The sequence below is a fragment of the Theobroma umbraticum genome, unplaced genomic scaffold, assembly GCF_002168275.2.
Source record: "Theobroma umbraticum cultivar Fairchild unplaced genomic scaffold, ASM216827v3 scaffold_239.1, whole genome shotgun sequence".
In the NCBI taxonomy this organism is placed as follows: Eukaryota; Viridiplantae; Streptophyta; class Magnoliopsida; order Malvales; family Malvaceae; genus Theobroma; species Theobroma umbraticum.
In genome coordinates, this window is record NW_018397273.1 from 4087 (window position 1) to 74416 (window position 70330).

Here is a 70330-nt window from a genome sequence, read left to right on the forward strand (position 1 = left end):
ACTTAAACCTAGTGACATAGAACATCATACCAAAAAAAACAAGAGAACAAAGGAGAGGATGATGCACAATGCTTCACAGGATATGCAGTTCGACTCAAATATAAATTTCATTCTATATAATGCACAAACATCTAGAACCTTTTAGATTTGAGATGTTTAGAGCAGAGTCCTTGATTTATCTCAAGTCGCTGCTATCTTGTCATTTTTGCCAGGTTTAGAATGAGCTGGGGAATGCAGGTTTCATTAACTGAGTATCCAAGGAGAAAATTGGTAAAATAAAATCAGAATCCAGTGTTCCAAAAGATCAAATGTTTCCATATATATGCTCCAAAAGTAAGATGCTATGGTAGACACTAGCATTAGAAACTTGTGCAGAAGTTCACTATGAAACCTGCCAGGCTTACCTCACCAACATCATCTTCTCCAACCACGCCAAAGGGTACGATTTTGGCTCCAAATCTAGATGCCATCCTGACAAACTCAGACCGCTCTGGCCAGAATAACTTGTATTCTTCACCCTGAAAAAAATATGTATTGTTTAGTATCCTGGAGTATCTTAGCCCTTCAAACTTTTAAAAAGTGCACCTAGCATTGCTGGTTTGCAATAAACACAAAAAATGTCATGCTCATCAGCACGTTTTCTTTACTGTCCTAAGTGAATTAACTTATAAATTACAACTACATAGAGTAGAAGCAAGAAGATAAGAAATTGGTTGGAATTACATCATAAGAAGCAATAATTTTCCTTCATAAGTTAAGTGATCAAAATTAGACTGAGAAGACATATAGTGATATTTTATAGGATTTATATCGAGAGAGAGAGAGAGAAATGGAACTGTATCTGACCCCATTGTATCATCTACCTTTTAATCACAACAGCAGAATGGAACTTGAGTGGAGCAAATTAAAGCTAGTGTAAACTTACAATTTTTGTATTAGAAGTCTGAACTCCCATCAAGATGAACATTGAACAAATTTTCAGAAAGTAAAGGTCCTTGAGAAATTTAATAATTACCTTCCTGTGAAGAGCCTCACGCATACCTCCAGGATACAGTAGGACATGAGACTTTGAAGACAGAAGTTTGTAGAAGTTGGGTCCTGACACAGGAACTGCACCCATCAGTCTAAATGTGTCGAATGCAGCTAGGTCAAGCATGTTGCCTTCTCTCAATCTAAAAAACATCATTGGATGGGCTATCCCTCGCACAAGAATATTTCTCTCCATCAAAAACTGAATCACCATTGGAGCCAATTCAAATCCCAGTAACATGTGATAGCCAACATACAAGACTGGTCCCTCTGAGGGGATCCCAGCAAGGCCCCTCACCACCTTGCCATCCTCTAAAGTTGACAGCATCACAGGACTAGTGGCAGCAATTACCCATCTAGGAATAACAATATTGTGAGACGATATTATTATAAATTGACGTGCTTGTACAACTAACAAGATCTGCTATAATGAGGAAAGACCAATGTGGTCATGTATAGCTGCTGTCAAGTAAAGACATATAGATCAGCAAGGCTGACAAAAGGTAAACCCTTGCCAGCCATCAACGTTTAGATGCCTTGGACACCGAAAATGTCATTCTTCCGGAGCCTCCAGATACGTATGAGTTATTCCTGTTAATGCAATTTACACACAAGTTATCATATAGGATAATATTTACCTATTTGATTCACATATTTTCATGAATTCATAAGGTGTTGGTGGAATGTAATCAGACACATAGTCAAGGTATTTTCCACGACGATAGAACCTAGAACACTTGATGGTTGTTACCAAATCAACATCGTCTTCCTGCATCAAATGAGCAGAACTGTGATGAGTACCAGAAGAAGTTATTGAATGATATTTCAAGCAAAACTTGCGTACGGACTCAGCATTTCCATTCAAATGTATGCACCATCACACACAGATAAAAAAAGTGCACAATATGCTTGCTTACTTAAACATGCACAATCATATTAATTACTTAGATATCAGTTTTGCGTCGCCTCTTTCTGGCCTTAATTTTCTTCAAATTCATTTGCATAATGCTGATTATTTAAACATCATGTGAGAGAGATAGAGTCCTACTAAGAAGAGAAAATGGCCACTTTCTTCGAACAAACGTATCGCACTTTTTGGCAACATGCTGCGAAGTCTTTGGGCTTCCTCTTGACTAGGCAACAGCTGATCCTTTCCACTATTAAGAAAAACAGAAATATCACCCATCATCACCACAAGGACCCTAAACTTGGAAAGAATATATGCTAAACAATCAATGAAATATAATAACAATGGATTGCGCTGATGATTAAGAATGACCTGCAAAGTATCATTGCTTGAACTTTTACAGCATGGAGGTGTGAATTGGCAGATGCAGAAGCAGATTTAAGCAGCTGTAGCTTCCAGAGAAGTGTTTCTCTAGGTAACATATCAGCCAGAACCTGAGGCATCCCAAGAAGATCCTGTGATGATAACACTCCAACAGTTTGGAGCGGCAGAAGTCTCTTCACCACATTTTCCAATGCCATCCTCAAAGGATCACCTAAATTTATGCCATTGCTCAAATCCTACCAACGTTCTTAATTATCTATGATTATAAATAACAAGAATAGATCTACCAAGAGTGATGCTATAGTGTCACTGTTGTACATTTTTTTTCAACCACATACTGATAACATTCGGTTTTTTAGGCTACTAGACTAAACATAAACAGTTATATACCTCAGGTAACTAGCAAGGTCCACAAAATGGAAAGTTGAAGAACAGACTCCAAACCTGACACCAAGTTCAGCATGTAAGGGAGGTTCAGCAAGAGTTGATCAGGCATGAGTTCCAGTAAAGGTATTAGAGATTGTAACTGTGACCTATTGAATGATGTAGCTGCAAAAAGAAACATGATCAGAAAGCATAAACACTTTTAGTATTGCAGTGATTAGCATCACTCCTTACAAAAAGCCAATTTCCTTGGTTTGAATTGTACATCTTACCTATGTTAAACATGACAGCATTAGTCATTGCATACATTTTTTGTTTACTATTCCTCTATAAGATTACACTACCAACCAGTCCTTTTTATAGTCAATAGGATTATTACAACATAAGTTCACACCTGGATTAGCCAACATTAGCACAAGATCAATGTCAGGGTTACGAGCAGCGACATCTAAAGCAATGCATCCTCCAAGAGATTCCCCAACAAGATAAATTGGTCGGTCTGGTGATCGCTCGCACTCTGACCTTACTGTTCTTTCAACCAGCTTCACTAGGTCTAAGGAAGTAATTAAAACCAAAAAAAAAAAAAGCAAAGCAAAGAGAAGAGAAGAGAAGAAAAATGAAACTTAAAATTTTAATAACTCATAAAATTATAATAAATATGATCAAAATTTCATTTATTTAATCAGAAAAAAAAGGTTAAAAATAGACATTCAATTTGAAATATTTAAAAATCAAACTAATTATCAAAAAATGCTTAACAATGGATTCATGTGTTTCTTGAGAGAATCAAGTTGATAATAATAAGAAATTATCCTCCAAAAATATTAAATTTATTGTTTTCTGCTTTGAATGGCAGAATGGGCATACGTTACATTCCAGCTCTTGCTTTGAAAGATTTTGTCATTGAGTAATGATTACTTTGCTTTTGTACTTTTTTGATCAACCCAAAGGTCAAAAAGGACCATGTCATATGCTACTATTTCTTTTTTTTGTTAAGATTGCTGCCTATCCACGAGGATAGGATACACTTTATTATTATTATTATTATCATTATTATACTTTTAAAAAGAATAAACAAATCAAAATGAAAAAATTAAAATACTATTCTAAAAGTTAAAAACTAATAATTTCTTTTTTTTATTTTTCCTTTTCGAAATGTTTTAAAATTATTTTTTCCACACCCAATATTTTTATTTTTTTTAATATTACAAACTTACTTTTCATTACTTTTTTCATATTAAAAATATTAAATATTTATATTATAATTTCTTTAATTTTAATATAAAATATATTAAAAATCAAAATTTTTATCTTAATCTTCGTAAAAAAAAAACCTGACATAACAAATTATTATCAAATTTATGTCGGCATTTGGTTGTAGACTCCAAAAAATAAAGGAAAATAAAAAACAAAATGCTACGTAAGCCCAAAATTAAAAAAAAAAAAACTTAAAACTGAGGTGATAAAATGGAGATATATTTTACCTGCAAATGACGTTCTATCCTTAACTGGAATATGCAAACACCACATATCGAAAATCCTTCATTCAATTTTAACACCCAAAAAACAAATTCATTTAATAAATTAAAAAATATAAATTTTAAAATAAAATAAAACACATAAAAATCCAAAATCGTTATCTTAATTCTTGTAAAAATAAAAAATAATAATAAACATTCAGAGAGGAGAAAAAATAAAAGGAAAAATAATTTTCTCACTAACTTTCCGAGTTTATGATGATGCCTTATGAGTCCAAGCCCGGTGCCATCAATCCCTGCAATGTAAATTGTTTCACAAACTCAGTACTCAATTTTAGTTTCCTACTCAAAAATCATCCCAAAGGCTAGAGAGAAAGAGATGGTAAAAAGGTTCATGATTAAGCTTTTCCGTTAATGACAAAGTTATCATCATTTCTTTATCAATTCCCAGAAAAGTGAAAAAGTCGGATTTCATTTTCAAACACCTCCGGGAAAATGATTTCCATGAAAAGAGAGAGAGAGAGAGAGAGAGAGAGGAACCAGGCAAAAAGAGAAGGAGAGGAGAATCGGCAGTGTGGGACGCGCACTCCAAAGGAGAGAACCACCGAGGCGGCCCGCCGTCCGATCTGATCAAGTCTTTACACTCTTCGAAATAATCTTTCAACTTCTTCCGGTTCTCCTCCGTCATCTCGTCCAGGTTCCAGTAAACATTTGATATTAACTCATTTTCTTCCTTCCTTCTCTGCTTCTTCTTCTCCGACGACATTCCCTTCTCTACGAAACTCGTCGTCGTCGTCGCCGCCGCCGACGATATCTGCTCTGTCGACATCGCCATCCGTTGAGATAAACTTACACCCCGGTCCCTCCCCGAATTCCCGGATGTTGACATCACCGATGAACCGACAAGAAACTGACAAGCCCTGGTTGCCGCCATGGTGGAACGAAGTTTGTCTCACTTTGTTTCCAGCTAACTGATTGAAGCAACCGCTGAAATGATAATAATTTAACAAAAGAAAGATGATTCTCGTGAAACGATTAAATAATGACTAAATTTAACAAAATAGGATAAATAAATAGTTCGAAACGTTGGTGCTCGGTAGTGGAGGCTTTTTGTTTTGTAAATTGTAAGAATCGGACAAGACAGGGGAGCTTTTAACTGGCTGGTTGGTTTGTCGAGATTTCCGCAAGTCTGTCTCGGTCGGAGGGTTTTGTTACGGTACTTTGCAGCTGCGTGATTTACTAAAAGTCTAATGCTAAATTTTTGACACGTATATCTAAATACATTAAATTTGTCTTAAATGAGGTTCTAATTATGAATGTTAATTAAAGTTTGGGATTACTTAATAAGGTAATAAAATATTACAATTTGGATAATAATTAAAAGCATTGTGTTTTAAATTGTATTTGAGATTAATTGTTTACATAAATTGGTATGTTCCAATAAACAAATATTTAGAAGTTACTTAAAGTTCGTCATTGTTCTTTTATTATATTGAATGTTATGATTAAATTATATAATTAGTCTCTATATTCTATCAAAGTGATGGATTTAGTTTATATATAATACTCTTGTAAAAATTGAATCTTTATACATTTCAAAATTGATAATATTAATTCAATATGTTAAAAAAATTTTATTATTTATAATGATATGACGTTTGTTTGTATTGACATTAAATTTTTTTACTTATATAAAATTGCATTTAATGATATGATGATGATAATGATGTGACATTTAACAAATGATACAACAGTAGTACTAATATGATGTGACCAAGTATTGACATAAACTTTATAAGTACGGACATATAATCATTTAATGTGAAAACTAATGATTTTAAATGGGATTGGAAGAGGAATAGATGAAAAATTCAAATCGTTTTTTAGGATTTATGGAAATAGTGCTATGAGACATAAAAAATTTGAATTTTTGCACTTTATAATTTAAAACTATGTAAAAAAAATTGTGACATAGATAAAAAAAAAAAGTCACATTATCGTATTTAATACCACATTAGTAAAAAAAATATCATATCAACATAAATTACAAAAAAAAATTAATATTGTTAAGAATTGGATTGACATTATCAATTTTAAAAAGTGTAAAAATTTAATTTTTATAAATTATTATATAAAGATTAAATCCAATACTTTGATAAAGTATAAAGACTGATTTCATAATTTAATCGAATTTTATCAATAACGAAATTGAAATACACCATACAATATTTCGTTGATGTAAGTAGCAAATTTTCATCAATTGTTTATTTTATGTTAAAATTAACAAAATTAAAAATATAATATTAAAATTTAACAAAATTGAAATATTGTCACAAAATTTAAAGTTGACTTGTAATATAATGCCAACTTTGACCATAAAAGAAGTATAGCTACACAATGAAGGAAAAATGCCTTTTATAGAATATGTGGTCCAAGGACGCCTACGCAACTTCATCTTTTATGGATTATACTCCTACACACTTATACATCAATCATTATTGATTTAGACAAAGTTTAACTATGATTAGTCTCCCCTTTTAAAATTATATAAAATAGTAATTTATATTTATGAAAATTCATTTCACTATGGGTGACATAATGGAACGTACCTTTCTCTTATTTGCTTTTATTGCCTCCAAATAAATCCTAAAACTATTTAAAAAAGTTAATTGTCAATTATCAATTATCAAAACTAAGCTAGAGAAAGTTTTCTTTTAATTTTTTTTTCAATTCTTAACTAACAAATTTTGGATATGTGGATGAGTAACAAGCGAAAAACACATATCTTAATAAGTAATTTTATACCACATCATTTATCACGTGACAAGAACGTCATTAAAATAACATGTCAACTTATCACATGGCAGTTAACATGGCATAAAAAATACCAACTGTAATAGTTAATAGTTAATGAGAAAAGTTTATTTGATCTAAAATAAAAATTCATAAACTTATTTAAAATGTAATAAAAATATAAAGATTTAATTAACATTTTTGAGATATTTCAAAGGCTTATTTGAGTATTTAACACACACACACACACATATATATATATATATGTGGAAATTCATTTCACTATGGGAGACATAATAAAAAGGCAACTTTTTTTAATTTGCGTAAATAAATTAATCTCTTCAAATTTTAAATTTTTATATAGCCTCTGAATTAGAATTTGTTTTAAAAATTAGAATTTTTTTGGACACAATAACTATAACTCTTTTGTCCAAATTTTTATGTCCATATTTCTTTTTGGGAAATAGTACTCACTCTATCTTTTTTTTTTGTTCATCTTTCTTTTTTGTGATATCCCAAAATAAAATTCTTTTTTCTTCTTTAAATACTGCATAATTTGTTTTCTACATTATAAATTTATTTTTCATGATTTTTTTACTTTTTCATATTAAAAAAATATTGAACATCTATATTATAAAAAATTCAAATTTAATATAAAATACATTAAAATTAAAGCTTTAATCTTAATTTCTATGAAAGTTAGAGAGACAAAGAAAGAGAGACGGAAAGAATATGTGTTTAAATTGCTCAATATAGCAATAGAAATTTGATCTATGAAAAATAAATTGATCCCCAACTTAATAAATAAGATTTATGAGTATAGAGAAATTCACAAATAAAAAAAAAAAAGAAGAAGGTGATCTATTGAATTCTTAAAGTAGCATGGACATATGTATCCATTTGGGAAAATAATTTATCAATAAATAGATGAAAAGATTAAAAGAATAATAACAAAAAAGGATATGCAATATGGGTCTAAAAAGCAAGTAGCTCTTTTATAAAGAGATCTATATGCACAAACTTCAAATGATTCACATTCCAATTTTGAAAAGATTTTTCACCATACCTTAACCTTAGTCCTTATGGCAATTACAGGTAATGTGATTGCAAGTAATGTGGATTGCAAGCAATGTGATTACAGGGAAAATAACATTACAGTGTTTGGTATGTAAGTAAAACAATGATTAAAATGCAGAAAAGATAACATTGCAGTGTTTGGTTTATAAGTACTTTAGTGGGAATGTAATGCTAATTGTCAAATTACCCCTAATTATTAAAATATAAGTTTAATTAATTTTTTTTTTATTATTAATTTTTATATAAATCATTTCTTAAATATATTTTTAATATCATATATTTTATTTTTATTTATTATTATATATTTTATATTTATTTTAATATATTTAATATTTTATTATAATTTTTATATAATACATTTCTAAATATATTTTTAATATCATATATTTTATTTTTATTTATATTATAATATTTATATTTATTTTTAATATATTTATATTATTAATTTTATATAATATCATATTTTAAATATATTTTTAGATTCATATATTTTATTTTATTTATTATTATATTTATATATTTTATTTTATTTCTTTATATATTTTTATATTATATATTATATTTTAATTTGTTTTATCTATATTATATAAATATTAATTTTTTATATTTTTATTTTATTTTAATTTTTATTCTATATTATATTATTATTTTAATTATAATATTATAAAATATTTTAATAAGATAATAAAGTTGAAGGGTAAAATGTCTTTAGAACATTGCAGATGTGCAATGTAATGTGATTGCATTGGTTTTGGACTGCAATCACATTACATCCATTGGCTGCAATGTGATTGCATTGCAATCTTACATTGCAGTGATCTGTTACAAAACAACCATTACAATGTAATTTAATAAGCCACATTGCAGGGAATGTGGCTTACATCCCTGATACCAAACGCCACCTTTTAGTCATCATGCTTCTTATTAAAAATTTGACAAAATCACACACTATTTAATTGGTAAAGTATTTAGCTTATATAAACACCTTACAATTTTGTTTTTGATTAAAATGAAAGGTTTTTAAATAAAGAATTTTCGTATTGTGTAGCTAAACAATTACAAAAAAAAAATGATGTATAATAAAAAGTGCTTTCATTAAATTAGATTAAATATATTTTTGATATATCTGGGAATTCTAGTCATAATTCTTCTAAAAATTGTACATAATAGCTAAAAGATCTCTTAAATTATTTAAAAAAATTTGAATAAACAATTATTCTTTTATTATGTTCAATTAAACCATTATACTACTAGTAATTTTTTATGGCATATGATGTTAGCAATTACAAATCATTCAACATTGATGAAATCTGTAAGTTAGCAAGAAATTTTTATTCTCAATATTTCATAGAGCAAGAAAGATTTCTTTGGAGATTACAATTAAGGTATTACGAGTTTCATATACCTCATCATTAAGGTTTTGTAAATATTAAGACACTTTCTAAATTGTACCATAGATTAATAAAAATAGAAAATTTAAAAAATTGCAATTGATTGATAGAGTAATTCACCTTATTTTGACTCGTCTAATTTTTGCAGTAATTATAAAAAAGAGTCTTTTTAATGATGAAAATTATAGGAATAAGACTCTGTAACAAAATGAGTGATGAGTTTCTTGCAGAGAATTTAGTTGCTTATATTGAGAAATACTTTGCTAATCTTTCAGTATATAGTTAATAATTGATGAATTTAATTCAAGAAACATCTTTAAGTATAACTTTTCTAAAAGATTATTGCAAGTCTTTCTTTTTTTTATTCTTTTTAATTTATATGTTATATAAAATTATTATTTATTATGAATTCCACGTATTAGTTTAAAAATTTTTTAAACCTTTATTATTCTTCGTCTTTGGCCCTCCAACAAAAGTTCGTTAGATTCACTTTTAATGATAGTTAGTCAATCATTACTTATAAAAATCTATTTGACTTAAAATAAAATTACAGTAATTTAATTAAATGTAATAAAGAACAAAAAAATATTTATTTTTTTAAAATAATCCAAACAATGTTGTAAAAACATTATATTTAAAAACTAGTAACAATCTTTTCTCAAAGTTAAAATTAGGTACAACTTATAAATGCACAATGTACAACAAACACATGCACGACTGGGAGTGTTCTCAGCAAATGCTTGATAGATTAGATTTCGTTTTCAGTTTCATATTTATTTTTTAATATATATATATATATAAAGAGAGGATGGAATCTTTAGAAACGGCACATCTAGGCTTTTCCTAACATTATTAAGGACACGTCGCAGAGGATAATGAAAACAAAATGCGCAATGCGTACCCCATGTTCCGTGTTGTGCGCTCAGGACACTATGTTTTTCTATTAAAAAATATATATAATATATAAATATTTACTTATTGTATAAGTATTTATTTTAGAAACATTTTTTATGTAATAATATAAATATTAATTTAAACAAAAATCAACCAAATGTCGAATGCCAAACACATGTTGATATAAAAAATTGACAATTGTCAATCTATAAAATACCAAGATTGGATCTAAAGCCACCATTAGAATTAGATTTAATATAGTATTATATATAAATAGATATTTATTTATTAAGTAAAAAAAATTCAAAACAAGTAAAATAAATTTATGTTCAATGGGTTGTTAGCTGTCACCACATGTCAATTAATAATTATCTTTGGAAATAATTTAGGTATATTGTTTCGTAATGAAAGCCAACAAATTCCAGATACCAAACACTGTATAAGACAAAAGAAATTTACCGAAATGTCAAATTATTGTGCTAATTGCTTAAGAAAATTAAGCTGATCAACTTGTGTTTGCACAATGTTGCCTTTCTTTAAAGTTCAAAATCAAAACAAAAGACAAAAAGAAAAAAAATAAAAAAAAATTGACATTCATAACGAGAACAAGGTAGCATCAATATTTTATTTTAATTTTTGTGAAAGATAAGTATACTGTCTCTAGTTGAATTGGAGCACCAGACAAAAAAAAATCATTAACTTTGATTTGTATATTCTGTTGCAGTAGGTTTCTCTTGCTTTCTTGGATAATAAATTACCAATTATTATGAGCATGAAATTTTCATTTATTATCAATTTAATTTGGTATATATTTAAAAAAATTTAATTTATTTTAAAAATTTAAATAAATTCTTATTTCTTATTTAAACCAATTTAGCCTTTATATGTTTCTTTTGAACCATCTAAACTTTTGTGACGTTAATTAACTTTTATTAGTTAAAATATCACTTATCATTTTATATCATTCGATGTTGACATAACATATTAATATGTTATAATAGATAATGATGTGATATATTGATGTAATATATGACATGATCATATAGTATTTTTTCACTCTCCACAATGACAAATAATATATTGATTAATAATAATTAGTTAACTGTTAATTATAAGAGTCTATTTGATATAAAATTAAAAATTAATGATTTATTTAAATTTTTTTCAAGTATTATATCATTTAAGATTATGAGAAAAAAAAGAAAGAAAGAGAAATTCAATTTCCTAAATTCGTATCAATCATGGAAAGAAGCTCAGCCAAATGCCTATAATTATGAGTAAATATTCTAAAATTGTGAGGAAGGAGGAAGATACATTTGATATGTTATAAATTATTGATAACCAAGCACAAAATGAAAGTGGAGAAAACAATGGAGAAAACCATGAACTGAAGATGATGATGTTTAGGCAGAGCAAATCAGAGCTCAAATGTTGGAATTTGAGAGGCAGAGGTTGAGCCATGAGTGGCCTGGTATGCTAGCCGAGACAACAGATTCCTGTAAGGATCTTTTTCTCTCCTCTCTTTCAAGTAAGCAAGGCATCTCTCAACCTCGGACTTGATGTGCAGGTACAGTTCATGAGACTTGTCCTTGTCTCTTAGTTCCACCTTCATCCCTGCAGAAACAGATTTCATCAGATTACTGTTACTTTAATTACGTACCTTGTCACTTGATGATAATTAATTAATTGCCTTCAGTTTCGATCGGCTTCCCGAAGTAATAATAAAACCGGCCTGGAAATTTTGGTAGCATCCATGGTAAGTGCATTTGTTGGTTTGCCACCTCGCCAGTTGCATCAGTCCTATATATCATCAAATCATAATGATTATAAATTAAATCACGATGTCATTAATTTGATTCGATTAAATTACGATATGATTAATGCAACAAAAGTAAAATTCGGATTTTAAATTACCTTAGTTTTATAGATCGATTGGTTACTCGTTCTATTACTTCTCTTCTCCAAGGAATCTTCATTTGGTCGTTGTAGTCTAAAATTATCTGAAAAACATCCATATAAGTAACTATGATTCATGAGAAGTTAAATTAATCAACTTAAAATTAATTAGTGATACAAAACATGATCTTAATTGCTGTACACAACGTAAAGAGATGAAGTATTTGTGCACTAATAGGAGCAGTAACCCAATGCTTCTTTTTCTCTATTTTGCTTCAACAAGGTATCAACTATACATTGTACACTCAAAATCTCCCCAAAAAGATAAAAATTTATATATAAGAATGAATGAATGAATCCATATTTATGCTTTGAGTAGGGTGAGAATTAAGCAGTTCAAATTGAAAGAATTTATTAAAATCAATTGAATTTGATTAACTTGGATTATTTTCCTAATTTTGATATTAATTGATTAACAAAGAAATCCATTCAATATTAATTGAACTCTATTTTTTCTTAGGGCTGTTTTGCGCATGTGTATCTGGTTTTGTGGTAGATTTAACAGCAGCATTGGCAATTGCATTTGGTCAATGGAGCAATTCTACAACCACATCAGCCAAGCTCTCTGGGAAAGTGCCCAGAAGCTTCATCACATGGAGGAAAAAAAATGTGCAAATTTTTTAGTTTCAATTTGTGATAAAAAGAGATCAAAACTATTTTATGCCTAACTTTTCCAATGTTTCTTCATATGGGTATTTTATAATTACGAGCAATATCGCATATAATGGTTCAAATTCAGACTGTTTTGATTGTTACTAATTACAATATTATCCGAATCTGATTATAAAGTAATTTGATATTATTTAATGGGATCTAATAATGCATAACATCTTATTATAAGATACTCATTGTCTTGTTGGGTGAAGATTACTTTACATAAATTGACCCGATGAATCAGAAATAACTTGTCAAGGGTCGAGGCTCAATATTCATATATATACTAATTAATATTGCTATGAAAAGAAGTAAAACGGGAAGAAAGTCTTGTAGCTTACTTACCTCAGCGATATCATCCTCTCCAACAACACCAAAAGGAATAATTTTGGCTCCAAATCTAGCTGCCATCCTCACAAACTCAGATTGTTCTGGCCAGAATAACTTGTATTCTTCACCCTGTTGAAAACAATGTGATGCATGCTCTCGGCAAGGAGAATTAAACTAGATTTTGTATTTCATGAACGTGCATCAAATGTTTTTTAAGATCTAAAAGATCTTAAATTTTAATTTAAAATCAATTGATAAAAAATAGAAAAGGTTTTTTTATTATATTTATATTTTAATATATTTTTAACTTAACAAAAGTGAGACCATCATTATTCTAATACTCTTCCTTGCATGTAAAAATCATAGACATGATAAGACCAAGAAATAGAGAAAATACCTACCCGTCTATCATATTTAACTTTTAAAATGAACGTCTAACTTAAAACACTTATTAGTAATTAGTTTTAAAATTGAATTTCCACACTAAAATTTAATAAAAGTGGTTACACGAGGTAAAATATATGTACCTAATTCAAACGATGGTGTCAGCATATTACCTTCCTGTGCAGGGCCTCACGTATGCCACCAGGGTACAACAAGGCATGAGATTTTGAAGACATGAGCTTGTAGAAGTTTGCTGGTGAGACAGGAACTGCACCCATTACTCTAAACACGTCAAAGTTTGATGGCTCAGGCTCAGGGGGCCTTCTGTCTTTCACTCTTACGAACATTGCTGGATGGGCTATCCCACGAACAAGAATATTTCTGTCCGTCAGAAGCTGAGCGACCAATGGAATAATTTCAATCCCCATTAACATGTGATAACCGACGAACAAGACTGGTCCCTCTGATGGAATTCCGGCAAGTCCCCTCACCACCTTCCCATCCTCTAATGTTGAAAGCATCACAGGGCCAGTAGCAGTAACAATCCATCTAGGAACAATATACACGTACTGATTACATGAAAGCCATAAAAGCTTGAATTTTGATGATGCAAGAGGCAGGTTATTCTGTCCATCTTCCAAGTTTTACATTCTGAGTTCTGACTTAATCCCTTGGGTTTTTTTTTTTTTTTTTAGTGGGGAATCATTGTTCAGGATAGTGCTAAGTTCTTTGATTCTGTGATAAATGTTAATACAATAAAAGGATCGTATGAAGATCCCTATGGCTATGACTTAAGTGGATGCACTTTATGAAGATTCAAAGGAGAAGCCTTGGTCTAGAGGGGTGAGGGAAGAAACACTTTCTTCTGGAATGATTGGCGGCTGCCAAGTGGGGGTCACTTTGGATCAAATGGGTGACAACGCAATTGCTGTAGTTTGGTATTGCCAAGAAAATTCTAAGGTATTCTGGTGTTTTGGCAAAATCGAAGAGCAGATTACCTGAAGCCCTCAGCAGAGAAATTCAACAAATGTGGCATTGAGTGAGAGACCATGCATGTGAGCCCTATAGAAGATGGTGCTGATGAGATTTTCTTGTTTCCCATTAGCAAAAGGAGACGTTTACAATCAAAAGTGCTTGGATGACTGTTAAAACAATTTTTTTGGCAAGGTGCCATGGTTCAATCTTAAGCGGCTTACAGAACTCATACTTAGGCAAGGCTTCAATTTTATGCCTGGCGATGAGAGGGAGATCGCAGACAAAGACCAACCAATGCCTAAGACACATTGAACTTCTATAGATTGGTTAACTGTTATATGAAACGAAACAATTCAAGCTTGGAATCATAAGTGTAAATGGATGTTGGAGAACTTTCTAGGATATGACCACGGGAGCTCTATCATAAAGGTGGTTTTCACTAGTGTAAACAGAATCAGGATACAGAGAAGTAATAAAATCTTTAGAAAAGTCAGCAGAATATGGCAAGAGATTATTGAAGAAATTTTCAAGGATGTGCAAATGCAATTCCCGTCAGGCATAGGGAGCTACTTTGTTGGAATGGTTGCTCAGGGAATTCCTGACATAGTTGGTATGATGGTGGACTGATGTTGCTTAAGATTCTTTTTGTGTTTGCAATAACTTTTAATTCATTTACCAAAAGGATTAGAGAATATAATTGGTACTTTCCTGACCTAAACGATTCATATATTCTTTTGAATTCACAAGGTGTTGGTGGCATGTAATCTGACACACGGTCAAGGTGCTTTCCACGGCGGTAGAAAGTAGCACCCTTGATGATTGTGACCAAATCAACACTATCTTCCTGAAAAATTTGGGGCAAAACTATTTTATATCAGAAAAGGAACTTGCAGTCTAGAAGATTACTTGATGCCTATGCAACGAGAGCGGCATACCAGGAAGAGAAAATGACCACTTTCCTCAAAAATACGAATCTCACAGTCTGGCATTGCTTTTTGAAGCCTTTGGCTTTCCTCTTGACTAGGCAACAGCTGATCTCTTCCACTATAAAGAAAAATACAGTGAATTCAACCGCACCATCATGGTAAAATTTCAAATTTAAAGTTGCAAATTTGATACAACATGTAACACTCAACTATTTAGGTATCTACTGCACAACTTCAACATGGTCTGTCAAAATTTGGGATTATGGCTTATAGACACCAGAAATATGGATTTAATGTATGAAAGATGAGGAAGTGAGGACATAGATTAATTCCTCCTTTCTTAACCATTGTTTTACAAATCAATTTCATTTTAAGAATTCCTTAGCATGCCTGTATGAAAGCAGACAATGCACTATTTTGATGTGAGTTAGATGCGTCGGATTATGCAAGAAGCTCTTAAGAAATTGCTATCTGATATGGCGCAAATTTAGGAAAATAAGAACCTGCAAAGGATCAGCATCTGAGCTTTTACAGCATGAAGGCATGAGTTGGCACATGCAGAACCAGATTTCAGCAAATCTAGCTTCCACTGAAGTGTTTCCCTAGGTAAAATATCAGCCAGAACCTGTCACCAAAGGACTATTCTCTTTCTGAATTTTGTAGCTTATTATGTGGTTATCTTCTGTATATCTAGCTCAAAAGGATGCACACTGTACTCTAGAGGAGGAGGAATGGAAGGACAATTTAAAACAGGAGCAAAGTGCTATGAGAAAAGGTATGGATCCTACCGGGAGGTATGATGACATTGTAACGAGATCTTGAGATAGCTCTCCAATAGTTTGGGACAGAGGACCTCTTTTCACAAAATTATCCATCAGCATCCTCGAAGGATCACCTAAACATCTTATTCTGTCAGGTCTAATTGGAAAAGGACAATATGCATCCCAAGAAAGTTGAAGAACATTTTCGCAAAATAACCTGTAGGTAAGCTCAGCATGTAAGAGAGATTAAGTGGGAACCGATCAGGCATAATCTCCAGTAGAGGTATTAGTGGTTGCAGCTGTGACTTACTAAAAGATGTTGCTGTGAGTTAGAAAACATGAACAAGAAAAAAAAGATCAATTAGATTCTCTATGGACTAAGCAGAGGAGCAAACTCAACTGTATCTGCAACAAAAGCTGATTTTTCTTGGAGCTAAGGCAACTTATCTTAAACATTTTCTAAATCTGAATACATATTTATCAGAATTGCAAGCTGAAATAACAGTTTATATAAATCAGGTATGGGATTGTAACTTCTGACCTGGGTTAGATAAAACAAGTACAAGATCCATCTCAGGATTCCGAGCTGCAACTGCAATGGCAAGGCATGCTCCAAGAGATTCTCCTACCAGATATATTGGCCTATTTGGTGACCTGTAGTTCTCTGACCTTACTGTTCTTTCCACAAGTTTCACTAGCTCTAAACCATAAACACAAAATCATACAGAAAAATAATGTATCTCATAACTTTTCATAGGCATTAATGGAGAAATTAACTGATGAAAACAGAGAAAAGAAAAAGGTGTACCTGTAAATGGTGTTCTATCCTTAACTGGAATATGCAAGCACCAGACATTGAACATCCTTCATTCAAAGATCATTTAAATTGGATTACTGGGATGACAGACAATTTTGTTAATCAATTAACGGCAAGGTGAAGAAAGTTTGGCCATGGCATCAAACTTTCAAAGCCAACTGCTATTTTTTTTTTTTGGTAACTTAGCTGGTTTTTACTTACTTTCCAAGCTTATGATGACGCATTACAAGCCCAAGTCCAGTGCCATCAATTCCTGAAAACTCAGTAACTTATGTTATGTTATGGATGAACAAATTAATAACTAGCAGAAGATTGCTGAGAAAAAGAATGAAACCGAACCAGGCAAAAAGAGAAGCAAAGGACAATCTGGGGAACTAGAAGAGCACTCCAAAGGAGAGAACCAACGAGGCGGGCCACCATCTGATCTGACCAACTCTTTACACTCTTCAAAGTAATCCTTCAACCCCTTTTTGCCTTCCTCCACTTCCGGCAACTCCTCCGGGTTCGCGTAAATGTTTGGTTTCACCTCAGTTTCTTCCTTCATTGCTTTCTTCTTCTTGTTCTCAAACCTTGCATCCTCTCCAAAACTCGTCGCCCCATCTATCCGCTCCGTCGAGACAGCCAAAGAAATCCCTCGACGTTTCTGTATTCCTCCGTACAAGGTGGTGCGCCGCTGAGAAAATGGAGATAAGCCGGCGGCGAGGTATGCCAGAGCTCCAATGGCCGCCATGAAAACGGAACCAATTCTCTCTCTGTCTCGCCTGCTCTGTTTGTTAATATAATGGTGGTTTTTCGATGGGTTTTAAATCACTGTTTTGTTCTGTCATGCATGACGCTAAAGTTATACAAAATTTTTATTAAAATAAATTATTTATCTTTCTTTTTTAGAGATATCCGAAAATAATTTTATTTTTCATTTCCACACTTAGGGGGCGTTCCGTAAGATGTGAGGGAAATATATATTTTATATTTAAAGGTAATTTTATTAATTTATATTATAAATAAATATATTAAAAATTATAAATTTATTCAACTTATATGTTTTGTATACTTAAAAGTAATTTTGTCAATTTATATTATATTTCTGGTAAAATATTTACAAACCAAACACTAATTCTCTCAACAAACACATTCTCTGCCAATCATTTTTTTTTATTATACTAAACACCGCAAAGTTATATACCTAGTAATCAAATTCTCAACAATTACATTTCTAATAATATACTAAATACAATCTTAACATTTTTATTTTTTATATTATAAATTTATTTTTTATGAAATTTTTATTTTTTATATTAAAAAATAAATGTTTATATTATTATTTTTTAAAAAATTTATTATAAAAATCAGAATTGAAATTTTCGTCTTAATTTCTATGAAAATTGAAAAAAGATAAATATTTAGATGTGGAAAGAGTACTCTTTAGTAGTTATTGGGTCACAATTAACAGATAATTAAGGGGTTAATTAATTAAGATGTTAAACAAGAACAAAGAACAAACTAATGCATTAGCCGGCATAAATTTATTAACATAAGCAGACCAGGCATTGCTTATAAAAAAATATTTTAAAGTCATTGAGAAAGTTTGTTTCTTTGTAATAAGCTGAAATTGTAGTTTCATTTACTTTTGATCTTTCTTATTGTTGTTTAATAATGAATAGCTTGTAAGAATAAAATATTTTAATTATTGTGCTTATTTTAATTACAAGAGCAACATGCTCTTAAAATTTATTATAAAAAATTTTACATGAAAGAGAAGGAAAAGTTGTTGAATTATGCTTACGTGCATGTATGTACATATTATTATATAAATTAGAGAAAATTATGAAAAATAACTTCTCTTAATAAAGATATTTTAAAAATAACTATCAAAATAAATTTAATTATTTTTAATTATATTTAATCCTGACTTAACAAAAATACTTTTGAAACTATTTCAAATAAATTAAACCAATCATTATAATTTTTCTTATTTGTGCTTCCGATTTCTCTCTCTCACCATCCCTTTCTTTAATTTTATCTATTTCTTTCTTCGACATTCATCTGGTATGTTTTCGATTTCTTTCTTATGTTTTTAGATTTCTCTTTCTTATGCTTTCAAGACATCAATCGATGGTTTTGATGTGCTTGGCTAGATGGCTATTTGAAGAATTTAATTTTTAAGTATTTTAGATAAAACTAAAATGGTAGATGATTGATGTTTGAAATAGGTTTTAATTGGATCAATTCAGGATCTAGACACAAATAAACTCAAGACTTTGAAAATTATAAACCTAAGTTTTCAAAGAATTTTTTTTTTTTGTTCAAATAGGTGTTTTAAATCAGAAAATTTGTATTTCGATTTATGAAAATATGTTAAAAACACTTTAATTGGGGTCAAATTGCCAAAAAAAAAATGAAGAGAGTTAAGAGGGTTTGAAGTTTTGATTTGTAGATAATAATGACATTTTAGGTATTAAAGTGTAGCAAAATATTTTTAAATATGGTGTGTATCAATAATATTTTCTCAACATAACGTGTAATAATAATATTTTTTTTAATATAGTGTAATAACTTTTTTTAACCATGACGTGTAACATGTTTTTGCTTATGACGTGTAACAATAATATTTTTTTTAAACATGACATATAACAACCTAACCATGATATGTAACATATTTTTGTATATGGCGTGTAACAACCTAACTATAACATATTTTTTATACATGGTGTGTAACAACATTATTTTTTTTAATATGGCGTGTAACAACCTAACCATGACATGTAACATGTTTTTGTACATAGCGTGTAACAATATTACTTTTTTTCAACATGGCGTGTAACAACTTAATCATAGCATATCACATGTTTTTGTATATAGTATGTAACAACTTAACCAGAACATGTAACATATTTTTGTATATGACGTGTCACATCATGATGTGTAATTTTATTAAAAATAATTTTGTTCAACTGAGTTAAAAATAGTTAAAATTATAAAAAGGGCTATTTTTGAAAATATTTTATCATTAAGGGTTATTTTTAAAAATACCTTTTATTATTATTATTATTATTATTAGTCATTTAAAACGAAATTATTATCACTCTAAATGCTTTTTTCAGATGAAAATTTTGCTTTTAACATATTTTATATTAATTTTTTAAAAAAGTTATAGTATAAATATTTAATATTTTTAATATAAAAATATAAGTATTAACGGTCTAAATATGAAAAAAAAAAGTTTCATTTTAAAACATCTTGTAAAAGAAAAAAGATTGAAAAGGTTTAATTTTTATATTTTTCGAGAAAGGAAAACAACAAGCCTCTAGAATTTTCTGTATTACATTGATGAAAATGTGTACAGATTACAATATATGTCACAAGTCTTAGAGTTCAGGACAAAGAAAAAAAAAAATACAATACAAGCATGAAATACTAATAGAAGAAGCTTTCAATGCAGAAAAAAAAATTTAAAGCTCAAAGGTAGGAATTTGAGAAGGGGAGGCTATGGAGCCAAGGCTGGCCTGGTACAACAACCTAGGCAATAAATTCCTGAAAGAGTCTGCTTTTCTTTTGTCTTGCGAGAAAGCAAGGCATTTCTCAACCTCAGACTTGACATGTAAATGCAGTTCTTGAGATTTCTCCTTGTCCCTTACTTCCAGCTTCATCCCTTCAACAGAAATTTTTTTATTGAAATTGATCTGACTTCTGCTGCGATATTTGTTTTCAGTTTTTTGACGAATAAAAGCTACCATCTTAGGAATCTATCAGTAATGACATGTATACCTACCGACCTTCAGTTTCTATTGGCTTCCCGAAGTAAAAGTAGAACTTGCCTGGAAATTTTGGGACCATCCATGGCGTATACACTTGTTGGTTTGCCACCTCTCCAGTTGCATCAGGCCTGTCATTAAAATATTATAGAAAGAAAACTCAAAGGAGGAGTTTGGTATGGGGACACATTCCAAGGCATTTAATTAGTGGGAATGGCTCTGCCATGTTCGGTAAGCAAAGATATAGTCAAGGTACATCTTTCAAGATGGAGAATTTGCATGATATCTAGTAAAATTAAACATGCCTCAATTTCATTGATAGCTCTGTCATTTCTTCTATTTGGGTCCTTTGCCATGGAATCTTTACTAGATCATTACAATCAAGAACTACCTGAAAAGAATAAGATGTTAATAATTAAACTCAAACAGGCCAGACAGAACCTGATCCTTGTTGCTGTGCGCATTTGCCAAAGATATCAGAAACCCTTCTTCAAAATTTAATATAAATATATATGAAGATTTCATGATTACCACAGCAACATCTTCCTCTCCAACAGCACCACAAGGCACGATTTTTGCTCCAAATCTAGCTGCCATTCTGACAAATTCAGATTCTTCTGGTCAGAACAATTTGTATTCTTCGCCCTGGAACATTTTTAACAGGTGAGTTTTAGCCTAAAGAACACCATGGTGCAAGCTTGTGGTGAAGAGGGATGTCTAACATCATATGGTAAAATTTACCCCTTTGAAAATTTTTCCATCGTATTGGCGTAGAGAATAATCAATCTGCCCCTTCATTACCACCTCCTTTGAATGCTTTTAATTCACCAATGGCGCTTGAAAAATAAATTTTTGTGCTAATTTTTGCCTTTTCAGCTATTAATTATTATTATTATTGTTAATTTTGTTATCAGAAGTCTGAATAAAATGAACATTGAATTGCTTTCTGAAGTGCAGATCAAGGTCCAAGTATAACCATAACAAGATCTTTACCTTCCTATGAAGAGCCTCACGCAAGCCACCAGGGTACAACAGGACAAGAGACTTTGAAGACGTAAGTCTGTAAAAGTTAGGTGCTGAGACAGGAACTGCGCCCATTATTCTAATTACGTCAAACATTGATGGATCAGCGAACCTGCTGTCTTTAACTTTAATAAACATTGATGGATCAGGGAACCTGCTGGATGTGCCAGTGCTCGCAAAAGAATGTCTCCCTCAATCATAAGTTGAGCTACAAATGGAACAACTTCGATGGCCATTAGCATGTGATAACCAACAAACAGGACTGGTCCTTCAGAAGGAATTCCAGCAAGACCTCTCACCACCTTTCCGTTCTCCAATGTTGAGAGCATCACAGGGCTAGTAGCTGTAAGGATCCATCTGGGAGAAGCATAAGTTTGAGAAGATGAAATTCAAAATTAACTGGTTTCATACAACTTAATGACTGACCAACATTCCTAGAAGGAGCAAGTGTCAGCTTACAGCTAAGTGATAAATTCTGGCCTAATTCCATGAGTTTTCTCTTTGGGGAAGAAGGGAAGGGAGAGGTTAATCCCTCAGTAATCCGTAAACAACAGATGGATCGTAGGATCACGGCTCTTTATGTGAGTGATACGCTTACTTATGTGATTCATATTTTTTTTTTAATTCAGAAGGTGTTGGTGGTGTGTAATCTGAGCCGCAGTCAAGGTGTTTTCCACGACTATAGAAGCTCGCACCCTTGATGGTCATTACCAAATCCACACCATCTTCCTGCCAATTAAGGAACACTACTACTCGGTTATCAAAATAGGAACTTCATTTTGTTATATTTCCTTTTCTTACTTTCTTTTCTGTTCTTTTTCCTTACAAGTAGCAGAATGAAACTTGCAGTCTAGATGACTACTTGATGCCTATACAGCAAGAGGCCTACCAGGAAGAGAAGATGACCGCTTTCATCAAACACACGAATCTCACATTTCGGCAGAGCATTCTGAAGTCTTTTACCCTTCCTCTTGACTAGGCAACAATTGAGCTTTTCCACTATAAGGATAAGCATAGAGAGTTTAATCGACCATTGAAGTAAGCAGCAGATGTGACAGACAAACAACATGATATTGCATTTCTGCATTTTTCAAGTTCATTTCAGCAATTCCTAAGGTCCCACTTTGCTAAGCAGAAAAATGAAAAGTAATTGAAGCTGTTGAAACTAAATGGAGCATGCCAATGACTAATGACCTGCAAAGTATCAGTGTTTGAGCTTTAACAGCATGAAGGCATGAATTTGTGGATGCAGAAGCAGTTTTCAGCATCTTTAGCTTCCATTGGAGTGTTTCTTTTGGTAAGATATCAGTCAGAACCTGTCATTTGAATCATCAATTTTCATTTTTTTCCTTTTTGAGAAATTTGAAGCACATGATTGAAAATTAACATGAACGCATGATCAATTGTTACATGTGGCAATCCAATAAGATGGCAAGATACAATTAATAACATAGCATATCAAATGTAACACTGAAAGCACAGCATATCAGATTAAGATGGCAGTGACTGAATGTAGGTGCAAGGTGCCACAATAAATTTTGACACTACTCTTCTTGGGAAGGATCTTACATGGAGGTAGGATGACATGGTAAATAGATCTTGTGATAGCCCTCCAATAGTTTGTGGCAGTTGACCTCTTTTCAACACATTATACATCAGCATCTTCAAAGGATCACCTAAACGTATGTAGCAAAATTGTAATTATCAATTTGACTAAATTTTCAGTGACTATCTCCTAGGTAACTTCATCATAATTTTTAGAAGTGATAATGATATCATGTTCTCCTATGTCTAATGGAAACAGATTCTTTGCAACTCAAGAAAGTTGAAGAACAGCTAGGTCAGCAAACCTTTCGTTATGCTCAGCATGTAAGGGAGATTAAGAGGGAACTGATCAGGAATGATTTCCAGTAAAGGCATTAGATGTTGAAGTTGTGAGTTGCTGAAAGATGTAGCTGTAGGGGAAAACAAGAAAAAGAAAAGAAATTCAGTTAGATACTATATGAAGTAAGCAAAGCAACAAAATGAATTCACCTGCAACAAAAACTGGTTTGCTGGGTGCTCAAGCAATATACCCTAAGCATTTTTAAACCAGCTGTTCCCCTAGCCACAGCAGTTTGACTCAACATTCATCAGGCAGGCGTTCAGAAAGCTGATAACCTCTTCCAATCTTTATCCTTTTTCAAAAAGGAATTATAGTCATATTTCACCTCAAAATTTTATAACCCATTTTCATACTTAAATTTAGTACTATTCATATGTAAATTAACAAGCTATCGATGTAACTTCTGACCTGGGTTAGCCAAAATAAGCACAAGATCAATCTTAGGATTCCTGGCTGCAACAGCTGACCCAAGGCATGCCCCAAGAGATTCTCCAATGATACATATTGGCGTATTTGGTGACCTGCAGCTCTCTGACCTGACCGTTCTTTCAATCATCTTCACTAGCTCTAAACCCATGAACTCAAAGTCACACAGAAACTATCTCAAAACAGCAAAGACTTATCAGCTAGGCATCAAATGAGCAAGCAGATTATCTGTAATTGGTATTCTATCATTCACTGGAATATGCAAGCACCAGATTTCGAAGATCCTTCATTCAAAGGTCATATAAAGTAGATTACTGACAGCAAGGTGAAAATTTTCCATAGCTTCAAACTTTTAAGAGGTGACAGATGACTTGGAAAATATTTGGAACTTAATTATATATATGGCTAATTGATAGGATCCTGACTAGTTTTGCTTGCTTTCCAAGCTTATGATGATGCATTATAAGTCCAAGTCCACTTCCATCAATTCCTGCAATTAAAACTCATGGTACATATAAAGTTAGTCGATGTTCAACTTGAATATATTATAAATATACAGTGTTAAATTAAGATCGACTTTATTATATTTATATGCCCAAAATACTCAAATTTAATAAAAATAAAATTTATGTTATCACTATTTTAATATATAATATTTTTTCATATGTACAGATAATAGACTTATCAGAGACAATAATAAGAGAAGTAATGTCTCTTTTGTTATCATGTTAAATTTTTAAGCTACACATTCAATTTAAAATCATTTATAGAACTCTCGTTATATTTATATGTTTAAATATCTTAATAGATATGAAATTTCTTTTATCAATTGCTACTCTAAAAGTGTTGAGTAAAGCCACCAAAGCGGTGGCTTTAGCTCCAAATTTTTATCCGGTCTCTAAATTTTTATAAGCTTTCTAATTTTATAAAAATAATATAATTAATTATATTAAAAATATACAAATATTAAGATAATTAATAAAATATCTACCTATTCTCTTATACTTAATAAATATCTATTTTTTCTTGTTTAGCTTTTTTCACATGTAAAATAACATATTCTCTTACTTTCTTAATTTTGTGCTTAATAAATTTTAATTTTTATCACTTTCCAATTCCTATGATACTATTGATTTTCCATTATTTCTGTAGTATTTAATGATCTCCAACAGCTTTTATTTTCTTAACTATTTTTTTTATTTTTAATCAATTAATGATAATATGTATTTAATAATCTCTAATAAATTTTTTTCTTATATATAAAATCAATTTTATTTTCAAATTATAATATTTAAATTCAAATTCTTCTTTCCTCATTTACTTTTAGAATAATATTAACAATTTCAATAAAAATTGTTCAGCAGAAATAAGTTTTTTAAAACTATAATTAATAAAATCTTATTTAAGATCAACAATAGATGAAGAAATATTAAATGAATCGGTTATATTTTTAATTAAAAAATAAATATTAAAAGATCTTAATTATAAAAATTTAATTAGAAAGTTTATATCTCAAAAAGTTAAAAAAACAATTTTTTAATAATTTTTTTTTTAAAAAAATTCAATTAAAATAGTGTCATTTGAATATTTAGTGTAGAGAACAAAGAATAGAGCTAGGAAAAATGAAAACGAACCAGGCAAGAAGAGTAGGAGAGGGCAACCCGGAGAAGTAGAAGTGCATTCCAAAGGAGAGAACCAGCGAGGCGGACCGCCGTCTGATTTGATCAAATCTTTGCACTCTTCAAAGTAATCCTTTAACCTCTTTTTACCTTCCTCCTCCTCCGGTAACTCTTGCGGATTTGTGTAAGTATTTGGTTTCACTTCAATTCCTTCCTTCATCGTTAATTCCTTCTTCTTTCCAATTCTTCCAATATTCTCTCCAAGCCTCGCTGCCTTCTCTATCCTCTCCGTCGACACAGCTAAACTCTGACCACGTTTGGGTATTCTCAAGCAGCATGAGGCAATGCGTCGTCATCGAGAAACCGAAGATATGCCATTGAAGCACAGAGAAGGTGTCGCCATTAAAGCGCCCTTTTGCTTAGAAAGAGCTCTGTTTCTCTTCCTCTGTTCAGCGTTATGTACAGTAAGTGCTTTCCGATCAGTTTAAGTTAGCAGCTTTATCCATATGATATATAACCTAATCTTACAATAATTTTTATTCATGTAACATATAATATAGTTAAATAATATGATTACATGACAATTGATATAACAATTAATGTTATATATCATGTAAATAAAAATTATCATATAATTATGTTATCAAATTATATTATATGTCATGTGGATAAAAAGTATTGATTAGTGTTGATGTTGATCATTATTAACTTTTTTTTAAGATTAAGAGTTTGTGTAGATACAAATTAAGGAAAAAAAAAGTTTATTTGGGAATAATAAATTGACATAATTTAAGAATTTTTTAAAAGTGTTTGAGGGTTTTTTTTAATATAATAAACCTAAAGACATTGACCGTACTTATATCAGTATATTTACAAAAGTGGTATACATGTTTTAAACTTACTTTGCAATGATTTTTTCTTACTGAAAAAAAAAAAAGAATAGTGTTGTGGAGCAATTTGTTCCTATTGCATGGAATATGCCGGCTTGATTATGTATAATTAATATTTGTTCCTCCCATATTATTTAACTGTCTGAGAAAAATATTTGAAAATAATTTTGAAGAAAGTGAAAAGTTGTTTCTTTGTACGGAACTTCTTAGTTTACGACAATATAAATTTCATTTTCTTTTATTATTTTAATCAAAGAGTATCTCTCAAATGCGTTAATATTATTTTTATATAAAAAAAATTGATAATAATGAATAAATTACTGATTTATCTAAATTTCTTTTTTAACAATTTCTGTTATGAATGTTCATGAATCTATAAGAAATTAGTTTATGATTATTTAAAGAAAAATGTATTATAGAAAAAAAAAGGAGAAAAGAAAAGAGGAATGATAAATTGAAGTACACAAGAAAATAGTATTTAAAAGTGGTTATTCACTTTATTTTTATTTATTTCAAAAAGAAATATATCCAAATATAATAATTTTTTATTTTTTTTACCCTTTTTTTCTAATTTTTCTACTTCAATGTGAAGCTAGGACAAATTATTTTCATGATATAGTTTTTTTCTCAAATATTTTCACTGATTGTTGGCCCAATTACAAAGCAAAGGCTCACAAAGGAACGTGGAGGCCCAATTATTTTGGACTAAAGAACAGGCCCAAAAGTTTTATATTATTTAAATATATATTTAAAAAATATATTATTAATTATCAATTTTTCAATTGGTTCGATTGTAAATTTCATACCAAAACCGATTGAACTAGTTGAATAAACTATCCCTGATATCAATTAATATTAAAACTCAAAAAATCAACTCGAATTAATTAAATTCAATCGATTATTTTAATTCGAACTGATTAATACTCGTCTCAACTAATCTCCTGATTTACAAGTCATAACGCGATAGCTATAATATAATTCTCTGCCAAACAAATTAATTACTCTATTTCAAAGTTAGGGAGGAAAAAAAAACAATGAAGAGCTTTAAGACTCTAAAAAGTAAAGATAACATACCCCGTGAGAGAATATCTATAACATATTTATAAAAAAATCCCTTTGGAGCTTCCTCCTCTAACTACGTGGAAGGCATAGGAAAAAAAGAAAAAGAAAAAGAGAGGTAGAAAGAGAAAGAAAATAATTAATAAAAAATGACTCGTGTACAACGTACGGATCATAATTTAATATTGATTTGTTTTAAGGTAACAAAATGAAGAGAGTGCCCTTAGAAAGGTTAATGTCAAGGTGTCAGATTTTGTTGTTGTAAACTAATTTGAGATTGGTTATTTATTTTATGATTTTCAGAATCCTTTTGGTTAAGGCTTAATTGTATACTCAATCTTCTTTTGAAGGCATAATGAATGATGGGTTACTGCCTTATCTTTTGCTTTTCATTTTTATGTTGTTCCACGCTTTGATGGAATTAAAGGGTGTTGGGTACAAACCTCAAAAGGTGGTGGAAACTAATTGAAGTCCTAGATCTCGTTTGTACAAGTTTGAAGATAGAGTTGAAATATACTACCAGTGTATAGTATTTACTATTTATTGTAGAGGAGGAAGTTGAAATGCCAATGTATAATGCAAACTGTCACCCTAGCTTAGCCATAAATGCATTGGAGGGGACCATGTTCTGTTTTCATTACTCTTTCAATTGAAGAATGTTTTGGATGTGTTTAGTTATATATTTGATTTACGAAATAAACGTGAATAAAATTTCCAAATTTTAAATATGTTAATAAATGTTTGATTGATTAAATAGACAGATGTAAAATATCATAAATAGGATTTGTCTTAATTCGTGTCCCTCGAGTTAACAAGAAGGCGTTTCATGGCTTTGCATTCATTTTTCCAACCAACGTCAAAGGCATTGGCAATTGACAGGAGAGAGTGGTAGGTGCCATTGTTTTGTTTTTCTTGGGCAACTTTTAATCAGTCTTGAAAACCTGGCACTATATGTCCACATGATGCTTGTGGGTATGGAGCTGATGCCATTGCCTTTGAGGTTTAGAACCAAGCCTTTTGAGAAATGAATTATTCTACTTACACATGAACAACCATATGGTAACAAGTTGATTTTCTTGCTGCCAAAAATTCTACCACCAATTGGTTTTTCTACCTTCTCTGGTGCTGCTTGTCAGGTAAGCTTTCATAATCAAGAGTGAGACATGACATCTGCTGTGAATAAAAAAAACAAAAGAACAAATTAACTGATGGGGTATTTATTAAAATTAAATTTCGGTGGCAAAAGCCAGCAATTAAGATTGTTTCCAACTTTCCTTGAGGTAAACAAGCAGCAACCAGTTCCAGGATTGACAAATCACTTTCTGAATTTCCAGCTCAAATGCCTTTGTTGTCAGATGTAATAATAATTTTTTCTTTCCCTTCTGCAAACAACTCCCCAAGTTTATTGCATTTCTGCAGGTTGTTGGTCCAAGTCCCTTTCATTAATAACTTTTGTGTACAAGAAATCATCCCCCCCAAAAACAAAATTTCCCTCTACAAGCCAAGTATCCTATTGGAACAACAGAAGAATTGAACACTTGATATTACTCCTACAGGGCAATCCGTCGGTAGAATGGGGCTACAGTTACTGGTCTCCTACTAGTATTTAAATCCAAGTCTTTGGTTTGGTTCCCTTGACTTAAAAAGGCGAAGACTCCTTTGTATCTCTTTAGCTTCATAACTCACAAGTTGCAATGAGTATTTGTTAGATTGGCTTGCATCTGGACAAAGCCAGCTCAAAACTTTCAATCCAACTAGGTTGTATCTGTTTTGGCATCTGCCAAAAATCATTATCTTCCTTCAAACTCTTCTTCTCAGTTTATTAAGTAGCGTATCTCCTCTTTCTCTGCCTCCTGCCTGTCCTTTTTTGTTCTGCCCTTTTGTTTTTCTTCTTCTGTCGAGTTGTTTTCTGCACATTCGTGGCAAAGGAAGGGTCTCTAAATGGCACAAGAGGTTGCCAGAGATAAAGCTTCATTCATGCTCCAAGCCAAATCTTTGGGCTTTCCAGGGTCAAACACCTCAAAAACAAGTTTCTTTATGGCTCAAATCATGCTCAGGGTTTTTGCTTTTGCTTTCACAGTGGCTGCAATCTGTGTTATGGCCACAAGCTCCCAATCCATCATTCTACTTGGTTTCTCTATTAGAGCTCACTACAGCTACTCATCTGCTATGAGGTAAACACTGATTTTAACAGTTGACACTGTTTTGATACTATTTCTTTTCTTTCTTTTTTTTTCATTTGTTTGTTTGGATGGCTAATAAATTAGAGAAACCCATTTTCTTGTGGTTTTGTTACAGGTTTTTACTTGTGACAGACGCTATAGTTTGCGCCTTCTCTGCAATTTCATTGATCTTGGTTTGCCGTTTGAGACGTTCAGGATCATATCTCAAGAGCTGTTTCTATCTGTTTATGCATGACATGGTAAGCAAATTGTTGTTTTCTTATTGAAATGGACAAAAAAAGAATGTTTCCTCTTCAAGACTTCAGAAACCACGACTAATTCTCACCTATGTGAGAAATAATTCAGGAAAACTCCCCAATTTTGAGTTTATGATCATGTCTGAACCAAGAAAAGAATGGATGGTTTGATGGAAAATTGTAAATGGAAATGGTCCGTTGAATTTTACTAGTACTATTATCATTCTTAACAAATTTTGGTGTATTGCAGGTGATTATGGTGTTGGCCATATCTGGATGCGCAGCGGCCACGGCAGTGGGTTATATCAGTAGATATGGAGAAGAAAAAATGGGTTGGATGGCTGTTTGTGATCGTGTGGGGAAGTTTTGCAATCATATGATGATAGCCATGGTGTTCTCCTACTTGGCTTTCTTTTCTTACTTTGCTCTTGCTGTTATGTCAAGCAAAAAAGTCATGTATCAAGCCAATGAATGAGTACCAAGAAACTGAAAGGCAAGTGAGCCCTTGAAGATCAGAGACAAAGACAGATAATAATTATCAAACAAAGCAGCTTCTTCAACTTGGTCTTGAAATTTACTATCTCTTTTAGGGGTTAGATGCTGTTTCTGTAGAAATTACAGTGCTGGTAGGAAATATAATATATTTTGTAATTGACTCGGGTACTTTACATGTTTTATTTACTCAGATTAGAATTACTGAAACTTGCATGTTGAGACAATTTTAGCTATGGACTGCAGCAGGGAAGCTTCTGAAATTGCTTTAAAGCCTAAATTGAACTGCTCTAGGCTGCTAGTTATCCTAGGTAATTTGGAACTTTTGTTCTCACTCTTGGCTTCAAGACCTCCTCTGGCAGAACCTTAAGCTGTTCTTTTCTATTACTACAGCTGTAAACTGTTTGGAAGAGATCAAAAGCCTGCTTATCTAAACTATTTAGGTCAATGATTTCTATTTCTGAGAGCCATCATTATCCAAGTTCCTCGTAAAAGTGCCTGAGTAGTATTCAATTGTTTGTTTGGAAACAAATTTTAAAGCAGAGAAACATGCTAATTCTTTTTGATCTTAACCACCTGGTTTACAGAGTTCACCATCAAGTCTTGACATCAATGGGATCGTGAAACCAATGCTAATGATCAACAGGAAAGCAAAACTTTAACAATCATTGCTTGCGACTATCTGTCTTACCATATTAGATAAGATTTGTATAAGAATGTTAACTAGTTTTGCAGGAAGATATGATGAGAAAGGCTGCAAAATTCTTTTCATTCTGTTTTGATCTCATCCTCGCAGTCTTTGAGATACTCTTTTAGGGACTGCCTCTGGTTTTCCCACTTTTCACAATCCCACGCTGGATCAATTCCAGGTAATTCATAGTCATCAGGTCTCAGTGATAGTTGGAAATCTGGTAGGTCAGGTAATGATTGGAGGGCCCTGCTTCACCACCAATTACAAAATAAATCTCTGATCATTAGTTGAGGAAATAAATTGAACTCAAAGTTGCAGAGATGAACTAGTCAGAAACAGCATACTTCTCTTGTTCTAAGAGGTAGCCATACATCTGAGATTTCCTTGATGCGACTTCAGGTATTTTCTGGTGTAAATGCTTCATAACTCCCCAAAGTGGAGGAGCCCTTCTCCACCAAAAAGGAAAAAGAATTAGATTTTGAAAAGATTGACTAGAGACAATACCATAACAGTTGACGATTTTCCTTTCCTAAGATCGAAACCAACCTGGTTACCGGAGCTGAAAGGCAAAAGCTTATGCAGGTTTTCTTGCTCTCTACAAGTAGTTCTTGTGCAGCTAGAAAACAGCATACAGCACTAATATGGTAGGTTGGTTCATTACTCTTGTCCAGGACCAGACCATGGTAGTAGTAAGCAGCAGCCTGAAGATACCATTGCATAAAAATTTAGATTCATATACAAAATTGAGTGAACATTGGGATGAGAATGTTTCAGAATTCTCGAGTTTGCAATCGACTGTGCTCAATACCTTTGATTCAAGGAATTTCCATTTGATGAACCACGTGTGCTTCTTTCCATATCCATGACTTAAGTCACATCCAGACAAGCATTGATAAGCCTGAAACGAAAAAGAACAGGCAATCCAGTTCAAAGTATGATAATCTGTTAATTCCATCAGCTTAACTGGTGAATTCTGTCTATGAAAAGCTGAAATCCCTATTCATACAAGCAATATTCATAGAAGTATGACGATCTCAAAGGTTCTCAAATGGAAAAAAAAAAAAAAACCTGACTGTAATAAATGAGCTGTTCACAGGCCAACCTCCTCTTCACTGATAACGTGGCCTTTTGACTTTCAACTGCTAAACCAAGCTGTATTTCAGTTCCCTGAATCCAAATCCATTTTATTAATGTCAAGAAATCAATGCATGATGGTCTGGCTTGATAGATTTCATCTATCTGTATTTAAAGCACCAATGGGTCTGTCAGTAAATGAATACCTGGCCCAATGCTTGGATAGAAATAGCCTCTAGCACACCATCCTGCAAATCTTTGGACAAACTTGTCCTGGGAATATCGATGACATTCAATCAGAAGCTTGTACTCGAATTATGTAAAGGGTATTTTGAAGATGTGCAAATTTCTGTACGTACTTGATTTCTGCTGGTATGCGACTAAGTACATTCCGGATACCAAAATCTAAGTACCCTGCTGCCTTAAGCAATAAATCGACAGCATCCCTCTTGCAATCTGGTGGTGATTGTGACAGATGATTTTTTGGTGATTAGACTAGAGTGAAAGTAGCCATAGTTTGAAATTGCCAAATTGGCTTCATGGAAACGCCATATCAGTAAGCAAAACAAACCTGTAGATACCACCCTAAAGCCAGAACCAGAATAATCCTTGGGGGTCATAAGCGTATCAGCCTCAGATAATGTGAGCGTAGCCATCATGTGAACAACAGATAACAATTCAAACCAGGCATTTGCTACACAAGTCTCCTGCATATTTCAGACTCAATTTCAGTTCACCAAAGATATGGAAAGAAACAAATATTAGATTCCTGATGCTCTTACTTGTCGTCCGTCTTCTAAATTTTTCCACTTGAATTCCACCAAGTCCTCAAGACCATGTTCTGCAATACATACGTGTTATTTCCATCATACAAACATGTGGTACAAAGGGGAGAGGATGAGAGCAGCAGATTCCTGAAACCTTTCTTAGTAAGTCCAATTAGAATTGACAAGTACTCCTCCAGTGCCTGCCGCAATTCAGTAATAGCAGATCCACCTGCAACATCCAAAATTCCACTTAGCTTTAAAATTTTCCAACATTTTCTCAGTGCCATTGGGAGTGAAAGATGAAAAGGAAAAAAAAAAATCATGAAAAAACAACAGGGTCATAAGGCCAGACCAGTATCCTCTGCAATTAACGCAATCCGATTCCTTAGACAAGATAATCTGTCGATAAGATCACGAGGAATTAGACCCTTGAGCACTCTTTGGAGATCACATTGTGCTGGAATTCTCATAGAAGGAACATATACCACCACTTCCGGGATACTCAGCTTCTTTTTCCTCCCAAGTCCGTACACAGAATAAGTGCACCCCATCTTTTTCCCTGGGGATTCTTTTCAAAAATAACATCCTACAAAAACCATTGAAAGTATCTATACTTCAGCTCCATGAGTGTTCTAGCAGTGAAGCCATGGTAATTCAGGAACATATGGACCTGAACAAAGAACAGAAACTAGAAGCTTGAGCAGACATATATGTTAAAACATGTATATATATCAGATGTTTTCAGTTTCGTTTCAAAGCAAATGTACAAAAACAACATCCACAGTTATGTCAGAAAGGGAAGAGAAATCAATCACAGAAATAAAAAGAAAACACTGGTGTATTATGTATAGCAGAGATCTTGAAGTAACTCACTGTATACAGAGAGAGACCGGAAGAGAAATGAAGCTTCGGGGATGCAATGCAATGGAACTCCATATCAAGAGAGAGAAAAAGAGGGAAAAGAATCTGGGAATAGAAAGCTCATGGACCGAGGCATATCTCACATGGCTGAGACGTAGAAGTCTTCATTAGCATTGTTAAAGCAGCAGATTGAAACTTCCCATATAAAAAGTATTTATTCATTTCTTTGACGCAACTGGCTATTCCAAACAGATTAAAAAAAAAAAAATCCAAAATCACATTACCACTATCCAATCTCAATCGTACACCTGTAGTACCCTTCATTTTGAAGTGTAACATGAGACAATTACAGGGAGAAACTCTTCAATCTAATCATTTGCACAAGGCAGCATTAACTGTAATTAAATTTGAGATAGTTTTATAATACGTTACCATATACATCTTAAGATAGTGACCGTAATTGTACAGTTTATAAACTAAATCAATGAAATTATGATACTGATAGATTAGAATACGATTACAATTTGTTACATTCTGTTGACTTGATTTTTTCTTAATTATAATATAAAATTTCTCCTTTCTATAAGAAAATATCCTGCAATACAAGGATTGTGATGGGTTTCCATTGAAGGTCAAGTCTGGACTTTTCTTGAAGGAGTTTGGTAGTTGGTGTCGATGAGTTTAAATTATGGCTGTTTGAACTGTGCACGTGGGGACCAAGCTTGATGGCTGGACCAAATGACAACTGGTGTTACATGTTTGGTTTGCCCTTTCCTTAACTACGCCTTTTCCTGAGAAATTGCAACCGTTGATTTGCCAAATCACCCTTTTTTATTTAATTCTTCGAATCTACTCTGCAGTGGTCGAAATGGGCTACATTCAAATCACTCTCCTATGACATAGGGATGTGGGCAGCGAGCAATTAAATCAGAAAACAACTTTGATACAGGTGAAAGTTACCTGTTGACAAAGCCCTTTGTAGAATTATTTGAGATAAGATTAGTGAGGTTGACATATAGAATTATAATTGCGTAGATAGGGTTTACATAAAACTCGGATTGATCTGGTGTTGATTCCACCACGAGATAAACTGCAGATCCCAGCAATACCAGAAACGGTGAAAGCCAATGTTGCAGGGGTACATTTGTGTGATTTGCGTTTACTTCTGCAAAAAAAAAAAAAGTTATGATGAGGTTCAGAGTCAACTAGATATATACAAAAAAAAAAAAAAAAAGAAGCTCAGATGCTGTCGATGGATCAGCTGTCAACTCCACCAGGATTCATCATAGTTCTGCCACCATCCTGGATACGGTTTGTTACCAGGCATATCAAAATTACAAAGTTCCCCAGAAGCACCAACCTGGGATTTTGAGGGCTCGGAAAGTTTTTCCAAGAGCAACCGTTGGGAATTAGCACATTAGATTCACTGGTTCCTAAATGAGCTCTTCAACTCTTTACAAGATTGTAGAAATGTGCAAGTAACTCAATTCCATCAGCACCATTATTGCACTTGAAAGACTCGAATCATGGAAAGACTCTTCATTGGTTGCTGAACCAAAATGGTTAAAAGTAATGTTTCAAGTCTTTAAGTGCATATTTGTTAAAGCATATTTGTTCTGCAGAAGCTATATTTATAGTGATTATAAACTTTCAGCTTGCCAAAATACTAAATATAGAAAGCCTAGGCAAGTAGCCCTTTTTGAATTTTTAAAACTCACATCCAACCTAAAATCAATTAACAACTAACATCTAACTTAAAATTAATTAACAATACGTGAATCAATTCTTGTTATATTTATATAATTAAGATATCTTTAAATATTCATTTTATCACCATTTGGATACTCATATGGTACAAATCATGGAAGAAGATCTGTGAGTGACCAACCAATAGACACAAGATTTGCTTTGATATCATGTTGAATTTTTAAGACGAACATTCAATCTAAGACCAAGTGAAAATAGATGAAGAGACTCTTCTTATATTTGTATTCAAAATACAAATAATTTAATAGTTGTATGGTTTCATTTATTACCAGTACTTACTCCTGCGCATTTATAGCTAATAACTATCCATCGAATATAGGAGCATGCAGTCAAAAACTGTGTAATTGCATACATATATCTTAACTTACAGCTAACGAAATGCAAAAGTTGGGGCAAAGATTTTTCTCCTTTATGACATAGGGGAGCTACAATAATCCTGTAGACAAACTAGGGGAAGAAATATTTACAGACAGGGACTTCAGAAGGAACACATGTTATCCAAAAAGGAAAAAACAGCCCTTACACCTTAACATCTGGAGCTTCACTTGCCTTCACAAAGCGACCTTTGAATCTCTTTCTAGTATCAGCCCTGGCCTTCCTTGACTCATAGCGTATGTGCTTGTCATATCTGTCCACGTATCAGGACATCAAATTGAAAAAGAACGAAGATTTTTTTAAAAGAAAAAAAAGGGTTAGTCATGGAAAAACAGAAAAACAAAACTAAAAGATCTTAAACCTCCTATGTTTCTTCTTCTCCTGGTACCGTAACATGGCATTGCCTCTGTTTTGTGCCAGCAGTTCCATGTCAACCTTAGCTTTTTCCTCATTCATAGACTCACCACCGGCCAGAACCGGATGTTTCATGACCTGGACATATCTAGTACTATCGCGTTCTAGGGGTTCAACCACCTTGGAATCTGATGATGATCCAACTACTGGCACATGGTTACTTTCTTCAGTTGTTGCTGTGTAGCTTGAGAATGGTTGATTGCAGCGGCTCTGCATTTTCGCAACCAAGGTTCTTGATACGCCAGTTTTCAAAGTTTTAATCAATAAAAAATTTATAAAAAAGTGTTAAATTTTTAGGATGAACATCCAACTTAAAACCAATAGCCAATAAGCGAAAAGACTGCAGGAAACATCAGAAAATTTCATCCTTCTTCAACCAAGTTCCTTGCTTTGATAGAGTTCTTTTGGTTTTGTCTATTGATTTCAGCAGTCAAGCCTCATATTAAAACTAAACACAATTTTGACCAAAGATACAACACAAAAAACCAGTGTTCTGACGAGTTGAAACTATCAAATCTCGAATAATTTCTTTTCTCCATGAATTTTCAGCTATTTTCTTTCTAATAACAAAGAACCAAAGAGGTAGAAGTAAGAAATTATCTTTCCTTCTTATGAAAGAGCAGTAGTAAGTAAGAAATGAGGAAGGTTTCTTCCAGGAATCACATCACTCAAGTATTTTGTCAGAGATACAAGAAAATCCTATCAACACTTCCAACTAAGTCAGAAAACAGTTTATTTACTACTGTGATATAACCCCACAAGGGGAATAAACTTCAAAACCATTCCTCCTGAAAGCGCGGGAAGAAAAAGCTTCCTTTTATTTCTATTCTTTGAAAGTGTACCTCCAAAAACTTTCAAGACAACTAGCATGCATGGAAGACCAGCTACAAGTTAAAGGATTTCAAACTTCCATAAGAATTTTATCAAGGAAATGAATATGAACTTACACTCCTGGACAAGGTATCCTCACATTTCATGGAGAGGCTCATCTGGTCCATGTCTTGAAAGACTTTAGTTTCTGACAGGGAACCTTCCTTAGCAAACTCATCATAGTTCTTAATCACAAAACCGCGACTGCTTATGCTATTCTTGCAACCTGCATCTTCTGGACGGGATTCTTCACAGTCTCTTAACCTTCCTGATTGAAAATCCCATATCTGAAAAGGCACATGTGAAGATTAAGCATGAGCTTGTCATAAAGAATTTCGATTGAGTTCTGAGAAATGCAACCCAAGAATAACTCAAAACACCTCACAAGAAACAACAAATAATGATCTTTATAACCACGCACATCAAACATGGTTTACCACAAGTCTAGTCTCTCTTTCTGGTATGAAGCTGCAAATGAAAGTTTACAAGCACATTGTGCATGAAGATGCAGCGCGATACAAGATTAGGTTACAGGTTTAATAGTGGCCATGAAAAGTGGTAAGATCATAAAAGCATTTATAAATTCGCAATGTGAAGCCCTTTGCTGCTGCACAATGAAATCTCATCCGTAGAGGCATTGATGCACCATGATCACAAAGGGTCCAATCAGGGCTGGAAAAGTCCACTTTGCAGACTTTAAAATATATAGCACAAGGACCATTGGTATTTAAATAAGATTGTTTAGCCTATAAGATCAAGCATGACCTCTCAAATATAACTTAGATACCTACAAAATTCACCTAAAGAAAAAACAGATGAAATACACCAGAGAAGGGCTACAAACACAATCACACAACCAACAATAAGTAAATGACAGAAAGAGAATCATGACACTTGACATGACTTAAGTTAAAAAAATACTAAAGAACGAAAATCCAAGCATAATAGCAATGTTGTAGTAGAATATTCGGGATTTATTCTTCTAACAACTTACATTAAAATATCATGTACAGAAAGCTCCTTTACTCTTTAAGGATGTCCAAGTTCAAAGTTCAAACCCCACCTCCCCCAACTTGACTACTAAAAAGAGTAAGTTAAATTAGTGAAAAAGATTGTGTTTGATACATACCTTGGAAGCCTGATAAGAAGAGTTATAGTCCCAGATAAGCTCTCCTTCAGCGACATAATCAGTTTTTCTTAAGGCCACATTGTTTTGCAGCATTAGCAAAGAGGTAAACGAGGTTTGCTGGTGCAGCAGTTCTTCATCATCCCCATTTTCCACCTCAAAACTCCCTAAATTCCCCTTCTCAGCACTTCTACTAGGCGGCGTCCCTGGCCCCAATTCAGCTCCATCACCACTTACTCTCACCAAATCTCTCTTCCCCATCTCAACCAGTTGTCTATACACCTCATGGTTAAGCTTAACAGAGCTTAGCAAAGCAGAGGAAACAGAGGAATTCTCATTTGGGACCATAAAATCTTCCAGATTCATCAGTTCTTGCTCGTATAAAGAAAACCCTGGATCCAAATTCATCAAATCTTTTGGTTTTAAATCCAATCCCAAAAGAGAAGCTAATTCAGTCACTGAAGGACAACCTGAGAACCTTTCAACTGGAGAACGCTCGTGCAGAGCTGAAACAGAACAGTTGCTGCTATGTGAATTCCAATCACAGTCTTGGCAGAGTATAAGATTATCATTTGAGCAAAGAAAAGAAGCTGGTTTGGTTTTGCAACCGTCGCAGATCTGTGAACGAGCATGCTTGAGAGATAGAGCATTGGCAGAGTGGACTTGTTGGTCACAGAACAAGCAGAGCTTTGCAGAGTCAGCTATGCAGTACAAAACCGCTGGCTTTGAGTTGCAAAAGTCACATAGAACCAGCACGGATCTTCTCAGCTTTGATTTGGTAACCTTCTCCATCATCAATAGTTAACACAAAGTTTTTGGTAAATCTAATACCATGCTTTTAAAGAGTTCAGATCTTGTAATTGAAAAATTAAAGAAAAGATGAGAAGTTTGAGATAATTTAAGGGAAAGTAAGGGAGCGTGGAGCTGAGTGCAGCGTATCTCTCAATGACTGGAGAAAGAGTCCAAAGAAATACTATTGGTATACAGTTCAAGGTACAAATATTACATGGAGTTGATATATATGGAGTACATGATAAGCATGGCAGACTTGCCAGAATAACAGGAAGGATAGGTTGACAAGTGGGGGTCCACCTGGGAGAAATATCATCACTTTTTCTGCTTAGCTGGCCAGAAAGCTCATGCGCCGCCCAAGCTTGCTTTCTTTAATGGCAGATGGGCTTTGACTCTGATTGAGTTTTGGATCAGAACCTCTATGTAGGCTTGTTGAGCCCTAAAGCGGGTAATGTTAAGTAAGGTGAAGGCTTGGATCCAACCTCTCCCTAGGCTTCTTGAGACCCAAAGCTGGTACTGTCGAAGGCTTCGGTTGCATGGTTTTCAGGTTTCTAAGGAGGCTTGTGCCTTCACACACCATGGCATTGGAAAATAGAACATTCCAAGGTCACTGAGTTAGTTGGGGTGAGTTCGGCATTGGCTTGGCATCTCCAGAATCCAATCCTATACACAAGTACATGTCAAAAGCACATTCTATCATAGGATTTGACTAGATTTTGAGATGAAAGTGTGGTTTCAGGTCATAAGGGAAGGGTAATGAATGAAAGAAACAAGGCCATGAGGGAGGAGAGGAGGTCGTTAGCTTAAGGTTAATTAACTTCGAGCAGTGGTATTACCTGGCAATAATTGATATGGACAGCTAGAGATGCTTAAAGAAGGACGAATAAATACTTCCATGGCCTTTGGGCGTAGTGGAATGCATATGCATACACAAAGGCAGTCAATTAGAACAAAAGCCTTTGCTAGTGGCAATGGCATTGACTTCTTTTTTTTCAATTCTTGGTAAGCTGGGAGCATCTCAAATTGGACGTGTGTTGTCAATGGAAATCATGTGCCCCATGAAACGAAGGTATTGATTTGTCCATTGGTGTTTCCGTCAGCATTCCCCAAATGTCTTGACCAATGTTCCTTTACTAGATTTTGTGCTTGCTTCCTTTTGAGCCAAGTCAAAATCATCTATAAATTTAAAGCATTGAGAACTACAGAGAATTCACTAGAAAAGAAGTGGTCACAGGCTTGGCTTAACAGAGTTGCTCAAAGAAAAAGCTAAGCTCGATTTGTTTTTCTTTATTAAGCTGTTTAAAGTTAAATACATGCACTTTGGCCATGTCCCAGTTATCAGTTTCTTTTCATACGAATATCCTGAAAGGTTGAAAACCAATGGTCTAAGAGTCATCTGATTTTGGTTGTCAATCAAATGATTTCTGATCAAGATTGAGAGACGCAAACTGAATGAGCTTTTGATTTGCATGACTTTTTTTTGGAGTTTAGGTAGCAGTCACACCATTTAGATTGAAGACATTGGCCAAGAGCTCACATGGTTTGAGTTCATAATATCTCCACCTGATAAAAACTAAACAGAGAGAGCGTTGAGGTTGAAGTCTAGGAAAAAAATTGCATAAAAAGGACTTTTGAGCCAAACCTAAGCCCAAAAGATGCACATGGAGGGGGCATTGGTATGCATATCTAGATTATGCTACAACTACCCTAGCCTTACATCTTTTCAAGGGGCTAAGATTAGCTGCAAGTTGCCTTGCCTGGCCAAAGTGCCAGGTGACCAGTTTCTGGTCAGAAACTTCAAGACCTTTCCTTAATCTTTGTGGAGAGTCTATCTCTGAAAACATGAGGTCCCTACATTTGAAGAGAATATATTCCATTATGGGCAGCAAGGCAGCCAGAAACAGCACATAAAAGGGAAAACTCTATAGATGAGGCAAATTGATGAGAGGCCGCGGGATCAAAAATCATGCGTGGCATTTCGAATCTGATCTCTATTCTTTAATTTCATTTGCTATAAATACAGACTTCACAAATGTTGTGTTGGCATCCGCATTGGAGCTTGAAAAATACTAGAGCGGAAGAAAGGTCTAACGTGAAGATAAGAGTTCTGTTTGGTAGCCAAGGATGACCTGCCTGCTCCTTCCAAGAGGTTTTAAATCTTAATTCTAAAACCTTGTTGGGTTCCCAGGCAGTCATCTTGGCTAACTTGACAGGCTCTTTTCTTTCATGTCACGACTTGTCTTCTTCCCTTGTTAAAGAGTAAGCATTTGGATATGAAGTGAAAGAAATGAAGGAAAAGCTCGGGATGACGATGGAGAATGCATGCGTATGAGGAAGAGAGGTCTTCCATGAAGATAAAGAGTCTTGTTTGATAGCCAAGGATGACTTGCCTGTACCTCACAGCAGGTTTCTCTTAAGTTAAAAGTTCTTCCCTGGAAGCCCCTGTCTAGTTTCCAGGCAATCATCCTTGGCTAACCTGACAGGCTCTTCTCTATCATGCTAGACCTTCTCTTCTTCCTTGGTAACAACTGAAACCATCATTTCTTTTAGCTCCCTGTCGAAGAACAATGTGCTGCAATTCACTTCATTTCAGAAAAATAGAAGCGTGCATGATGAATTCATTCATCAATCTGTTCAGTTTATTGCTATGCTCTTCTTCTCTTCGGATGGAAAAACCTTTTTCCAAAAATTTTCTTACTGATAAAAAAACCATATAAACAGTAGCAGGGATGAGCCACTCCTTCAGGATATGGCTCATGTCAGTATCTAATTTTTGTCCAATGCCCAAAAACCAATCTTTTCTACTTACACATAGGGAACTACTAAATTGGAAAATGACATTTGCTTGAAGAAAGAAGATTTTCAATTTCTTTTTTGATTTATATATATAATCTTATCCTCTCATCTTAGTTGTATGCATAAAGGTGATCTTGCATTTGCATGCGGAAACAAGTTGTTTTCAAAGGTACCACAAAATGTTCCAGGTTCAACCCCTACACTGCTTTCCAAAGGATAAATAGCTACCAGCCTGTGTATAAATTTCACCTTTTGCTTTTTATCTTGTCGAGCTTGTGAAGCTTGATGATGTTTCTCAATTCCTAATTTGCCAAAAATTATACTTATTGATGATCTTTTAACTTTGCATATATTAACCCCAAAGTTGTTCATGGATACTGATCAGAGCTTTGTTTGCTAGTACTCCTTTCCAAAAGTTCCAAAATGAAGTATTAATTAGCTTTAATTTTTGAGTTTATATTAAATATATAGTCGGATTTTATAAGAAACTCAAAAGAGTTTATTAATAAATAAATTTAAAAATTAAATAAACACTAATAATTTTAAAAGTATTTGTTTCAAAAGATTTTTAAATTTTTACTTTTGCACATATATAAAGTGACATATTATGATTAAGTGATGGTGTATATGTATTATATACTAATAATATATTAAAATATAAACACCTAAATTTGCTTAAATGATAGAGTTTCAACTTCAATCAATATTCTTAGATTATATGGGACCTTGATATTTTTTCTCAAAATTAATGAATAATGATGCAATTTTATTCTAATTAAATTTCCTTATCAAAACTCTACATATATTTATTTTTGTCATTGTCAACATTATCCTACCATGCTTGCAAAAATCTACTACTAGTACTCAAATTCTCCATTCTTTAAAATACATAGTACTATAAATTTTCTATTTTCTTTTTTTATTGTGACATTATTAAGTTTTAGTTAATTGATGTAAAACATGGTGTTGATTTGGGTTTTTGAATATTTGATACCAGCAAAATTTGTTTTTTTTTCTTCAATGAAAAATATGTAAATCTCTAGAAAAATAATAAACTTAAAAATAATAAATAAATAAATAACACTTGGAATAAAAATATCAAGCCCATCAATTAACCAGTCAAATTAGGATTTGTATTTTTTTAATAAAACTAAAAAGAGAAACGGCGTCGTTTCGTTTCTCTATCTAACCAGATTTGCGGTCCCTGGTCACCTCAATCATATGAACCCTACTCTTGTCCGTTTGTTCAACTCTTCAACCATTTCGGTTTCTCTTTAAAAAAAAAAAAATTAAAAAAAAAGAGAAATCATCAGCTCTGGTAAATCATGGCAACGCTTATTGGAAATCCGCTGATCAAGGCATTGATTGCTCTCTTCTTGATATCGGCAGCCGCCGCCACTGGCGACGCTCCCTTCATCGTCGCTCACAAGAAGGCGTCACTCACCAGACTTAAATCCGGCGCCGAACGCGTCTCCGTCTCCATCGACATCTACAACCAAGGCTTCTCGTGCGTTTCTCTTTCTCCTTTTTTCTTCAATTTTTTTTATAATTTCCTTTAATCCAGATCTAGCACTGATTTCTCCATCGAGGTGAAAATTCTAAATTTTGAATCGATCTGCGATTTTTCATTATGAATTGGAGCTATCCATATTCTCTTAAGCAGCTTACCATATCGTTTTACGCTTTGCATGATAAGCGGCTGATTTGCATGTGTGAGAAAAGACGTAAATTTTATCCGAATGTCATTTGTTTTGTAGTTATGTGGATCTGAGAGAGTTGAGATGAAACTGCAAATCTATTACTTTTAAGAATCGAAGAAAAATTATTAAAAAATTTCATTTCTTTGTAACCCTTTCGCATGCTTAATTATTTTCTGCTATAAAATTTTGCCTATTTCATGGATTTTCTGTTTTCTTTTCTCAATCCATTTAAAGCCCTGATCTAACCGCGTTGACCATGGATGTTTAATTGGAGTTTGATGCTACCGTATGAGCATATACTGCTTGAATATTATTGCTTAAAATTTCTGAAACTTCTGCAGTGGTAATATGAAAGCAGGGCATTGTCCGTTTTCCCCTTTTTTTCCATGTTCATGTGAAGTTTTGTGAGATTTGTCATGCATTTTTGTGTTGTGTGGATATTATCTTACTTGAGGAACAATCTTCTTGAATAAAATTTCAGGACAGCGTATGACGTGAGTCTCGCTGATGATAGCTGGCCTCAAGATGCCTTTGATGTTGTCAGTGGTAACACTTCGCAGTCATGGGAGAGACTTGATGCGTGAGTATTGCCTTTCTGTGAATCTACATCATTTTTTCTTCCCAGATTGAATTAATTAAATTGCAAACTTTATGATCTGCAGTGGTGGTCTTCTATCTCATTCATTTGAATTAGAGGCCAAAAGACAAGGAATGTTCTATGGTGCCCCAGCGGTTATCACTTTCCGCATTCCCACAAAGTCTTCTCTACAGGTTTGAGATCCATAACAGAGTTCTATTTTTCTCCCTTTAAATTAAGGGAAAAATAAATAAGGTGAACAAGCTTTGATGCTCTAATTTGTTGTGTGTTTTTAGGAGGCATATTCAACTCCAATCTTGCCCTTAGATGTCCTTGCGGAGAGACCTCCTGAGAAGAAGTTTGAGTGGGTAAGTTTTTGTTTGGAATGGCAATAACCAATGATCAAGCAATTCAAGTTTTCCCTTGTTTATCTCACGTTACTAAAGCCTTTTTGTTTTTGGTGGAACCTGCTTTGACCGTGACTAAATATTGAAGGCTAAGGTATGAGCATTCATGTTACGTTTGTTAAATTAATCATGCATCTAGAATCTTGATGTATAAGTATTGACCTGCATGCAGAGATTTTAAGATACGCTTGAGGAGTAGATAATATGCATCCCTTCTTTTGCAATATCTTTGCTCTTTGGATAAATTTGTAGTGGTTGATTATTGCCTGTTGGGTACAATTTAAATGGACCCTTGCTGACCCTTCTAGATGTCTTCAAGTTCTTCACAACTTTTTCTCATAGTATGATATGCAATGTTCATCAACTACCTTCATTCCCTTTTGAATTAATGTGAACCTTCTCTCTCTGCAGAGGTTGCTTGCTAAGTATGGCTCTCAAATCTCTGTGATCTCGATTGTGGTTCTTTTCATCTACCTAATCGCCATCCCCTCAAAATCCAGTGCTGCAAAAGCAAGCAAGAAGAAGCGCTAAGTATTGGAGCTGAGAAAAGCCAAATCAATAGCCGGTCTGCACTTACCGCACGAGCCTCTCTTTCTGTTTGCAGTTAAATTAGGTCTTCCCTTTCTTTTTGTAGAACATTTGTTGTCGGAATTTTCTAATTAGATGGCTGTTAAATGAGTTTAGTGCAAGATGAAATCAACTGGTTCGTACTTTCTAGTCATAGACTTGATTGAAACTGGTAATGCTAGAAGTGGAAGAACTAATATATATGCGGTATATGTACAATTGATCTGTGATCGGGTGACAAATTTTGAAATTTAAAATTTATCTTTACCATTTAATGTTGTGAAATATATACTACTGCTTTAGATATCCTGAAGTGACCCAATTCTCATGTTAGGGATGAAAGGTGGCCTCAGGACGGCTTATCCTTAAAACGGTAGCTTGAAGAACCCTAGTTTGTGTAGTCTTCTGTTTCCTTGAGAGTTATGGTTTTAATTATATTCATAACATTTCAATTGAAATTAAATTTATATCCCATTGAAATACTTGAACTAAAATAGTTTTAATTTGCTTATTATGAATTAATATTTTGTTGATACGATGAAGTCATGTCAAGAATTTGTGATAATTCTCACGAAAACTTATGTTGGGTTGTACGAGCAACACAACCTATTGCCTTGCGAAACAAAAGCTCGTAGGCTGACTCTTTCATTGGCCTAGCAGCAAAAGCCAAGATACAAAGAATAAATTGAATGAAAATATAAATAAAATGAATTTCACTTAGAATTATAATTGGTTGAAGAAGATAATCTATTAACCTTTTTGCTTTGATTATTCGATTATTATTATTTTGCCATAGTATGATACGTAATTCATAAAATCTCTTTGATCTGAATTCTATGCAAAGGAAAGAAATTGAAGCATTTAATATTTCTTTTTCTTCTTCTTTAACTTTCTATCATCATCATCATATATATATATATATATATATATATATATATATATATGTGAAAAGCATTATAAGGGGCATTAAACGGCCCACTCATATCTGATTTGGGCAACTAAACTCAAAGGAGAGAGTATTGAGACCAGTGTCCATTCACACTTCCCACTAATAACTTAACATAGTAATTTCTTAAATTACTCTCACTTAAATAATTTTTTATTAAAAATAAATTCTAATTAAATAAATTAATATTTTTCTAATCACACTGCATAATATTTAATTATTTTTATTATAATCGTGTAACTTAATAAAAAGGAGGAGAGTATTTCTCTATAATAAGCTCATCGGTTCATATGCTGAAGCAAATTTGTATAGCAAACTCGTAGAAACAATTTTTTTTAAAAAAAAAATTACAAAGAGCATATTTATTTATCATTTGACAATCTTTATGTATATATTTTAACTAAAACAAGTGAAAATGTCTTTTACTAATGTCAAAACTTCAAGCATACTAGGTATTCTAATTTGACAAAATCACCTTTTCAGCTTCTGCTATGAATTTTCAATGTTTATTTATATACCATTGAAGAAAAAATTGCTTTCATTGATTGCAACAAACCAATCCATACCCGAATTCCTGTCACATATTTGACACAACAAATTAATTGTCTTGATAAAATGTTATGTAACAATTTAACTCTCACAAGATAGTATGATATTCTTGTCTGAAAGCAAACACGCACGAAGATATCAATTGTAGTTACCTAAAATCATGATAGATTATAGTAAGATTATTGTCTTGTCATTAGCAGCAAATATCTATGCCATTCAAAATAACCAGCTAAAAATTTAACATCTTTGTGCATCAATAAAAACAGTACTCATTAAAAAAAAAAGTTAATATCAAAGTGTTGTGTCCAAAATACATTGTCTTCAAACATCAAATAGAAGCCAGCAAAAAAGAAGAAAAGATAACAATATATAGTTAGTGAAATATCACTATAAAATTTGTAATATATAAAAAAATGTTACAAAATTTAAATGAATCGTACCTAGGAAATTTTTTAATCTCAAAAAGTTTTGGCGTTTGAATCATTAACAATGTGATTCAAAATATTGTCATCTACCCATTGTCGAATAAAACCACAAACCATCTTATGCTCAAAAGCCCATTCTTCATCAAATTTAGTTTCGAGTTTTTGAGTAACAAATACCGATAAATATAGCTTTTTTCATAAATAGTAAGTCTTTCATCTTTCCTTTCCACTTGTGATAATTCAAGCCATTCAAATTGATCATTCTACTATAATTAGGCTTTATCTTTCAATCAAGCTAAATCCACAACTAAGGAATCTATGCTGACACTAGTTGTTGGGAAAGAGTATTGATATAGCGAAAGCAACGATACAAAATAAAATTTTTCTTGTTTGAAAGAACTTGTGAGGAGTAAATATTCAACCAATAAAAATATCTCAAACAATAGATATAGTTATGAATGCACAAAATAAAATTATAAGAAAACACAAGATTTTTAACATGAAAAACCCATTCAATGAGAGAGGTAAAACCATGAGACCTAGTCCAAAAATGCAATACATTATAAAATATCAATGAGTACAGCAAAGAGACCAAACAACAATTTATAAAATCTAAATAAAGGGTATCAAAGACTAAAGAAAAGAAAATGCAATCTGATCGTACAGATTGAAGCTCACAATATCAAGAACAACATATTGAAATTTCATCAAAATCAGAAAACAAATTGCCTTTCGATCGATACCACAAAGTAGGCTAAAAATTTTCTCCATATTCATTTATGTCGGCATTTTTTCTCACTTCATCCAAAGAGGGTAGAAGTCTTTTTTTTTATTATTAATTTAAGTTGTGGGCTCCAATTCAGGAGGACCAACAACAATAAGGAATTAGAGTATGCCAATTTGTATTGTTTGGAAAGCTCCTCCAATGCATGGATAGATACACATGTAACAACATTTTTGAAGCAAGGAATGAGAAACTCATGGGGCACATGAATCCTTTCTCTAGAAAGTCTAGCTTTGATATCTTGAAATTGACTTTCAATTGCTTGACAAATTTTATCTTTTACAATATGAAGATCACTAGTAGAAACTTGAAGACACTTTTTCAAATTTGCATGTGCACCCTTAGCTCTTGATGTTACTTGATTCCCAAAGTGAGTATACTTCTCTATCAATCAGTTATAAACTTTTCTTCATAAATGAAGGTATCCTATAGATTTTAACTTTCACTTAGTAAGTGTGGTTGGTTCCAGTCTAAATTGAGTAGTTGACCAAGTATTGAACCATTGATTCTTCATTTGACTAGTCAGGCCACTAAACACACACTAGCTTCCTCGCTCCATTAGTATATAATTTTGCCAACACGTTTTAGGGCATTGTGTTTTGCATCCATTCATGAATACTATCAGAGTCAAGTCTTTAGCCCCTAAAAGTGACCACACTTCCACTCACATAAGTGACACTCATTGAAAGTATCTCATAATTATAATACTTCAACATATACATGTTATGGGTCTATTAAGAACTTTTGTTTAACCTTACCTTACACATTATGGGAATTAAACACTATACACCTTAAGATGGAAAATATAAATTAGTACTTGCAATCATCCACGTGGTGAAATTGTGAGTACCCTAGACTTACAAGTCGACCACAAACATCGAGGTGAGCTCCCATTATTAGAGATTTAGTTGAGAGGCTTGAAACCAAACCCTCTTAAGGTTTTTATTACTAAGTCTTTTTTTGGACCTTTGGTAAACGGATCCACTGAATTTTGACAAAACTTCACATAACTTATAGTGATTATACCTCACTAATTCTTTATCTTATAATTCTATGTCGAAATCCAATATATCGACTCTTTCCATTGTATGCTTGATTATATGCCTTTGGTACTATTGTTTCATTATCACAATATATCAAGATTGGTGCCATTGGTTTAGGCTACAAAGGAATTTCACAGAACAAACATATCAATCATTCCACTTCTTAAGTAGTAGATGCTAAACCTATAAATTCAATTGTTATGGTAGAGTTCGCTTAATAAGATTGTTTCTTAGAACCCCAAGAAACAACACCCCCACCAATTGTAAAATCCAACCAATTGTAGAAGTATGATCTGTTCTAAAAAGCATCAATTTCTTTAGGATTGAGCCTTGGATGTTTTGATTCACATTGTTCTTGTTCATGAGTTGAAACATTGAGGTTTTATGGTTCAAGTGTAGGAGAATCATTTGAACTATTTGCATCTTTCTTTTAAAGAATTTATCAATTATTTTCAACTTACTCATATATACTTTAATCAAACCTAAAAAAAAATTAATGCAGTTAATATCTAATATTCTTATTTTATTTTTATTTAAATTTAAAATACTAAATATAAAACTATAACGCTTAAACTATAACTAGTTAAATACGATATAAAAGATTTCACACAAGGTTAAATATATAAATAGTTAAATAATATAAATAAAAATAAGAAGATAAAAGAAAATTTTACCTCCTTTTAATTTCACACAATAGTGGTGACGTCCTCGTCCTTCATTGTCCAAGCTCACAAGCTCATAAATATCTTTTGAAGAATGAAATGTGTTTCAATGGTACGTTATAGGGAAAGAGTAAAGTAAAAATAAAAAGACAAGAAAGAAAAGAAAGAGAAAAAGAAAGTGAGAGAAAGAGGTGTGGAAAAAATTAAAAATTAGGATAAAGTTGAGTAGGGTTTGTGGGATCATTTTATTTTTTTATTTATATTAATTATTGAATAAAAAAATTATTTTGAGGAGTCATTAAAAAATATAATAAATAAAAATTTTCAAAAATTTTGAAGGAGCCATAGTCTCAAAAATATACTACTTTCCAAAGCCATTAATAAATAATATATAAAATTTTTAAAAATTATGGTGAGGTGATTTTATCCTCCACCCCTGTATATAGCTTGAGAGACTTGGAAAATTCATTGCCATTATTTGTTCTAGGATTTCTAGACTTGGTAATGGCTATTCCATACTTGGGAGAATAGACAAAAAATACTATTATACAAAATTACCTTTTATTAATTTTGAGAATTACCTTTTTATATAAGAAGTAATTTGTTCATTTTCATATTTCTTTCTCTCTCTACCATCTCCCTTTCTCCTTCTTTCTAAATTAAACTAAAATTTTAATATAAATTATGAAAATTAATATTAAAAATTAAACATTTTAATTTTAATTTAATATAAACTATGATATTTCTCAAAAAATATAAACTATAATAATTAATATTTTAATTTAAAAATTAAATTAAATTTTAAATTTTTAGTAATTTAAAATAAAGAATAAAATAAACTAATTGTTTTAATATTTAATTATAAATTATTAATATTTTAAATGAAATATAAATTATTAACTTTCTAAAAATAAAATAAAATAAAAATAAATAATTATATTAAAATTTTAAATAATAATCTGTTAATATTTTAATGAATTATTAAAAATAAATATTTTAAATTAAAAATCAAATATTATAACAAAGGACATTTTTATCTTTTTATCACCTATTCCTTTACTATTCAAAAGTTGCTTTTACCAACCAAATATTGGTATAAGTCATAATAGTCATTCTTACGCTATTCTAGTCTATAAACTAAGCTGCATAATAGTTATTCCTATCTTATTCCATTCTCACAGAATAGCCATTCTATTCCATCTTTAGTTCATTCTGCGAACCAAACATGCCTTTAGTTGTTTTAGAGTTATTTTAATATATTTTAACTTAAATTTGAGTTTCTCTAGCTTTTGTTTTGATTTGTGCTTGATAGGTAAATAAATAAAGGAAATTTGGACCATTCGACCTTTGTTGCAGAAAAAGCCATGCGTCTTGACCTATTTTGGTAATTCACGCATAACTTTCACTCTAGAGGTCCAAATGACTTGACTTTAGAGGCATTAGAAAGTTGACAAATAGGGGTACAGTTCTTTTGTTAATCATTTTGCCTAGTTCGAACAAGATAAAAGAGAAAAATTCATCAAAAGTTTATGGACAGTATGAACCAAATTGAGGAACAATGGATTTTTAATTGGATGAGTTTCTAGATTTAATTCAAATTGATGAGGAGATTGGCAACACGATCTAGTGGAATTCAAGCTGAGCTAGAGGTTTAATTGAAGGAGTTATCATAAGTTAGAAGCTAAATTAATTTAAACTCTTAGTTGGGATAAAGTTTATGTGGTAATAAAAAACTTGGGCTGTTTATTTAAGTCGCTATTCAAGAAGGAAAAAGGGGGTGGGAAAGGGAGAAAACTTTAAGGAAAGAAGAGAGATTCGAGTGATAAGAATTAGAAAAGGAGAGTGAAGATTTCAAATCAAGGACTCAAGATTTGAAGAATTCATTCAAGCTTTAACGAGTTTTCTTGAAACTTCTTCTATTTCTTTTTATTTTTTTAGATTGTTATTTGTCAAGATGATGACTTTTGGCTTTATTTTATAAAGATTATGTTTGACTCTTGTTCTATGAGTAGCTAAATTTCTCATTCTAGGGTTTAGATGTAGTGTTTTTGTTTTACCTAGGATTGCTTTTAAATGATTGATTTGAACTTATTCTTGTTAAGATTTATATATGTCTTAGGGTTTTAATTCTTGTGAATAACTAATCATTATTTGCATGTTGTAGGTGTTATGTGATGGATCGAAGGATGGAACATATCATTAGTTCATTAAGATATTAGACTTAGGGAAAGTGTTCTTAAAAATAAAAACACTCCTTTGTGACATTGTATAATTCATGCATGCTTAAGCTGCGACATGACTGGATGCATAGATTACCATAGAAGTTAATAGGTTTATATTAATGCTTGTGATCACGAAAGTAGACATAGGATTAATATAAATACACGAACTATATCTCAAAAGAGAACATCATATACCTTAAGTGATCTAGTCATTAATCTTAAAAAAATAAGTTAGATCAATCAGTCAAAAGTTAATCATAGGGATTCAATTGATGAAATCTAAATTCTAGAATTGTAATTATTATTGATTAAAGTTTAAGTAATTGATTGTCTTTAATTTGGATTTTGATTAGTTAACCTTATTTAACTTAAATTGAACTTTCTAAATAATATACAAAACCCTAATTTTGGTACTGGATACAAACTCCTCGTGGAAACGATATTTTACTCATTCTATATTATTTGTTCACAATTCGTGCACTTGAGGGATTAGCATAATAGTCACGACTCAATAGGTCGTGACCGATGCAAGGACCCAATAAGCATAACCCACCGAGCTCACACAAGCCTCAAGCATAATACACTTGTATAAGCCTTCATAAGGGTACTCAATCGATGGATAAACATTTACTTCCATTTCACATCCTTATGTTCAAAACATTTGCAGATTGCACAACTACGTGCTATAAACATCCAACAAAGTGTTCAGACATGACATATACGAAAATCATATCATATTCACCAACTCATGGCTAAGTCATAATACACAAAGAACTACAGGCATATCCCATAACCCACACACATAAATATATACATATGGTCAAATGACCAAAGCAACCTGACAACCAATGACCAGCGAAGTGACTCTGGGTGGAGAAGTAACTATTAAATGCCATGGTCTCGAACCTACCAAAAGGTGTATGAGGATCCCCTTAAAAGTATCGATGATCCAGCTAGCTTTGAATCTGAAAACATGCAAGTTAAAAACAATGAGCAAAACTTAGTGAGAGATGTTTGAAGATAACAAGCAATTAGCAAGAGAAAGTTGATAAACAATGCCCTTGCATCTTTGAAACCATGCAAGTTTTCCTATTTACATCTTTAAAACCATAAAGTTTTCCTATTCAAATCTATGATGCATATCAATATTTCACTTTAAAACTGTCATGTCAACCAAAAACCCTCCATTTCATACACAATTGAGTGTGAAATACAAATGGGAAAACATTCCCATCTAACTACTAGCCATAAGGCATCATTTGCCAAAGAACAAAGCACAAATATCGATACTCTTACAAGAAGTATCAATACAATTAATCTAAAATACCCTTAAAATTATCTTGATGAATAAGTATTGATATATTTCCCAATGTATCAATACTTCATTCAAAAAGCAATAGAGTTTTGCAGTTTCCAGGTGCAAAAGGCTATGTACAGTATATCATTTAAGGCTTAAACTTACCAACACATTCTCTAGTGCTCAAACCTCAATTAAACTCACTCACATGCTTATAAACACCATGGAGCACACTAAACAACAATATCAACTAAGAACACAATCAAACTTACTAATCCACTTAGGATTCACAACATCAACTTACAAATTTGCAATTAACTAGTTATAAATGCTACTGTAGAACTTTAATAGCCATAGAATAGTGATATTTCCTCCTCATTATCAAGGGAAATTGCATACTACCATGGGACTTCTCAACCATGAGATAGTGATATTTCACCCTCATTATTAAGGGAATCATATATTAATGTGGGACTTCTCAACCACAGGATAGGGATATTTCCCCTTCATTATTAAGGGAATTGTATATTACTATGGGCTTTCTCAACAATGGGATAGTGATTTTTTGTCCTTACTATCTAGGGAGCTCATTGTATAGTGACATTTCCCACGCACTATCTAGGGACACAACATCACGGTCCAATGCATGTAGCCACTAACCTCAAGTTATATCTCATGTGGTATCCTTTTCAACATATGGCTAGCACCATTTTCCCTTTACTAGCTAGGGATGTACCTTAAACCACATAATTTATCATAAACAATCATTATTAAATATTCATATGACCGTGTAGCCTCATCCACCATGCCATTCAATGTGCTTGTCATATCAACATAACTCATGTCTCACAATTTCGTAGCATATGAATTTCATTTATCAGTTCATTTGCACATGTAGCATCATATCATATATTCATAAGCTTCAACACATTCAGTTCATACCTTAGCACAATTATACATACACATATCATACCATTCATAAACACTCATCTCATCAAGTTGATACGATAAATCAATTACACACACATAAACATCAAGTGTGGCAATACACAATGCTTGTTCCCATGCATGTTTTGAAAAACATTTGAGCACAATCATACTTAAAGCTTGTCATGTATTCTTCCAAAATGTTTGAATGCATAATTACTCACCTAATGGCTACCTAAACACTAGCTCAACCAACAATAGTTAAACTAGTTATTCAAGCTCCTTAGCTATAAGACTTGGAGCTCCAAATGCAATCTTGCATTAAATCAATGTATATCAATAAATAACATACTCAATTTCTCTATACACTACAGCCCATTTTCACCCAACACCTTTTTTGTACATTTTACCCACATTTCAACTTTATCTCAACGTAGATATTCTTCCATCTACAGAATCCACATCAATTTTTAGCTTAGATTCAAATTGTACTTTCTTTAGTGAGCTCGCCTCAAGAGATCATTCAACACAACAACCTTCTCATCTAGGCAGAAATTCACAAATCTCTCAATAAAAGTCATAACTAAGAAAGTCAATTAATAAATCTAGATGAAATGTGTTTATACTTACCTTAATCGGGTTAGATTTCCACTTGGATCCACCTTTAGACTTATTTTGGAGTTTAAATGGGAGAGGGAAGCTAAGGGAGTCTCAAGTTGAAGGGAACATAATCAAAGTGCTCAACTCGAGGCCTTCTATATTTTTTGCACTATTGCATGCAAGTATCTATACATTTAGTAATGTATCGATACTTGCCTACCCAACATTCTTATTTTACAACATATGGACATCCAAGTATCAATACTTGTTTCTTAAGTATTAATACTTTTCACACAGAATGCTCCTCAAGGCATTCTGTCTTATAAGTAGTGGTAGAATTATTCCTAGTATTTCAGCATTTTGAGTTAGAGAAGTAAATAAAACAGTACTAGTAGGAGTGATCCAAGAAATTCAATCGATACATTATCTGCAAGTATCAATACTTTTCACACAAAATGCTTCCTAAGGCCTTATGTCCAATAAGTATCGATAAATGTTCTTGATGTATTGATACTTTTTCAACAAAACATAACTTTCTTACAAACATTAAACATTTTGACTTCATTTCCCCTTCCTTGTCCCATCTAACTCAATGTCTCTCTTTTATAACTTAATTACTTAAGAAAAATCTCATTATACACCCCAATTACACCAGGTCTCCTAAGCTCACCAAGTAAGTGGCATAATTATTTCATTAAAAGTCAAGGGCGTTACATTGATTACATTAACTATTCTTCATAAAAGTTTATTTGACTTAAAACAAAAATATAAGAGTTTTGGCTCAAAATAAAAGTATAGGAACTTCACGCAATAAAAAAGTAAAAACTTATTTGAATTTTTCTAAATAATTTAGAAGCTTCTTAGGTATTATATCTTCCGGGTTTTATAGGAAAACAATAAATTCTTAGTTGTTTATCATTTAAATTTAAAGTTTTCATTTCTTTTCGAGTAATATGGTATGCTAATAAATGAATACGCTCATTTATTATTGCATCGTAAGCATACACGCTGTAAATTCTATATAATAAATACATGGAAAATATATGACATAACACTAAAAATGTTAAACTAAACTCTTTTAAATTTTAGGAACTTCACAAAAAAATCCAACTCTCTAGAAAACAATAAGGTTTTCATTACCATTTCATATGCATAATTGCCTTCAAACACATTATCCTGAATTGAGAGAATAATTTAGGTCACTGTTGAGAAAGCATAATCCCTAATGGCAATCCCTTTTGTTACTTCCCTTTTCAAATCTCAGGCTCCTCCATTTGATTTTCGTAAAAAACAAATAATAAAATTAAATAATAAAAATATCAATTAAACGGAATCTTAATAAATTACGATAGTTATATGGTAACTCTATGTTATAATTATCATTTAAGCATATAGAAACAAGAATTTTTCTTTTTTGGTATGGAAATGAGTCTCATGAACCCCACACATCTCAGGTTTAGACAAAAACCACACCCTTAACTTGCATGCCTCTACTTTTTCATGTGCTATAAATTCACCCCCACACTGCCCTTACCCCTCATACCTTTCTCTTCTTCCTCTTCACATTTCTGCTTTTCCATGGATAGCTCTCTTCGGACCTTCCTTCTTAACTCCCCCGAACGCTCTGTCCCCCTCCCTTGGGAGCGTTTCTTTGATCTCAGGGTTTGAATCTCTCTTCACCCTCTCCGACAGACCAAGCTTAATTTATTTTCATATCCGAATTCTTTTGTTTGTCTTATATATAAATGTATGTTATCAATGATGTTTCTTGGTGTTTGCAGTTAAAGATCATCTTCTACAAAAATAATCTGAGCGAAGCTCTCGTGGCTGATCTGAGAAGCAAAGTCAATCTCGGCGGTGGCTTGTTTCACGAAAGCACTTTGTGGAGTCAGATAACTGGCAGCTCCATCGACCATTCTCGCTACTGCCTTATCAGAATGAAATATGACCAAGACCACCCTTTTGTTCTCCAAGCAAGCTGCTGCTGCGGACCCTTGATGTACCTGGTCGTGCCAGAACCAGTCTGGTACTGCCCCCTCTGCGGCCATCCCTTCCCCATCTTCTGCTGAGCATCATCAGAAAACCATAAACCCAATTTCCAGCTGTTTCCCTACATTTGGCTTTTGTGCTTTCGTTTCTGAACTTCGTTTTATTTCCCTGTTGCTGTTATCTTTTGTCTCTTATCTTGCATGGTTTGTCTTGTGAGGCAGGCTGGATGGTGATAACCATAAATCAATCAGGAATAAAAGAACATGGATTGGGTTTTCAATATGATTTTCTGATCTCTTTTTCTTCCTTGAGAAAATGTTTGGGCTTTCGATAGAGGTTTTTCTCATGCAAATCTTCGTAAAAATCCATCCTCTAAATTACTGCTAATGATTTGAATTTAAAGTAATATTACAAATATCTCTCCAAATAACATATACAGACTGATAAACATAAGTTCAAAATCTGTAGCCTCTCTCGATGATCTACACCTCTTGAGCTTACCACGGCAAGTAACTTGCAATCAATCATCATACGCCATTGATATATGAAGAGAATTTGGATCGGTGAGATTTTTCGTTAATATCGATTAAATAAAAATTAAACTTGAAATTCAAAACCGATAATTGATAGAGTTCACTGAGAAAATCAATTATATGTAAAAAGTTAATTAAAAATAACACCTATACATAAGTTTTTATCAATACATTTATTGAACAGTGAAAATTTATCAAAATTTTTAGTAAAAACACATTTAAATAAAATATCAAAACATATCCAAATTATTTGAAATTTTTCACCATTGATCTATATAACAAAAACTTTAAATCCATGTGTTCGGGTTTTCAAATTTAATTTTATTTAGTCATTTTTAATAAAATAAAAATCTTTCAGATTTGATTTAAAGAACTTTACCCAAATCTCACTTTCCTTGAAGTCTCACCTGGATGATTTTATTGGTGTTGGTGTAAGTCTATTTTAATTTGATAAATCTCGAGTGAAAACAAAAATGGTGAGCTGGGAATCCGAAATTAATTGATTGCAGCATTAAGTCTGAGGGGTATTAATTAATCACTTCTGTTTAAAAATGGAAATTGGCCCTGTTGAAATTAAATTAATCACCCGCTTTTAAACGTGAAAATTATGTGATAAGATGGAATTTTCGGGTAAAGTACAAAAACTCTCCTTTAATATGCCTCTAAAGTATACTTTGGCCCTTTTTGTTTCAAAATGCACTATTAGGTCCTTTGACTATTCATTATCATCAATCACAGTTATTTACAATTATGAAAAGTCATAATTATCCCTAAATAATTGAAAAATTAAAAAAAACAAAAAATCATAATATAATTTAATTAAATAATAGTAATATTTTTTATTCAATGTTTGTCAAATTAAAAAATGAAAAAGAGACACATAATGATGAAAAAAGAAAAAGATAAAAGAAAAAATAAATTATTTATAATTATTTTATTAACCATTCAAAATACTCATAATTTTAAAATGAAAAAATAAAAATCTAAAAAATTGGTCACTCATGAGTCCCACATCTCTCTTGGAACCAAGCCAGCGAAGTAATATGCACAGGTATTTCGTCATGACATAGAAAACCAGATAAAGGAAAAAATTATCAAACTCCTTAAAGCTGGATTCATCAAGCCAATCTATCACCCAACTTGGCCAGCAAACCTGGAGCATGTAGAGAAGAAAAACGAAAAAATTCGAGTGTGTGTGGACTTTAGAGATCTAAATAAAGCTTGTCCCAAGGATGATTTTCCTCTTCTAAACATTGATACTTTTGTGAATGCTACAATTGGTTATGAAGTTGTTGTTCCTAGATGGATTCAGCGAATATAACCAGATAAAGATGGCACTTAGCGATGCAGAAAAAGCTTTCAAAACTCCATTTGGCAACTTTTACTATGCAATTATGCCGTTCAGGTTGAAAAATACAGGTGCAAGTTATCAACGTGCCATGACAGCAGTTTTTCATGACATGATGCACGATGCTTGGAAGATTACATGGATGACATAGTAGTGAAGTCGAATAAAGCACCAAATCATCTTGGAGACTTGAGAAGGGTGTTCAAGAGATGTCAAACATACAAGCTATGCATGAATCCCTTGAAGTGTGCCTTTGAAGAAATAGATGGTAAGTTCTTGGGTTTTGTGGTTCATTATAAAGCCATAGATGTGGACCTTGCGAAGATAAAGGATATTTAGTCAATGCCACCTCCATCGAGCTAAAAGCTACTCAAAAACTTGTTGGGAATGGTTTCTTATATTCGAAGGTTCATTCTAGCCCTAGGGAAGATTCTTATGCCTTTTCAAACTTTTCTTAAGAGAAGGGTCCCATTTTCATGGAGTGACCAACAATAGCAAGCCTATAAGAAAATCAAAGGTATTCGTACTTCTCCCAAGACCATGACTATGCCTATCAAAGGGGAACCAATGCTATTATATCTCACTTCAACTCCACATTCCATTAATGTTCTTCTTGTTCAAAAAGTGGAAAGGCAAGAACAACCTATGCATTAACTGAGTGGATGTTTGCATGAGAGTGAATTAAACTCAATCGATGGAGAAGTACTATCTTGCATCGGTGTATGCAACTTATAAACTTCGCCATTACCTCTCGGCTCATGAACTTAAAGTGGTAACCAAGTCAAATGTTATCAAATTCTTGCACTCTCGGTCAGCCTTATCCAAGAGGTAAGCAAAATGGCTTCTTTTACTTGAAGAGTTTGACATTTCAATTGTGCAACCTAAGACAATCAAGTCTCAAGCTCTTTCAGATTTGTTGACGCATTTCCCAACTCAATTTGAAAAGGTAATTCTTGATTTTATTTTGATGTGTATTTTTATGGTTCTTCCTCAATGTTTAGTGGAGATGCTGGGATAGTCTTAATTCCTCTAAAAAAGTTCACATGAAAAGTGAGTCATCCTCAAATTCTCAAGATAATTAAGCTCATTCGGAAGGAATGTACAAGATAAATGTACCAAGTAAAGAAGATCCTCTTTCGTTAACCTTCAAATTAGATTTCCTCTACACCAACAACCAAGCAGAATATAAAGTGTTGATTTTAAGGTTGTATGCAGCCACCATTGTCAAAGTTAGTACCTTTGTGCATCCATGGAGGAGCTAATCTCATTGTAAGACAAACAATGGTGAGTTTTCTCTTAAAAAGCCTATGCTTACATCCTATAAAACTATTGTCCACTCATTTTTATAGAAATTCCAAAAAGTGAGATACAAACATAGTTCAAGATCGACGAATAGACATGCAGACGCATTTACTACTCTAGCCTTCAAAATACAAATGTAGGAAGAAAATCAAAGTCCTATTTCAGTGTTAAAAAGAAGGCTTTCATTTCCATCTAGTGAGCTATTACAACTTTTCACTTATGAAGAAGAAGACTAATGTGCACTTGTAATAAGAGACTTGCTCAATCCAAGCTTTACTGTTATCTCGTACTTAAAGTACTTCACTCTTATCTATGGTGTATTATACCATAAAGGAAGGAATTAAGTATTAGCTAGATGTATTTCCAAGCATAAAGTAAAGGAAAAATTGAAAGCAATCCATGAATAGTGGTATGGAGAGGAAAAACCACTATTGCATCACTTACTCCAAAAATTAAGGTATTTTTGGTCAACTATGTCCAAAGATGCACTTCAATTTTACAATCTTCTCCCAAGTGTTCAAAATTTCTAAATATGCATGAATGTCATTTTATAGGAAGTGCGGGTGATTAGCTTAGACTTTACATTGACTACTTTCAAAATAAAGTTCTTTTAACAAATTTTCAAGATGTGAGATAAGCAAAGAGAAGAGCTCAACACTTTTTCCTAAAAGGAAATGAGTTGTTTCGAGTATCATTCGCAGGACGTATTCTGAAATGCATTTCTCTTACTGATGTAAATCCTTTAATGGAAGAAGTTCGCATTGGAAGTAGTGGAGAGCATGAAAGGGGGAGAAAGCTTTATAAAAAATTATTAGATCTTGGGTATTACTAACCTACCATGGAAGCAGATGTAGTGAATTGCACAAGGAAATGCCATGAATGTCAAGTCCATAGAAATGCCATTCATGCTTTAACTGTAGTACTCCATAACGTTATCACACTTTGGCTCTTCCATACTTGGGCATTTGACTTGGTTAAACCTATTAGTCTCTTTTCTAGAGAATATACATCGATACTCATAGCGACAGAGTACTTCACCAAATGGGTAAAAGTTATTCCTTTGAAGAAGGCAACTGGACCGACCATTGCCAACTTCATCAAAGTGAACATCATATGTAGATTTGGAATACCCAAACATATCTTGTCTGACAATGGTACTTCATTTGTTAACTTTAGTATAAGGGGATTCTTAGCCTTTATGATGTCAATCATGTGAAGTCAACCCCTTATTACCTTAAAAGGAATGGTTCAGTTAAGGCCATCAATAAGACTCAACTCAAAGTGCTAAGCAGAATGGTACATGACGGTCCTAAGATGTGGCATGATGTTGTTCTGGTGGCACTATGGGTGTACAGAACTTCCAAATGAGCACTTACCAATGCTACTCCTTTCTCTTTAGTATATGGGACATAAGTCATTCTACTAGTAGAAATCCCAATTCCATTAGCAAGATTGGTCGTGGATGTTTAGGTGAACAATGATGCTTTACGAATGATGGAATTGGAAACATTAGAGCAAAGAAGAGATAAAGCTAATAAGAATTTTTCCACATACCAAAAACGATTAAGTAAAGCATATGACAAACTGGTAAGGAAAAGAAGTTTTAAAGAAGATGACTTAATACTTCGCGCAGCAGAACATATTAGAAAAGGAACATTAGTGGCTAAGTTTAGTCCAAAGTGGGAAGGACCATACATTGTACATGAGGTGAACAAGAATAGAAATTGCAAGGTAGTGAATCCAAAGACAAATGTTGTTACAGCACTAGTCAATTTTCAATACATTAAAAAGTATCATGTATGACAATACTATTCACATTTTGTCTTCTTTATGAATGACTTCTTTCGCTTAATTATCTTGTATATTTTAGTTTAAATGCATTATCAGCCATAACTTTATTGCTTTCATTTTGGCTCTCGTGTGATATTTTAAATTAAATCCACTGATAGTAAATTCATTTTTAACTACAAGCTTTATCGCTCTTACTTTAGTTGTAATATTATTGTTCACTTGGTCACAAGCTTTTCACTTAAATATTTACCATATAATTCATATTATAGCCACAAGCCTCAATGCTCATAATCTGGTTATATTAATATTACGCTATTGGTTGCAAGCTTTATTGCTCACTTCTTTACCATATTTTGTTATTCACAAATAGGCCATAGCTTTAAATGCTCATATAATATGTCATTCTCCTTTTTATTAGGTTGAGGATTATTCTCCCTAATATAAAGTTGAGAATCCCTTTTAGCCACACACAGCAATACTTGTGAAACATTCATATGTTTGCAAAGAATGAAATATGGAACATAGCAGCTGAATAAAACCATGGAAAACAAAGTAAATGTTTACTATGGAAAACAAGCAATACTTGGTCACAAGTTCAAAGTGCAGGAGGATTTATCATTCTTAAAATTAGAGAGGTTGTTTAATCTTCCTTGCAATTCCAATTTTTTTTTTCATCAAGCTCTTTCATCTCAACTTCTATGTTAAGTTTGTCAATCTTTGTTATAACGTATCCTTTGGCCTTAGGTATACAAGTGTTAACGCATTTAATTTGACAACTAGAGTTGAGGACATCTTCCATGAGATCCTCCATCTTCTATGAGATCCACCATCTTCTATAATTCTTCGAGAGAAATGTCTACCCATGGGGAGAAAGCAATCTATAAAGCAGTACCCAAGCTATCCACAATGCGTTTGTTCATGAATTTGTGTTTAAAATGCTAAAACTCACCTACTTTATAAACATGCCTCAAAAGTTGCAAGAGTTATGACAAGAATGAAATGCCATGGAAGTTTTACAAATGAGTGTCAAAAGCATCATTTATATGTTCTACCACTAAAAAAAGATGACACATAATAATAGTTAGAATGAGGCATAACCATATTTAAATAAATAATATTTGAGTTATTCTGAATACTATTAAGAGAATAAAAAGCCTTGTGTGTTTCAAAACACCCCGGTAGAAGAAGAATTATGAGTAGAATTTAAAACAGCTTTAAGAGAAAAAATATTGTAAGTAGAATTCGAAACATCTCAGAAGAAGAAGCATTGCAAGTAATATTCAAAATACCCTCAAACGAAGAAGCATCGCAAATAACATTTGGAACACCTTCAAAAAAGGAAATGTTGCGAGTAACACCAAAAGTAACATCAATTCCAAAGTTATTCTAAATACTTCGAATACCTCTAAAGGTTCCCTCAGAAATGATACTTACATCGTTATGCTAAGGCATTCCAAAACCAAAACCAAAACCAAGAACACTCTGGCCAACTTCAGTAGTGGCATTTACATTATCACCACCAACTCTAGTAGTGGCATTCACCTTATCACCCCCAACATTTTGTATAATAGAAGATAAAAAATCAGTCATATCTATCATACCTTCTTGTAAAGCATTACCATCCACTTCTCCTCCCAAACACAAATATCTGGGAAGCCTTTTCTCAATTGACTTATCACTGGACTCATAATTTTTTGTGTGGTCACATGATTTTTTTCACTCTCAAACTCCAAGATACCTTGTTCTTCCATTTCTACACTTGGAATTAACTCTCTTTAAAAAAATAAAAGAAGAGTTCAAATATCTAGGTGAGAAGGTAATGAAAAAAGCAATAAAAAGAGTAGAAGACAAGCTTACTTGACAAGAGGTTTTGTTCCTCTTAGAGTAAATCAAGCAAAGTGGCACGTCATTATTACTTATGGAAGGACCATGCAATTGCACTTTAGGATCAGGTACGACAAACAAAGTCCATTCTTAAAGAGAATCTTCCCCATAAGCATACCAACTAGCAGTATAGGTACCTATTCTATCAAAGGTTAGAACAACACAATTTTTGAATTTATCCACATTATGATTGAACATGCCAATAAGGAATATAGAAGCACAAGAGGAGAAGTTTCCAAGAAAAGGGGGTCTAGATGGAGTTAGCTAATCATATCTAAATTGACATGCCACTTTATAAGGAAAGTACACTTTAATAGACAATGAATCCTTATTAGTGCCTGAACTAGTCGTTTCAATAATGGAAGGCAATTAAAAAGAATCAATCCACACCAAGAAGTTCAATCCACATGAGCTCAGTTTTTCAATCTCAAATGGTCGCCTATCGTAATAAATAGTTAAATCACTAAAATCATAATTTGATCTCACACAAGGCCTTGCAGTAAATTGATCTACCTCATCCAACACCATAAGAATGTTGTCTTTGAAAATTTCATCATGCCACGCCCAAGCTTTATAATTGTCCCTTAAAGCTTTATTTGCAGAAGAAGACATAGGAGGCTGATTCATGTTAGAAGTGGGGGCATAACTACGAATTTGTCCCACAAAAACATCTGAATGAAGGATATATCCGCGTAAGTCAAGACTTTGTAGCAATCAACTTATTCAGCAGTTTTAGAGTGATACAAGTCTAACCTCTTATACAAAAATCCTAGATATAGTGAAATAAGAGGAAAGCTCATACCTTTAGCAATTTTGATTGCATAAAGAATAACTAAAGAAGAGATTCCATCATCTAGACAATCTAGGAGGACATACTAAGCCAACCACATAATCAACAAAGCTACTAACTCATGAGTGTGTTTTAGATACCTAAGAGGACTGCTTTCACCTTTAATATTAAACTTTTTATAAAAGAGCCTTACCCAATTAGAGAAGTGTACCACTTTGGTAACCTTAACTTGAGTTTTAAACAAGTTGATAAAGAATTCCTTGACACCATCTTCCATCTTCGAAAGTGTAACAGAACGAAGGTCGTTTCTACCAACACAAGGAAGTTTCAAAAAAATGTGCACATCTTCAAGGGTAAAAGTACTCTCCAAGCAGTAACTATGGTATGTTAAAAAATACTCCAACTTGTAAAAATAGTGCACCATACTTCAATTCTAGATTCCCTATGAATGTGGAGTTTTAGGATGACTCTTACAGCATCAAGGACTCTAGCATTATTGAAAGCAATCACTGATTGAAAATGGGAATTTACCATGTTCAAATTTGAACTTCAATACTGACACTCTTGGGATGGAACACCTCATATCTGGAGTTCTTTATTACAAATACGATTCCAATGATAGCCAGTAGATGCACATGGATGCCTATCTACTTGTTTTGCATGCACTGCTTAAAAGCAATCTTCTTTTCTTTCCTTGATGACACCATCATCCCAATTTTCTAGCATAAGGGGTACTTCACCAATTCTTCCTACTCATTTTTTTAGAAAAAGAAGTTGCAGCAGTGCTCTTCTTTTTCTTTCCTAGAGCAACCTAACCAGATTCACCATTTGAACTTTTGGGTTAAAACAAGTCCTGGCTATAAGATAAGGCAATAAAATTCCTACAAGCATGAAAGACAAAGACAACAAGATAAGTATCCATGCATTATCATTCCTGCTTATTAATATTCCGTGTTTATTTATTTGTTCTTAGCTTTGTCCTATATTTGGTTGTTTATTCCTATCTTTATGATAGGTAAACAAATAAAAATATATATAAATAAATCATTAGGCATACAAAAAAAAGCATAAGAAAATAAAAATTGTTGAAGCTTTCAAAGGCTTACATGACAAATGGAAAAGCAAGCATTATTATATTCAAAGGCTTACAAAGTTGTCATGAGCCAAACGTTTACCTTTCCTTTGGATCAAAACCATGTCCTCTTTCATTTCTAGTAACACCTAGACTTTTACCTTTTCTATTTTTCATATTAATCTTTCATTTAGCTTAAATCTCTTAAAATATTGAACAAAATTATTAAATAATTACAATCTTATGACGTAAAAAGCATTAAAGTGATAACTTTTTCCTTTATCTACATCCCAAAGTTAAACATTTACATGCAATTCGAGATTTATATATAATGTATACATTATTCCCACAATCTGATAGTAAACCAAATCTACATTTATTATGCATGAAATTTTTATTTTCAATAATAAAATTTTCCTACAATGGGCAAATTATACTAAGTGTTTTGGGCGTTCCAAACAGGCAAGCAATGATAATTTTTTTTTCTTTTCTTTCTTCCCTATGAAAGATGAGTCATAACAAATGAAATAAAATAATAATAATAATAATAATAATAATAATTATTATTATTATTATTATTATTATTATTAAAACAAACAGTTTAGAAAAAACACAACACAATATTATTGTAAAGAGAATTTACTTGTTCAAAGAAACCTTAGAGAGAAATTATAAAAAAATTGATTGTGAATTTCTACAAAATTACTCTATCATATTTATAGACTTTGGAGAATTATTTTCCTAATAGGAATCTAACACTTTAAATTTTCTTATCAAATGCTTTTCTGCATCTCATTATTGTTTCCACAAATATCTCTACTTCTCTCTCCTATCTTGAACTCTTCATATTATCATACTCAAAAAACAAATAGAAAGTTTGAAGAAAGTTTGTGAAAGCAATCTTCAAAATGTTAAAGATGTAGCATAGAACTAGCTGATGCCTTTAAAAGTGAATCAGAACTTTGGATATCTTTGGTAATTACTTATTACTTATGAACTATTTACACGATGGATTTTGGACAGATAGAACTTTTTCGTTTGTTAGTGCACTTTTTTTTTCTTTTTTTAAATGCCCTTTAACTTTTACCAAGTAATAGAAAATTATAGACCTTAGACGTCTTCCCTTATATGGCATAACAAAGAAGCAATAATAGATATCCAAATCCAAGAAATCTTGAAACTTAAAAAAGTTCCTCATATTCACAGATATGTGCCCTTTAACTTCTAATGCAATAAAATTTTAAAATTAAAATTCATATCAAAAGCTTTATTAGCAATAATTTTAAGTAAAGAAATTGTTAACAAGTGTCCCACCAGGATACTAACTTACTAATGCAGCCAATACTCTTTTTCCATAGGTGTTTAGGTAAAAGGCTTTGTCTCATATAATCAAAGCATAAGAATGTCTTCAACGTTCAATGCAACATGATTCTTTCCAATGCCTTATTCAGCAATTTGTGGCCGTCTGGTCAAAATTGGCTTCTCTGTTGGATATGGTAGCTTTTGTGTACATTTGAATTTTAATAAAGAAAAACTAAATGTAGATGAACGTTTCAACAAAAGCACACAAATTGGCTGCAGGCATTTAATTTATGGTGATTAAAGTTAGTAGAAAATACCCATTAAAAATTGTAAATTTTGTCTATAGTTTTTTGCGCTTCACCTCGACAGACCTTTTGCTTTTTTTCCATTCACTGGTCATAGCTTTATTGCTTGTACTACTTAAACTTGAAAGCTATGTCGATAAGAATAATTTAATGGTCTAAAGGCTCTAGAGCAATTGCTCATGTTTTGCCTTGTCTTTTACTATTATTATTTGTAATAATAAAAGTTTCATTAAAAGGCTAAAATAAAATTATCCTAAGTGTTTTTAGGGGTATTCCAGAGTGGAAGCATTTAGAGGTGTTCCAAACGTAGAAGCATCTAGAGTTGTTCCAAGAACAAAATTGCCCAAGGGTGTTCCCAGTAGACTTTAAAGAATTATTTTCCTTGTATGAGTATAACACTTTAAATTTTCTTAACAAAGCTATCTTATTCTTATTATCATGCTTAAAAAAATTCAATTTAAGGATACTCCAAGCGTGGAAACATCCCAAGGCTTTCCAAGCCCGAAAGAGCCAAAAGGCATTCCTAAGTGCATATAATAATAATAATAATAAATGTATAAATTTGCAAGCTATTTTTTTTCTTTAAAAAACAAAAGTAAAAAATAATATACACACACACATAAGCGTTGTCTAGCTTATTACTATGTACATCTTTTATCTCATGCATAGAACTCCTCATAAAAACTTGTATGTATGGGGCAAAATGTAGATGTCCAATTTTGACTAACTATTATTTTTGAAATACTGTGTTACAGAAAAAATTACATCAACGGTGTTCCAGCACAAAAACCTAAAAATGCCCAAAAGTGATCTATGCACGGAAACACCCAAGCACAAAAGCATCTAAGGGTGTTCCAAGTGCGAAATCGCCTAGGGGCATTCCAAGCACGGAAGTACTTAAGGGCATTCCAAGTGTAGAAGCACCAAAGAGCAAGCATGGAATAATAGTTTATACAGGAAAGTGAAAATAACTCAAAATGAGTGACAGGGTTCATAAGTTAACTTCACATTTGAGATGTTCTAGAGAGCTTGACTTGGTAGATCAAATATGAAAATAATTAAAAAAACTTCGTCTTAACCTTTCCTTGAAGTACATGCGCTTTCCCCTTTTGTTCTTTCTTCCTTATTTTAGAATACATATGGCATACTATCAAGTGTCACTACTCCATTACCGAAAACTTACGCCCACTACCTAACTACATGATCATTCTCTTAATATGCCATAAGTCATTCTTTAACTGCTTTTCCATGACAAGCATGTCTTCCCATAATTAAACGTGTTCTCCCCAACTACTCCTAAGAAAGTGCTTCTGTACAGTATAAATAGGAGAGCCTTAAAGGTTGGGAAAGAGGAGAAATCATTAGAAACTCAGCAGAGATTATCTTGAAAACTCTCTCAAGACGCCTATAAATATTTTTTCTATTCAACTTTTCCCATTCGCTATAATTCGTTGCTTCCGCCACCATTTCTTATCCCTCACAACTTGCCACCAAAGTACTTACGCTTCAAACACTACTTCAACCTTCCTCTCTATCGCCTCTAGCACATTCTTATTCACTTATTGCAACACGTCTTCTCTTCCTACCAAAAGAACCCTCTACAACTACTTCTTCTAACTTTATAGAAATTTTAATAATTCATAAGGTTAGTCATGAATGTATCTAATTAAAATCTATAACTCTACATATTTGAGAAATGTGTGTCTTGTCAACTGAAAAAGAAATTTCAACAACATTATATGAGGATAATACCATTTGTATAACACAATTAAATGAAGGATATCTTCAAGGCAATATAACAAAACATATTTTGCCAAAATTCTTCTTTACTCATGCTCTCCAAGAAAAAAGTGATATTGGTGTTTAAGAAATTCGTTCAAGTGACAATCTAGTAGATTTATTCACCAAAGCCCTTCTTATTGCAACATTTAAAAAGTTGATAAAAATATTAAAATGTACTGCTTCAAAGATTTTAAATAATGCAGTCATCAGAGGGAGTAAAACGCGCACTATACTCTTTTCCTTCATCAAGTTTTTTCCCACAAGGTTTCTTTTGATAAGATTTTTAATGAGGTAGTATTTCAAAAGTATATTCTTGAAAAGAATTATGTACTCTTTTTCCTTCACTCGAATTTTTTCATTTGAGATTTTTTCCTAATAAAGTTTTAATAAGGCATATTCTTGATATAATGGATATTCAAATAGGAATGTTATGAATATATGTGTGAATGTTCATTATGTTATGACCTAAAAAGTTCAGACCAAGTCACGTAGTGCAACAATCTAGACAAAAACAGTGTAATATGATATTTAATTATGTATATCTAGCTTTAGATTTATATTAGAATGAATTAAAATTAGGATTAAATCCATCCAAATCTAATTCTTTAGTATTATTTTAATCTTGTAAATTCTATCTAGACAAGGGTTATTAGCTTATCAATAGGCCTTTACTTCATTTGTAAATACACAAGATGATATCTTTTAGTAATTTTTTTTTAGAAAAATCAAAGTGCAACACATACATGCTCTCCAAACGATTAATTTAATGAGATGTGTAACTTCCACATTTATAAGTTCAAGACTTCTTCTTTACTTATCTTATATGAGATTTCGTAATATCTTTTTCCACCTAAATCCACGATGCCTCTATAGGTCGAGTCACCATGCTTACAATCTATTAGAGCACTTAACATGATATCAAAGTTGAGTCTAAATTGATTTTGACTTTACGTTGTTATGAGATCATTACCTTATCTCTGAAAAACTAATCTATTGAGATGTGTGATGTCCATGTTTATAAATCCAAGAACCTTCCTTCTCCTTAATATAAGATTTCATAACATGTGCATATGCATATCATAGAAAAAGATATCAAAGAGAGGGAAAAAAAGTTAGGAATTTGTACCATTAAAAAACAAATGTATAATATATTTTGATTTTAGATTTTTGAATTGACAATGTGACGTATTTTTTATCGCACTTTTTGGTACTCTACTAACTCCACCTATGCATAAATTAATGTCACTTTGGAGACAAAAAAATATAATGAAGTGGAAACGAACAACTG

General features: G+C 32.5%; 7 protein-coding genes and 1 pseudogene across 12 annotated transcripts in view; 2 read left to right on the forward strand and 6 right to left on the reverse strand.

Moving 5' to 3' along the window:
- The window catches only part of LOC110426868 (phytyl ester synthase 2, chloroplastic-like), a 6723-nt gene extending 1377 nt beyond the window's left edge, over positions 1–5346 (reverse strand). For 2 of the 3 annotated variants that reach the window (XM_021442184.2, XM_021442185.1), the window contains exons 1-10: positions 4723–5346; positions 4427–4478; positions 4189–4244; positions 3099–3257; positions 2765–2869; positions 2309–2531; positions 2078–2186; positions 1668–1798; positions 1016–1385; positions 405–518 (exon numbers count right to left, since the gene is read on the reverse strand). In XM_021442184.2, coding sequence (XP_021297859.1) covers positions 405–518; positions 1016–1385; positions 1668–1798; positions 2078–2186; positions 2309–2531; positions 2765–2869; positions 3099–3257; positions 4189–4244; positions 4427–4478; positions 4723–5116 — 1713 coding nt within the window. In that variant the 5' untranslated portion in view covers positions 5117–5346. Of the gene's footprint in view, positions 248–404; positions 519–1015; positions 1386–1667; positions 1799–2077; positions 2187–2308; positions 2532–2764; positions 2870–3098; positions 3258–4188; positions 4245–4426; positions 4479–4722 lie in introns of all 3 variants that reach the window. The other variant, XM_021442187.2, reaches the window with a different exon arrangement.
- A 6291-nt stretch (positions 5347–11637) lies between these two features.
- Positions 11638–17926, reverse strand: LOC110426867 (phytyl ester synthase 2, chloroplastic-like). Its single transcript, XM_021442183.2, has 14 exons — positions 17480–17926; positions 17342–17393; positions 17132–17187; positions 16865–17023; positions 16541–16645; positions 16351–16457; positions 16066–16187; positions 15572–15680; positions 15350–15480; positions 13835–14210; positions 13293–13406; positions 12252–12337; positions 12028–12137; positions 11638–11951 (listed from the first exon to the last, which is right to left on the reverse strand). The coding sequence occupies exons 1-14, from the start codon at positions 17868–17870 to the stop codon at positions 11755–11757; spliced, it is 2115 nt and encodes a 704-aa protein (XP_021297858.1). The 5' UTR covers positions 17871–17926; the 3' UTR covers positions 11638–11754.
- Positions 17927–20458: 2532 nt separating this feature from the next.
- On the reverse strand, positions 20459–24377 carry LOC110426904 (phytyl ester synthase 1, chloroplastic-like; annotated as a pseudogene). The gene is made up of 8 exons (XR_016351994.1): positions 24209–24377; positions 23766–23870; positions 23485–23591; positions 23110–23231; positions 22805–22914; positions 21886–22644; positions 21424–21490; positions 20459–21283 (listed from the first exon to the last, which is right to left on the reverse strand). The product of XR_016351994.1 is annotated as a phytyl ester synthase 1, chloroplastic-like (transcript).
- LOC149526423 (phytyl ester synthase 2, chloroplastic-like) lies at positions 20590–22405 on the reverse strand. The gene is made up of 6 exons (XM_089785393.1): positions 22342–22405; positions 22070–22258; positions 21886–21980; positions 21198–21283; positions 20914–21023; positions 20590–20789 (listed from the first exon to the last, which is right to left on the reverse strand). Exons 1-6 carry the CDS (start codon positions 22403–22405, stop codon positions 20590–20592), a joined length of 744 nt encoding a protein of 247 aa, XP_089641519.1.
- Positions 24378–29118: 4741 nt separating the features above from the next.
- Positions 29119–30898, forward strand: LOC110426862 (CASP-like protein 1F2). The gene is given in 4 exon segments (XM_021442179.2): positions 29119–29968; positions 30093–30216; positions 30464–30685; positions 30687–30898. Coding segments are annotated over 4 exon segments (615 nt in total). The 5' UTR covers positions 29119–29735; the 3' UTR covers positions 30723–30898.
- Positions 30899–31111: 213 nt separating this feature from the next.
- Positions 31112–35159, reverse strand: LOC110426861 (Endosomal targeting BRO1-like domain-containing protein). Its single transcript, XM_021442178.2, has 13 exons — positions 35059–35159; positions 34111–34245; positions 33590–33907; positions 33392–33466; positions 33253–33311; positions 33042–33177; positions 32830–32926; positions 32677–32743; positions 32465–32563; positions 32205–32294; positions 31943–32097; positions 31741–31842; positions 31112–31642 (listed from the first exon to the last, which is right to left on the reverse strand). The coding sequence occupies exons 3-13, from the start codon at positions 33786–33788 to the stop codon at positions 31474–31476; spliced, it is 1248 nt and encodes a 415-aa protein (XP_021297853.1). The 5' UTR covers positions 33789–33907; positions 34111–34245; positions 35059–35159; the 3' UTR covers positions 31112–31473.
- Positions 34622–39653, reverse strand: LOC149526424 (zinc finger protein CONSTANS-LIKE 14-like). Of its 3 annotated transcripts, none has more exons than XM_089785380.1 (5): positions 38654–39652; positions 37602–37811; positions 36602–36864; positions 36415–36493; positions 34622–35263 (listed from the first exon to the last, which is right to left on the reverse strand). In XM_089785380.1, the coding sequence occupies exons 1-5, from the start codon at positions 39443–39445 to the stop codon at positions 35258–35260; spliced, it is 1350 nt and encodes a 449-aa protein (XP_089641506.1). In that variant the 5' UTR covers positions 39446–39652; the 3' UTR covers positions 34622–35257. The 3 variants fall into 3 exon arrangements, with proteins under 3 accessions (XP_089641506.1, XP_089641505.1, XP_089641507.1); XM_089785379.1 differs by lacking the exon at positions 34622–35263 and adding an exon at positions 35329–35647 and having other exon boundaries at positions 38654–39653; XM_089785381.1 differs by lacking the exon at positions 34622–35263 and having other exon boundaries at positions 35678–36493; positions 38654–39445.
- A 3814-nt stretch (positions 39654–43467) lies between these two features.
- LOC110426908 (translocon-associated protein beta (TRAPB) family protein) lies at positions 43468–45764 on the forward strand. The gene is made up of 5 exons (XM_089785388.1): positions 43468–43745; positions 44420–44518; positions 44601–44709; positions 44812–44883; positions 45334–45764. Exons 1-5 carry the CDS (start codon positions 43564–43566, stop codon positions 45451–45453), a joined length of 582 nt encoding a protein of 193 aa, XP_089641514.1. The 5' UTR covers positions 43468–43563; the 3' UTR covers positions 45454–45764.
- Positions 45765–70330: the final 24566 nt, after the last annotated feature.

What these genes read in the sequence shown, in the direction of transcription:
- LOC110426867 (XM_021442183.2), bottom strand. Translation starts at nt 17,870, where the DNA reads ATGGCGGCCATTGGAGCTCTGGCATACCTCGCCGCCGGCTTATCTCCA. An exon ending in TTTGCTTCTCTTTTTGCCTG is followed by an intron (nt 17,394 to 17,479) that starts GTTCGGTTTCAT and finishes CTGAGTTTTCAG; the next exon opens with GAATTGATGGCACTGGACTT. An exon ending in CAGATGCTGATCCTTTGCAG is followed by an intron (nt 15,681 to 16,065) that starts GTTCTTATTTTC and finishes TTTTCTTTATAG; the next exon opens with TGGAAGAGATCAGCTGTTGC.
- LOC149526423 (XM_089785393.1), bottom strand. Translation starts at nt 22,405, where the DNA reads ATGGAATTAGGCCAGAATTTATCACTTAGCTGTAAGCTGACACTTGCT. An exon ending in TGCTCCTTCTAGGAATGTTG is followed by an intron (nt 22,259 to 22,341) that starts GTCAGTCATTAA and finishes GGATCCTTACAG; the next exon opens with CTACTAGCCCTGTGATGCTC. An exon ending in GTGAGGCTCTTCATAGGAAG is followed by an intron (nt 21,284 to 21,885) that starts GTAAAGATCTTG and finishes TATTCTTTTCAG; the next exon opens with GTAGTTCTTGATTGTAATGA.
- LOC110426861 (XM_021442178.2), bottom strand. Translation starts at nt 33,788, where the DNA reads ATGGGGTGCACTTATTCTGTGTACGGACTTGGGAGGAAAAAGAAGCTG. An exon ending in CTATCCAAGCATTGGGCCAG is followed by an intron (nt 32,564 to 32,676) that starts GTATTCATTTAC and finishes ATTTGGATTCAG; the next exon opens with GGAACTGAAATACAGCTTGG. An exon ending in TACCTCTTAGAACAAGAGAA is followed by an intron (nt 31,643 to 31,740) that starts GTATGCTGTTTC and finishes GTGGTGAAGCAG; the next exon opens with GGCCCTCCAATCATTACCTG.
- LOC149526424 (XM_089785379.1), bottom strand. Translation starts at nt 39,445, where the DNA reads ATGATGGAGAAGGTTACCAAATCAAAGCTGAGAAGATCCGTGCTGGTT. An exon ending in AGGATACCTTGTCCAGGAGT is followed by an intron (nt 36,865 to 37,601) that starts GTAAGTTCATAT and finishes GCGAAAATGCAG; the next exon opens with AGCCGCTGCAATCAACCATT. An exon ending in GAGAAGAAGAAACATAGGAG is followed by an intron (nt 36,494 to 36,601) that starts GTTTAAGATCTT and finishes ATACGTGGACAG; the next exon opens with ATATGACAAGCACATACGCT.
- LOC110426908 (XM_089785388.1), top strand. Translation starts at nt 43,564, where the DNA reads ATGGCAACGCTTATTGGAAATCCGCTGATCAAGGCATTGATTGCTCTC. An exon ending in ATCTACAACCAAGGCTTCTC is followed by an intron (nt 43,746 to 44,419) that starts GTGCGTTTCTCT and finishes ATAAAATTTCAG; the next exon opens with GACAGCGTATGACGTGAGTC. An exon ending in CTGAGAAGAAGTTTGAGTGG is followed by an intron (nt 44,884 to 45,333) that starts GTAAGTTTTTGT and finishes CTCTCTCTGCAG; the next exon opens with AGGTTGCTTGCTAAGTATGG.